This window comes from Impatiens glandulifera, chromosome 2 (assembly GCF_907164915.1).
Source record: "Impatiens glandulifera chromosome 2, dImpGla2.1, whole genome shotgun sequence".
NCBI lineage: Eukaryota > Viridiplantae > Streptophyta > Magnoliopsida > Ericales > Balsaminaceae > Impatiens > Impatiens glandulifera.
Window position 1 is genome coordinate 7,773,850 of NC_061863.1, and position 72,089 is coordinate 7,845,938.

General features: G+C 29.9%; 7 protein-coding genes across 10 annotated transcripts; 3 read left to right on the top strand and 4 right to left on the bottom strand.

The window, feature by feature from the left end:
* The first annotated feature begins 14,492 nt into the window (after window positions 1-14,492).
* Window positions 14,493-15,676, top strand: LOC124927484. The gene is made up of 3 exons (XM_047467902.1): window positions 14,493-14,979; window positions 15,087-15,192; window positions 15,388-15,676. Exons 1-3 carry the CDS (start codon window positions 14,778-14,780, stop codon window positions 15,425-15,427), a joined length of 348 nt encoding a protein of 115 aa, XP_047323858.1. The 5' UTR covers window positions 14,493-14,777; the 3' UTR covers window positions 15,428-15,676.
* Window positions 15,677-21,320: 5,644 nt separating this feature from the next.
* LOC124926892 (cellulose synthase-like protein D3) lies at window positions 21,321-26,153 on the top strand. The gene is made up of 2 exons (XM_047467211.1): window positions 21,321-22,200; window positions 23,473-26,153. Exons 1-2 carry the CDS (start codon window positions 21,326-21,328, stop codon window positions 26,024-26,026), a joined length of 3,429 nt encoding a protein of 1,142 aa, XP_047323167.1. The 5' UTR covers window positions 21,321-21,325; the 3' UTR covers window positions 26,027-26,153.
* Window positions 26,154-28,260: 2,107 nt separating this feature from the next.
* LOC124925670 (UV-B-induced protein At3g17800, chloroplastic) lies at window positions 28,261-29,988 on the bottom strand. The gene is made up of 3 exons (XM_047465742.1): window positions 29,719-29,988; window positions 29,283-29,560; window positions 28,261-29,215 (listed from the first exon to the last, which is right to left on the bottom strand). The coding sequence occupies exons 1-3, from the start codon at window positions 29,848-29,850 to the stop codon at window positions 28,417-28,419; spliced, it is 1,209 nt and encodes a 402-aa protein (XP_047321698.1). The 5' UTR covers window positions 29,851-29,988; the 3' UTR covers window positions 28,261-28,416.
* A 12,648-nt stretch (window positions 29,989-42,636) lies between these two features.
* LOC124924269 (rust resistance kinase Lr10-like) lies at window positions 42,637-43,868 on the bottom strand. Its single transcript, XM_047464329.1, has one exon. The coding sequence runs from the start codon at window positions 43,738-43,740 to the stop codon at window positions 42,637-42,639; it is 1,104 nt and encodes a 367-aa protein (XP_047320285.1). The 5' UTR covers window positions 43,741-43,868.
* A 13,132-nt stretch (window positions 43,869-57,000) lies between these two features.
* Window positions 57,001-58,225, top strand: LOC124928138. The gene is made up of 3 exons (XM_047468666.1): window positions 57,001-57,205; window positions 57,293-57,493; window positions 57,956-58,225. The coding sequence occupies exons 1-3, from the start codon at window positions 57,146-57,148 to the stop codon at window positions 58,160-58,162; spliced, it is 468 nt and encodes a 155-aa protein (XP_047324622.1). The 5' UTR covers window positions 57,001-57,145; the 3' UTR covers window positions 58,163-58,225.
* A 2,682-nt stretch (window positions 58,226-60,907) lies between these two features.
* Window positions 60,908-64,169, bottom strand: LOC124924270 (mitogen-activated protein kinase kinase kinase 20-like). The gene is made up of 2 exons (XM_047464330.1): window positions 63,248-64,169; window positions 60,908-60,942 (listed from the first exon to the last, which is right to left on the bottom strand). The coding sequence occupies exons 1-2, from the start codon at window positions 64,167-64,169 to the stop codon at window positions 60,908-60,910; spliced, it is 957 nt and encodes a 318-aa protein (XP_047320286.1).
* Window positions 64,170-67,117: 2,948 nt separating this feature from the next.
* Window positions 67,118-70,126, bottom strand: LOC124926032 (transmembrane protein 45B). 4 transcript variants are annotated; one of them, XR_007098329.1, is made up of 5 exons: window positions 69,988-70,126; window positions 69,204-69,715; window positions 67,820-68,312; window positions 67,403-67,470; window positions 67,118-67,281 (listed from the first exon to the last, which is right to left on the bottom strand). XR_007098329.1 is itself a non-coding variant. In XM_047466191.1 (4 exons), exons 2-3 carry the CDS (start codon window positions 69,548-69,550, stop codon window positions 67,844-67,846), a joined length of 816 nt encoding a protein of 271 aa, XP_047322147.1. In that variant the 5' UTR covers window positions 69,551-69,570; window positions 69,988-70,126; the 3' UTR covers window positions 67,118-67,470; window positions 67,820-67,843. The 4 variants fall into 4 exon arrangements, 2 of the variants coding, with proteins under 2 accessions (XP_047322147.1, XP_047322146.1); XR_007098330.1 differs by having other exon boundaries at window positions 67,118-67,284; XM_047466191.1 differs by having other exon boundaries at window positions 67,118-67,470; window positions 69,204-69,570.
* Between the last annotated feature and the right edge of the window lie 1,963 nt (window positions 70,127-72,089).

A 72,089-nucleotide genomic window follows, 5' to 3' on the forward strand; every position in this document is an offset into this window, starting at 1 on the left:
ATTAAGCCTTAAATTCGGAAAATTTGACTAAATAACCTCAAAGATGAGGTTATTTGAGCCGGTGGTAAGTTACTAATTAAATTGCGCTCGTGATCTTTTTATTTTTTTTGACGAAATTGCCCTTGTAGCGAAACGCTAAGAGACTTAGCGTTTCGCTAAGTGGATTAGGTTTAGTATAAATACTTAAATTTTTCCATTTTCTTCATTTTCTTTCTCTCTCTTCGCTCTCTTCTCTTGTTTTTTCTTTGACGGCGGCGACGGAGGCGGCGATGGAGGCGACATAGCTTACATGATCTTGATTTCAAACCCTAACCTAAATCGAATTATGTTTTTATTTACACGATCTTCATTTCAAACCCTAACCTTAAACTTATTTTGCATGCAGGTGAAGGATTCTAAGGATTTGAAGGTCGAAGAAAAAAGGAGAAGAAGATCTTCATTTCAAACATTAACCTAATTCGATTTATGTCCATGTTTTCATTATCTTATCTTCATTTCAAACCCTTCGATTTAATCTGTTGTTATTTGGTTCATATTGGTTCCGTTTCAGGGAAGATTCGCTAAGTGTTTACCGTTTCGCTAAGTGCTTATCGTTTCGCTAAGTGCTTACCGTTTCGCTAAGTGCTTATCGTTTCGCTAAGTGCTTACCGTTTCGCTAAGTGCTTACCTTTTTGTTTCTTTTTTAGACCTTGTTCGTATAAGGGTATGAAAAAATGTTTTATACAACTAATTAAAAATTTCACTGAAATCTCTTGCATATGGTGCAGACTGATAAGGAGTCAAAGATGAGGAGCGATAGTTATAATCCATTTTTTGAAGATCATCACTCCCATGAGTACATATACTGAGCTTTGCGACTTATTGTTGCCTTTATGATGAAGACTCTTTGTTTAGATCGGGATGGATGGAATTATGTATTATTATTATTATTAGTTATGTGTGTGTGAATGCTACTTAAGATTAAGATGATGACGATGTTTTGTTGTTTGTTGTAGCAAATACAGTAATGTTCTTTCTTTTTATAAGGTTGCTAGAGAGAACTAAACTAAACTTGGCTATGTAGATATAATTGTTTTAACTTGTGTGTTTTTTGTGGCATTAATATATAATGTTCATTTTTTCAGTACTTTTGACATTCATCATCTTTTTATTTTGATTGTTTTTATATATGATTAAAAACAAATTCTAGAGTTTACTCTTAAAAAGTATATTAGTTATTGTAAGACGTGAGAAAATAGACTATAAATATCCAAAACAAACCACAAATATATCACTATATTAACTGTGATTTTATGATGGGGATTTAGTCGTTGCGATCTCTTTAAGATTCAAGAGGTACTCTTCGTGACACCTTATTCCTACTATCGGGTCGGTTTTGATACAAGTATCGTTACCCGTAAAGAAATATACTAAAAGTACCTCGAGACCAATATAATCAAACTCAAGAGGTACCCTAATAAAGGTATTTATAATTTATTAGTGAAGTACATATTTACAGTAATTGATACAAATAAACAAATAATCTTTGCTCTTGCTAACACTACAAAAAGCTTTGGGGCTCCTGCTAGCACTACAAAAAGCTCCGGTCCTTTCCTCGGGTTCATAGAGTCGTGTTTCGTTTACCAACAACGGAGGACCCCACAATGCAGGTAGCAACAACAGTTAGGAACAAGATGTCGTCAACCTCAATGAAACTCCAAAAGAACATTTATTGGAAAGTCTATTGTGTTTTTTTCGCTTCTATTTTTGTTTCCTCTTAGAGGAGATCAACATTTTTTAATTCCATCATATTCTTTCAAAGCATTTATGCTTTGTTCTAATTTAATAACATCATATTCAAAAAAATATTATTTAATAAGTGTAAGATAATGATAGCCTGAAAAAAATTGATCAATAATATAAAATTTGGTGGCAAAAACATATACAAATGCTAGACAAACCAAATATAACGAATGATGAGACTGCTGGTTGATGAAATAGCTAGACAACTCGATATAGCAAACATATTAGGAAATGTGTTTTACAATCAATGTTTCATCGAAATGGATGTAAAGAAGAAACTCGTCATTATCTGTAATGACAATATTATCTGATTTATTTGCAGAGAACATCATCTATTATTGCAGCCAAATTTGAACATATACAAACAAACAAAATAAGTAAGAAAAGAGAATTGTGATCAAATTCATTAGTAACCAATGGCAATTATAACAATGACAGAATTACAACAACAATAACCAAAATTACAAAGCCAAAAAACACCAACTTCATCAACATCCCACCTCTCTTTCTTTCTTTCTCTCTAGCTATATTCAAAAATTACAACAAATTATCTTCCTTCAATCTCCCCTGTCTGGATGATGTATATGTTTCTTCTCCATGTCTTGACGGGGATTGGGGAAGAAGTAGAAGAAGACTACCTCAAATCCAGCGCTTGCGTCCTCCTCGTGAGTTATGAGCTCCTTGAAACCACCTATCCCATCCTACCACTGCTGGACCTTTAGTGCTGCATGCAGTTCAGTTCAATTCATTCTCAACAATGTTAATAATCTATCATCTATCTATCTACTACTGCTCTTAACTCTTTCTATAAATCAAACAGTTAACAACAAATAAAATGTAAAGGGATTGATGAAATTGTACATACATAGGGAGCAAAAGATCAGACAGACTTTGTCCAAGATTATCTATCATCTATCTATCTACTACTGCTATTATTTTTCGTTTATTGATTATCTAAATACATTATGATCTCCAATATACACCATAAGAAAATATATCTATGTACTTTAAACAGGCAGACTTTGTCCAAAATTATCTAAATGGTTGAAAATGCTTAACATATCCTTTGTATTATGTATAATCTTCAAAAAGAGATGGGAAAATCTCTAGATAGCTTAACAATGCATAATAATAATAATAATAATAATAATAATAATAATAATAATAATAATAATAAATAGGGTTCAATATATCCATTTCGAAATGTTAAGCACTTAGCGAAACGCTAAGCACTTAGCAAAACGCTAAGCACTTAGCGAAACGGAAAGTAAACCCTAAACAACAGATTCGAAGATGCATAAACCAAACATCAATAATAAACTTGAAGTATCATAGGATAAACGTACCAAGTGGAATCGTGCTTGTGCTCGTCGTGGATTTCGCCGTCGCCGCCGATTGCCGCCGCCCAGCTTAGAGAGAATGAGGAGAAGAGCGAGAAGAGAGAGAAGGAGAAAAAAAGAAATGAAAAAAAAATAGGCTGAAATATATTAAATAGTAAGGGTAATCTGGACATTTCACACCTTACCACTTAGCGAAACGCTAAGTCCTTAGCGTTTCGCTACAAGGGCAATTTCGTCCAAAAAAAATAAAAAGACCACGAGCGCAATTTAATTAGTAATTTACCACCGGCTCAAATAACCTCATCTTTGAGGTTATTTAGTCAAATTTCCCTTAAATTCAAGTGTATGTCTATGATAAAAAAAAATAGAAATTAGTGTGTACAGATTAAAAAAATAAATATAGTTAGTTGATTTTGTAATATTTTATTTTAGAAAAATATTATTCTAACTAAAATTTTAGTACATAATTTATAAATTTTAAATAAATATTTTTGAATAAATAAATTCAAGGACAAAATAAAATTAAACAGTTAATTTTGATAATTATCGCATTAATTAAAAACAATATCAAAATAAATTAAATAAGTCGAGATAAATTTTGTAATCATTATCTCAAATTAATTTTAAGAGGGCTCAAATAAATTAAATAAATAATTTAAAGTTCAATCTATTTAGATCCTAAATTAATTATATATAAAGTTCTAAAAAAAATATAAAATAAAATATTAAAATAATTTTATAAGATAAAATAAAAGCCATATAAGTGAAATATAAGTGAAGAAAATTAATTTCAAAAACAAGCTTCTAGACTAAAATATGATCATAAACCAATGCAAATGTAATTAGAAGAAACGGCTATACCAGATCACTCAACCATAAAACCAATGGACAACAGTCTGTCCCATCACACGCTATACAACGGAGGCCAAGCGCTTCTGCATAGCAAGCGCTTGTGCATAGCATCGAATCAATTAGCGCTCGAGGTTAACAACCATTTGATCTATTCACTTTTTAAACAATTTTTCCTAAATTATCTACCTTTCTCTCTCTAAATCATTAATCAACCTTTTAATTACATATCTTTTATATTAAATTCACTAATTACTTTATTTTATAAATACAAAAAATATATATATATTTATATATAATTAAAATTAAACATTATAAATATAATTCAAATAAATATTATAAACTAAAATAAAATATTATACACTAAAATAAATTAAATTATATAAAGTTTTAATATTATATTATTTATTAAAATAAAATAAAATATATATTATATAAATATTAAAATAATACATATATTACATAAATATTAAAATAACACGTATAATTTAAAATTTATTGTAATTTATTTTATTTTAAGGTTTTTTAAATTAATACTTTTATAAGTATTTTAAGATTTAGGTAATTTATTTTAAGATTTATTTTATTTTATTTTATTTTATTTAAGGTTTATGTTATTTATTTTATTTTAGTTTATAATATTTATTTTGATATTTAATTTAGTATGTTTAGTTTTAATTATATATATTATATTTATAAAATTAAGTAGAAATAAAATATATGTGTTGTTTTAATATTTAGTGTAATATATGTGTTATTTTAATATTTATATAATATAATATATTTTATTTTAATATATAATATTAAAGGTGTAGGTAATGATTTTTGTTTTAGTTTATAATATTTATTTGTATTATTTAATTTATAATGTTTATTTTTAATTATATATATTATAATTATAAAATTAAGTAAAAATAAAATATATGTGTTATTTTAATATTTATGTAATATATTTTATTTAATATATATTATTAATTTTAATTATATATATTTGTATTTATAAAATAAAGTAATTAATGAATTTAATGTGGAAGATGTGTAATTAAAATGTTGATTAATGATTTAGAGAGAGAAATGTGGGTAGTTTGGGAATGTGAATGAAAATGTGGGTAGTTTGGGAAAAATTGTTTGAAAGGTGGGTAGAACAGGAATTGGTTCGTACTGCCCAAACGCGAATGAGATGTTGGATGTTGACGGAACGCGGAAGAAACGCCCAATACTACACCCAGACACACGTTTTGATGTTGCAACCTCAGATCGTTTTCTTCCTCGCGACGAACATATAAACATCGGCCGAAAAAAATTGATTTTTCAAGATTGGAACTCAACCAATATTCCACCTAACAATATGATTTAAAGGCTAAAATGATCGCCATAGCTTGATGATTATTTCTCATACAATCATAGGCTCAGTTATGGTCGGAAATGATAAGAATGATCGGAAATAGACAAAAGTCATTGATGACATTTTGTCTCAATTTTGATTTACTTGCATCCTCAACCGACCATGGCGGCCTATAAATTGGGATACATGCACAAAATAAGACACTGATCAACATCTTAAGCTCAAACTCTTATAAAATTTGCCATAAAAACTTTCCTAAGATTTTATTTTGGAAATTTTGTGTAAAGCTCTAAAGTTCGGTTTTAGATCATCAAGAAACTTCACAAAGAGGTCAGGAGTGTTCTCTAACTCACTGTAAGCTTTAATTCATATTGTAATTCAACTTATGAATTCAAAATTAGAACTTTTATTTCAGTTCGACTTTGATACTACTTGATTCTTCATTTTTTATTTGAATTTGTTCCTAAAACCATTTCAAAGCTTTCTACCGAAACCAGTTGAAATGAATTAAGCTAAATCAAAAATACCAAAATTTGATTTTACAAAATTTTCAAATTTATGTTCTTGAGCTCTATCTCAATAACATTGATTCAAAAAGCTTCATAACACACATTTTTAAAGGTGTTAGAAATACTTTCAGATTAATCCCAATCGACAAAGCATGTTTTTGTTAAAAACTGAAAATTCCAAATAAATGAAATGAAAATCTCAGTTCTTGAATTTGTTCAAACTTGCGATTATTAATGTTTTTATAGTTTTAACAAATTCTAATAAGCAAGAGCTAATGGTAACCTCCAAATGCTGAATTAAACTAAAAAAAATCAAAATCTCATTCTTCACCAGAATTGTTTAAACTCGATTTGGCCTCTTATTGATCGAATGATGCTTCGTTATGACCGTATATGTGTTCTACATAAAACAACAAAGCTCCCCATGCCTTTAAATTGAAGAACGAAAGCTCTTACTAAAATTTTAAAACCTGCATAAGCATTCTTGAAGGAGACCGGGAAATATTGACCACTTTAAGGAATTCCGCACCTGGCCGAGAAATCTTGACTTCTGACTGAGGAAATTCATCTTGGCCTAGTTTACGACCGAGAAAATTAGCCAGACATGTCTCCCGATTGAGGAATCTCGCGAGCGACCGAGAATCAGTCTCCGCATTGACTGGATTTCTAGACCTATTGACCTCGGGACGAATCGAGCCCAAACTCGCACGTCTAGCCCGTTTCGCGACCCAAACACCTACATAAGGACATATTCGTTTGAGGCTTTAAATTTTACTTATATTTTAAAAATTAGAAGACATAAACTATTTTTAAATAATCCGAAAATATATAAACGATAATAAAATATTTTTATAAAAAATATTTTACTAGAGGCCTATTTGAATTTATTTTTAAATTCTAACATATTAAACTGATGTTTTTTAGAGTTTAGAAAAATATTTAGTTAAATAAAATATAATAAAACTAATTTTTTTTAAAATAATTAAAATTGTATTAAGTAGAGACCCTTCTGTAACGGACATAAAAAATATAGTGCGAAAGCCCTTTTCAATGTATAATAAAAAATCGAAACCAAAATAATATATAATGAACACGTATACATTTCAAAATTAAAATCAATTGGCGACTCTATAATCAAACAATAAAGTCTTTTAAAAAAAGATAATTATTTTTAATTAATTAAGAGATTTTCCTTAATCAAGTTTTAATTTGATTGAATCTAAAATTGATTATAAAATTAATTATTGTTATAATTAATTAATTATTATTATAATTAATTTTTAACAATAATATTTAGAAGCGTTTTGAGTTGAAACATTATGAGGTGTCATATTAATTCTCCATTATTCAAAATAAATAAATAAATAATAATAAATTTTAACATCAAAATATATTTATGTATAATTATTTTAAATAAAATATTTTCAATATACGACTAAAGAACGAATCAAACTCATTTTCAATATAAAGAACTAGACAAACTTACTTTTTGAAAAAGGAAATTTTAGGTTGATACCATTCTAATAATAACAAAGTTTTTACAATTTTAAATATTTGTATTGTTAGGAACAAAATTACTAAATATTATTTATATTGTTTATATCATAATTACTGTTTATAGTTAATTTGATTTAATCTAATAAAATAGTTTAAGTGAAAAAAAAATATTTTTAAGAGACCAAATGTCATTATTTGGAAAGCTTTAATTAAATTCAAGTGGATGTTATGGATGTGGAGGTCAGGCTAACCTTCTATGTTATATAAATAAAATAATAAATTATATAAATTAAAAATTAAAATTAAAATATAAAATAAAATAAATTGATAATTGATATTATATCTTAGTACACATTGAAACAAAAATATATACTAGTTAGTTGATTTTGTAATATTTTATTTTAGAAAAATATTATAATAATAACAAACTTTTACAATTTTAAAGATTTGTATTATTAGGAAACAAATTTACTAAATATTATGTATACTGTTTATATCATAATTACCATGTTTATAGTTGATACATATTTAGTTAAATATTAAAATATATAATTAAATAAATAATAATTTTATATAATTTTAATTAAGGAATATAATTTATATAATAATTCCAATAATATTTTATCATTCTTTTAATTGTTTTTTTTATGTGTATAGATAAGATTAGTATAGATACTAATTTTAATATTAGTGTATAAATTTAAAAATTAATATTATAATTATTTTTTTATAGTTAAAATGTATTTACTTTAATATTAAAACATATAATTAAATAAATAATAAGTTATTAAAATTTTAGATTAATGAAAATAAGTTATATAACCATTCTAATACTTAAAGAAGTTAAAGCGCGCTAAGAAAGGTTGATTTGTTTATAAATTTTTAATTAGTATTTTTAATGTATAAATTAATTCGTATAGATAGATGTCTCTTCATTATAATTTTTTTTTTATTTCAATTATATTTAATATATAACTATTTAAAAAATATAAGCATATAGTAGTTTTAATATTACTGTACAATGTAAATAAATATTTATATAAATACATTATAAAATGAATAATAATTTGTGTTTATATATAATTATATATATAATAATTTTAATATTATTTTATAATTTTTAAACTAGTTTATTATGTGTATATATATACGTTGCATTTTATAAGAAGGGTTGCATTTTAAACTTTGGTTAGATTGAGATTAATTTAATTTTCTTTGTTTTATAATTAATTGATTTGATTGTAGTTCAACATTGAAGTTATATGTTAACAAGTTTTAATATAACCATCTTAATACCACAATTAATTAAGAATTTGAATTTTTTAATTTAGAATTTGAAATATTGTTAGCATTCACACACATTTATAATTGTAAATTTATTTTGTATGATTATAAAAAACTAACATGGCTTATTACACATACAATGACGTAAAAATGTTGAACATTTTCCTCCCGCTGGATATCCTTCTGCTTGACAAACAATAGAGCAATCATGGCTAATAAAACATATATAGCGGAAATCTTTGCTGCGAACTCGGCATGCATCAACTAATATCACTCCACCATTTTCATCTGTAAAAAATATTTATTCGACTTTTATATGAATATTCAATTATTACTTTTAAATTTAATCATATTGACATATTGTGAACTTACGACAAATAAAAAGAGCTAGCACCAATATAAAACCGAAGATGAATTTACCCATGCTAATTTTGATATCAATAATATGGTACACTTATTCAAGTGAGTTGATAAAATAAAACAAGAGGCTCCAATTTATACTCCATTTTAAATAGAGAAAAAATAATTTTCTAACTTTTTTTAAGGTTAAAACTATATTTAGACAGTGAATCTCACTATTCATAAAATATTTTGATTTTATTAATTATTGTTTAAGAAAAGAAAATTTTAAAGTATGACACTTTATAATATAGTTATATTCTGTCATCAAATTAAGAAATAAAATATAAAATACCCATATTTTATATTTAAAATAATTAAAATTTTGAATGAAAAAACAATAAATAGAAGAGTAATTTGTTGTTTTGACAATAAACTAAGTATATTCATTTGAGTTAAAACAAAATTACTGAAATTTTAAAGATGACAATTACTAAATACCACTTGTTAAAAAACAACTAAAAGATCATGATAAAATATAGAATAATTCTCTATAAAAGTATTTACAATAAATATAATATATATTAGTAATTAAGATATTAGTAAATAATTACATTAATTTGTTTAATATACCATATTAGTAATTAATTACATCAATTTAAAAAATTAATGTAATCAATATATATAAGATATTAGTAATTAATTACATTAATTTCCTTAACATAATATGTATTGATTACAATAATATCTTTCACATCTCATTAAAGTTTTTAAACTTTCTTTAATATATTATTAAATGATTAAAATTATATAGTGCATTAACAAGATTACTAGATTGCTCACTTTGATATATCACATTAACTTATGTCATTAACTAATTTAATTTTTTAAATAAAAATGAACATAAATTTAAAATTAAATTTTAAAATGTACAGATAAAAATTATTTTTCAAGAGATGTAATATTTTTTTTTTATTAAATTATATATATATATATATATATATAATTAATAAAATTATTTAATCTAAAACACTTTGGTGAAACTCATAAATATAATAATTTTATTTAATTATTCATACATATTAGTTTTAATTTTTTTTCAATGTTCAATGTTCAATTTTCTATTTTACTAATTTTAATTTTGTTTATTTTATATTAGAATTAAGTGTATTTAAAATTTTAATTTGTTTATTTGTAATAAATATTACATCTTATAAAAATATCACGAAAAATAAAGATTGTGTATACACATTACAAATATAAATGATTAGTTAGTTGATTTTTTAATATTTTATTTTATAAAAACTATATATAAATATATATAATAAAAAAGTTTTTAAAATTCTAAATATTTGTATTATTAAGAAGTAAAGTTATAAACCATTATTTATGCTGCCATGTTTGAAAACGCCTCTTAATTTGAAACTGGAGTTGAGTATGAGTATAGATATGAGTACGACGAGAAATTAGAAATAATTTTTTGAATATGTTTTCTATATTTGGTATGAAAATTGTAATGGTATAAAATATAATTAAAAATATTTGTTTTTGTATATATATATATATATATAATTTTATATTACTCTTTTTAAATTATTATTTAATTTAACAAAATTTTAAAAATATTAAATATCTAAATATTTTTAAAAACAAAATAGTGTTATTGTCTTTATTATTAAAATTGAGAGTTTTAGATATTTTTTGAAGATTTTTATTTAAAACATAACCATCATTTTATTTATCTAATCAGTATTTTATCTATTAAAATTACTCTATATTAATCTATAAAAATAAGATAAAGTAAAATAATTAAAATATAAGAGAATTTTACTAAAATAATTAACTTTTTTAATTTATCTGCACTAATAAAATTATTTAAAATAATTAATTTATCAAACAAGCTCAAACCTAAAGAGATAACTCATTTACCAAACAAGCTATTCCAAAAGAGTGAAGAGGCTAGAACTAGTCAGCTACCCGTAGTTATTTAGTATCATAATTATCTTGTTTATAGTTAATAAATATTTAGTTAAATTTTAAAATATATAATTAAATAAATAATAGTTTTATAAAATTTTAATTATTGAAAGTAAGTTATATAATAATTATAATATTATTTTATAATTTTTTAAAATTAGTTTTATATGTGTACGTATAGATAAATATTAGTATATATAGTAATTTTAATATTGTTGTATAAATTTTAAAATTAATATTTATAAGTATTTGTTTAAATTATTATTATTTTTGTAAATAAATATTATAAATATGATCAAATAAATTATAATTTTTGTTTACAGTTAAAACGTATTTATTTAAAAATTAAAATATATAATCAAATAAATTATAGTTAAAAAAATAAGTTATATAACCATTTTAATATTATTATGTAATTTTTTTGATGGGAGAGGGTGATTTCTCAATTTCTTCAATGATTAATTTGCATGTTGGTGTGTGTATAAATGAGTATAGATTGTACGGGTTTTTATATCCTCGGCACGTCCAATATGTTTTCAGTGCGTAAGTCATTTTTCTCGTCCACCCATTTTTCTCACCTCGCCTCCGGAATCTGAACAAGTTGGTTCGTATGAGTTTTCGTTCGTATTGGCATCTGACTCTAATCGTACATTATTATCATAGTTTACTTTTTAAAGAAATTAGGAAAGAAATTCAAATATTCGTCTTTTAAGGGTCTAGTACTTGATTACGTCCGAGAAAGGGCAATAGCGATGTGCCTCATTTGCATGTTCTTATGGACATTCTTTACTCCTAAGTAGTTGGTCATTGGATATTGTGAAGGATTGTTACACCTAGTGTTGACTCAATATTAACTACCTAGGAGTAAAGAACAGATGGTGGTGGTGTTTCTATATATGGATGACATAATCTTGACGGACAATAATTATGATGAGGTTGCTCGGCTACAAGATAAGCTCTCGCTTCGCTTTGAGATGAAGAAACTCGGTGAACTTGGAACTTTCCTTGGTCTACAAATCGAAAATTTTGATAAAGGTTTGTTTGTATCACAGATCAACTACGCAAAAAAGTTGGTAGATAAATTTGGTATGACTGATGAAAAAAGAGTTATACTCCTCTCGACGTAAATCTCATACTCAGTTGAGACGAAGGAACATGTCTACCATATCCTCGTCTGTATCGTGCTCTTGTGGGAAATCTGATTTATCTAACTATAATAAGGCCTGACATTGTTGATGCAATTGGAGTGGTGAGTCAATACATATAGGAGCCAAGGAAATCACCCCTCGAGGAATCGAAGAAAATTTTTAAGTATATTAACACCTCACTAGATATAGGTCTACTCTACGAAAAAGATTCAAAATTTGTCTTGGAAGGATTTGTGGATGCTAACTTTGCTGGAGATCGAGACGATCGAAGATCCACATTTAGGTTTGTTTTTCTTTGTGGAAACACTAGAATATCTTGGAGTACCAGGAAATAATGATTGACATCCTTGTCTACGACAGAAGCGGAATACAAAGCATCAGCTCACGCAGCACAAAAGTGTATATGGCTTCGTAGACTCTTGAGGATCTTCATGTCAAGTTTGATCAATCATTTCCTATCCATGGAGATAATTTGAGTGCTATTAAATTGACTTCAAATCATGTATCTCATGAAAAAAAAAACACATTGAGTTAGATCATCACTTTATTCGTGAAAAAAATACTAGAAAGAATCATTGAAATGGTTGTAGTAGGAAGTGAAGACAATGTTGCGGATATCTTCACAAAAGCACTTCGTAAAGGAACTTTCGAAGATCTATGATTTAAGTTGTGACTAGTTCATCGGACATCACTTCAAGGGTGAGTGTTAGAAATTAAAATAGTAATAATAATAAATGTGTATTTTTGTTATTCAAGAGACTCTTAGATTATCCAAGTTTTTTTTAATTATCTATAATTAATGAGACTCTTCAAGTTTCTTATTTTAATGTGTAAGTTTTGTTTAACTATATAAGTTGTAATTTTGTTCTTATTTTAACATGTTTTATAGACAGAATTTCATTCAAGTTTGTTTCATTCTCTAAAGTGTTTTTTTTTTTTATTTTCTAATAAGTTTTTCACGGTTCGATCATTGAAGTTCAATATCTATTTTTTTTTTCAATTTTTATTATATTTTTCTATACTCTAGTTTATCTTCTTTAAGATCTACAAAATTATATGTAGGTAAGTAATGTTTTTATTAGTATTTTTAACATTTCGATATTACTAATTTTAAAATTATTTATTAAAATTATGTTTTTTTTTTTCAATCTTTATAATCATATAAGTTTTTTCATCGGGTAACGGAGTATTCATCGGGGTCCGACACCTAATGAATCAAAAATAAGGATAGAGGTAGAGATACTCATCAGGATTAAAATCAAATAATAAAATAAAAATCGGATTTAGAGATATGTATAAGGAATATGATAAGTCTAACTCTAATCCCCTTCCTCTTTTTTTTTTTTATAAATAATAATTTATGATATAAATAAAATTTCAAATCAAGTTGTCCGTGAGCCATTACAGACTTATTTCAAGTATAGTGAGAAATTTCAAACATTATTACTTTAGAGAACAATCTGAAAATATTATAAAAGTTTATGGGAGAAAAATAATATTTAATCCCTAAATTTTTACTTAAAATAATTAAAACCATTTTTTTTTATGTAACCCAAAAACCCAGTCCCAAAAGTACATCACTTGCGTCGATCTCCGGCCGCCGCCGCTGCCGCTCCTCCTTATCGCCTCACCGGAACGCCGAAAGGAGAGATGACTAAACAAGGGGAACTCTTGGACGATTCAACTCTTATTAATGCCTTCGACGAAGCTATCTCCAAGTATAAGGTAACCCTTTCTCACATCCCCTTCTATCTGAATCGAATTTATGATAATAGTAGTAGAGAACAGAGCAGAATTAGGGAGAGGATACTTTCTTTTTTTCTTCTTATTTCATCATATCGAAGATTGAATATGATCTGGGTGAAATTGTTTTACAAAGTGGAGGACAATGTTTCACTGAAAATTGCTTTCTAGGACATAGTGTTCTTACAAATGTTACAAGTCGCAATACCCTTGTGATTCGGTGTTTATCTTTATGGAGTTTATGACAGGAACAGGGTTTCCTTTAATGTTTTGATCAGGCTACCAATTTGAAGATGATATAGGATAACACATATGATGTTTCCTTACCCTTTCTTATTGAGAATCGAAAGAGGCTCATGTAACTGTTGTATGTGAAATCGAAAAACTAGTAAATAAGATAGTTCTTCTTTGCGGGTTTTGATTTTATCCAGAGAATGCATGGACGAGGCCATCAAAGTAGCTTGGAGAAGGAGAAGGAGGAGGAGGCAGAAAAAAATAGCATTGACATTGAAGAAAGTAAACAATCTCTTGTTGATGATGAAAATGGTATTGGTAAAAGGTAATCACATAATGAATTATAACTACTTCATCCATTCATTTTGAAATATGATTGTTCCACTCAAGATGGTTCATATTCAACATTTATCTTCTTTTAATTGTATGTTTTCTTTCTAGGGATTATCTACAGGCAGATGTCACACAAATTGAGAAAATCCCTCTTGGCTCCGATGAATCATTTCTTAATCTGTCTGAAGGGAATTTAAACACGGAAACTGATAATTATACACGCTTGTTGAACGAGTATTATAAAATCGAGGAGCAGAGACAGACAATACTTCAGCAGCTTCAACAATTTGGCAATTTGAGTTGCCAAGTTTCAGTTCCTGATACACAGTATGATGGATATCCTTCTCAAGATGGATACGGCTCCTCTTCTTGTTGCCCATATTCTGGTCAATGCTTTATGGCTCCATGTTCCTATGGAGGGACCTGTGAATATGGCGAAACTTGTGATGGAACTACAGGAATTCCATCAACTTATTCTCAAGCTGATGATGTTACCAAAACAGGAACAGAAATTCCATCATCTTATGTTCAAGCTGATGATGTTACCAAAACAGGAACAGATCCTGCAGCTTCTGATACTTGTATAAAACATATTAATGGTAAGTTCATAAGTACTTTATATTTTCATTCTGTTGTTTACCTTTCTATTATTTTGTTTATCTGCACATTTTTATTAAATGTTATTTTTCTTAATTTGTATTCATAGAAAAGGGTGAAGAGACAATTGGGCAAGTGACAGAAACTTCTAGGTCGAAGACGGACCTTAGTACTGTTCTCGAGGCATGGTTTTCTGCGGGTTTTCATACTGGCAAGTGAGTATCTCCTAAACCTTTTTTTGCATAAATGATGTATAGTCTTTATTGAGCCTATTTGGAAACTGGTATTTTGTTACAATACAATCACTATCTCATAAAAATGGCAGAAATGTGTTTCCTTGCTTCAGTTTGATTTAAAAGTTATTTTTTGGATTATAAAATATGATAACAAACATGGCCTATATAATGTAGATATGAAGCAGAACAAGCTAATATAAAGAAAGGACAATGAAGAGGAGGTGTTTTGGTCTATGCTACATTTATAGGTACGAAGATAATTTTCTTTTAAGCGGCTAAAAGTTTGTGATACTACCAATATTTCGTGTTGGTTGTATGCATAACGATGCAAATGATGGTTAAGTTGGGAGGAAAGAAGATCTATTTTTGAATTCGATGTTTCAGACTATAGACATTGTTTTGTTTGTATAACTATACCAGTTTAGTGTGAGTTTTATGGTTGAGTTAAATACTTAGTATCAACATTATTTGCATTGTTATAAGTCGGTTTTGCAGTAACTCTATTAGAACAAAATTTTAACAAAATATTGTAGGTTATTAGTGTGCATATTTTACACTTTTTCTTTTTTATAGGATGAAACATTTTTATTGATCTATTTAATCACGAAGATCGAAACCAATTATTGAAATCAATTCAAAAAACAACATTCAGGATGTTTTGTCTTATGTCTAAAATAAAAATAAACCCTGAAAAGCATATAAAGGAAACAAACCCTCAAATGATGGATGAACATCCATTGCTGTCTTCTTCTCACGAAGACAAATAAGATATTTTTACAGGGGAAGTGTAAGGTTAGTAAGGTTTGGTAACACCCGATTGATACTTGAAAAAGAGTTATGTGTATTTTCTAGTTGAAACCGATTTAGCTCCAAAAGGTGTTTTGAAACAAGTTTAAAACACAAAAATTGATGTGTAATAGGGTAATCCTATGTTTTCAGTTGAATGCATAGTTGACTTCAGATCAACAAAGGTTGTCTTTGAGTAATTTATTTCGATGAATGTGCTGAAAGATTGATAAACAAACCCTTTATATGTCGGAAAAGGATACTTCACTATGGAAGTGGCACCAGCAGTTAACTATACTAATCATAGCCATTCTGAGTTGCGTTTGGGTATGGAATGGTCAGTAAGTAATAGCCTATTTTTTCTCTAAGGGATCGATCTTAATAGCTTGGCAGTAGGACTTGTTTCAGCTATTCACAAGGATAGCTCAAGGTTGTGTGTTTATCCATGGCTTATTAGGTTTTTACATGCTTTATGCATAAAACTGTTTTCTATCATGTTATTTGTTTTGTACATAAAACTGTTTTTTTTATAATCGGTGATCTCGCAATAGAAAAAACTTATAATGTTAGATAGATTTTTCTTTACTTGTTACTATTTTCTCTTTGAAATTGTGTTTTTATTATAAGGAGACGACATTACCCATTTCGTGACACTAGAAATAAACATGAATGTTATGAGATTAAAACAAAGATTACAAGTTTTAATATTATCTTGGCTATAAATAGAAAATTCAAATTTTAGCAGTTGGTGTGTTTGTTTATCCACTTTGAAAGATATTAATCCGATCTACATGTTTATGAGTTGAATAATATTGACAATAAATTCAATATTTTACTATGAAAGTATGTATTTAGCTTAAAATGACAATCAATTAGTGTCATTAAACTATCTAATAAAAATTGATTCTATTAAGCTTATTATAATTATATTTAGTAGAGAAGAAGAATATAATGTCTATTGGAGTTTAAATTAAATTTAGGGATTAATTCCAATTTTATTATTTTCAATAGAGTTAAAATATATATATAATTTTTTAGTTTTCAATTTCACAATTTTAAGTTAAGATAACTTCTTTTTTTTTAAAAAAAAAATTGGTGTTCTTATGAGATGAAAGTCTGGTTATTTGAAATAAATAAATAAATATAATTCTATATTGGAACTTTAAATGTTAATTTATCTTTATAAAAAATTAATTAAGTATTAAACCAATCCAGAGACTTCATTGTTAAGTCTTGAAAAGTTATCTGGTTATTTCATCAGAATCCCACAAAGTTAATTCAAATTACCTTTTAATAAAAAATAATAATATTAAGTCAAATTACCTTAGCAAAATTTGGTTTTAATTTATAAATAGTATAGTTAATTTATTACTTAAATATTGTAGTTTCTCTTATATTGTAATATTATGAAAACGATTTTATAATTCAATAAGAATATAGTCTCCTTTCACCGAAAATTGTTTACTTTATGGAGAAATACCTAAAAATATTATCGATCTTAAAGTCAAAGACGTCTTTATTCTTAAGTGGTTGCATCATGGATGGATTGGTAAAGATATTAAGAAATTAGAAGTTTGGATTAATTAATTATAAAAACAAAATGTATAATTATTTATAAATTAATTAAAATAAATATTTGTGAGAGTAACTAGTATTTGGAGATTTTTTTTTTAAATATGATTTAATAAGTGATTCCGAGTCTTTGAATAGTTACGGTAAATTTTAGGTAAATTTTAGATTGATACGACATGAATACATATTTGAGTTACCATTGTTTTCTAATTGACTATATAGTTTGAGAGAAATCTTCGAATCTTAAATGATCGTAGCAATTCGATATGTATCATTCATAATGATATTATTATTACAATTTTTAATATTCGTTTTTGTAAGTTGATGAAATCAGTCGAGACTCGGGAGTTATTCGTTTTATTTAAGGATATATGAGCTCGATAGATAATTTATTGGGTAGCGTATTTATATTCTTTTCTCATTTTCATATTTTTTACTCATTTTTTTTCTTATGTCAGGATTGGTTAACGTGTTTAAACAATTTTTAAAATTTTTAATATATATATAACAAATATTTAACTATTATTATTATATTAAATATTTTTTTAAATCAAATTTAATCTCTAGAAGGAGTTAGCACATTCTTCATTCCCTTCAATTGAAACAAATTTATAATTATTAGTTTTTAAACTTAATTCTTTTTATTTGCTAATTTGTTTATTTGCTAATCTTCTTATATTATTTGTTGTTTTCATAAATAACAAATTTAAACAATAAAATAGATAAACAAAAAAGTATTGAGGGATTTTTTTTAATACACTGTAACATATTTAAAGAGACCTAAAATGTACATAACAATGAAAATGACATATTATAAGAAGAAATCTTAGACGCAAACTAACAAATTCAAAATTCAATGATCAACTAAAAGCTATCGAAAAATGATTTATTCGATAAGTTATCGAGGGAGATCAACACCACCCGATCCAAGTGTAGAACTTCGGTATCGACAATGGCATCTACCAAAGAATATTCTAACATGCTTTTATTGTCAATAAATGAATACAATGACATCTTAGAAAAAAAATAAAAGCTAATTATTGGAGATCATGCCATGCACCTAATGAACCTCACCACCATAAACCTTTAGATGATAGTCTTGAATATGATTACAACAAATGTTTAAATTAATATAAAATAATCATAAAATAAATAATAAATAAGTTTTAAGTAACACGTTGAGGCCATGATTCCATTGTCTCTATATAATAATAATAAGATTCTCATTATAATTCATTTAGAATTAACAAATCTATAATATCAACATCTTGTATTTAGATGCATTTAACATATAATCATGTTATTGACAAAATAAAATTAAGAGGAAAAGATATATACATGTATAACAACTTGTATCTAATAAGATAGAAGACTTAATCTTTTTTTCTCTCCAAATTAAGTTAACAACTAGTTATTTGAACTTCTCATTTTCTTTTATCAATTCTAAAATCTTTTTAAAAGAATTTTTTTCTTTAATTTGAATATATTTGTAAACTATAAACTCAAGTTTTAGATTTCATAGATCAACTAAAGTTACGATAAAAATTGTACGAAATATTTCTTACCACCAAAATTAAGATTTAAGAATAAATAAACTCACATCTTTATAGTTAACTACTAGTTATTCACGCAATGACTTAGAAAATCGTTAAATCAGTGTAATCAATAAGTCAAATTTTATAAATTCTAGAAGTTAATCTATTGAAAAAAAAAAGAGTTACTTACTCTATTTTGACTAATATTTATGGTTTTGTTTGTACTTGGTTTGTGGATTAAAAATTGTTGGTTAGAAATACATCATATTATAATGTTGAAATTTAGAAATGGACCACAATCTTGGGATATTTAATGGTCTTATATTTCATTTAAATTTATGGGTATATATAAAAATATATATATATTAATTTACACATCAGCATATTTCAATGTAATTTAATTTCCACGTCAGCTGAAAATTTAATGATTCACGGTTATCTACATATGTCCACGCTGGCGGCCGGAGAAGCCCGGAAAATGATAATCCGACGGCCATCAAAATTATCTCTCTATTACAAAATAAATAAATAAATAAATATAATATTATTTTATTTTTATGTTTTAATAATTTAAATTTTAAAATAAGAAGAGACAGATTTATAACAAATATTATTAATTAGGTCTAGATTGTGTAAGATTTTAAAGATAATATATTTTTTTCTTTTAGATTAAACCATATTGAATAAAAGTTAATTACTTTAGTTAAGAGATTAAAATATTTAACTATTTACATTTTCAACTATTAGAGCATAGTCTCAGTTTAGATGAAAAAATGTTTTTAAATATTTTTGATTTTATTTTCTTGGTATCTAATTCATATATTATTTAGATTAAATAATAATTTAATAGACAAATATTTGTAAACATATTTCGATTATTTTTTGATGAACTATTTGTCTCGAAAGGAACCGTAAAACGTTATTATTATGACGATATAACGGATCTTTTCTAAAAAAAATTGGTATAGACAATCGATGAAGTTATTGATTTTCTTGAAAATCTTGAAGCTGGTTAACGATGTATTTTATGGGTGAACATTTTTTTATGTCTCAAATAGTTAATATTGTTGTGTTACATATATATTTATGAAAATGTGAACACTTTATTACTCTTTTCCATAGGTTTAAGTAACTATTATTTATATAATATTATATTAACCTTTTAAAAAAATAAATAAACTTGTTATATTTATAGTTTTATTTTAGACCCAAATTAAGTTTTAAAAAATAATTTATAATTAATAATAATATTTTATTAATATTTTATTTAAATAAAGTAAGTTTTTTAAATTATTTAATTATTAATTAAAAATATTTTTTTATTAATACAATAATATTATAAAATAAATAATCTTCTAAATGAAACAATGACATAAATATAACACTTAGAAAATCAATTAAATATATTAAAAATTAACCGTGTGCAAAAATTAAAAAAGGCAATGAGTTTTTCAATCCTCTTATAATCATAAGCTTTATAAATTATCCATAATAATAGTTTGAGATGGTTGAAAGTTCATCCATAAAAATTAAATTATTTAGATTAAATTTAAATAACCCTTTAATTTATTTACAAATAATAAATTAATTAGTAGTTCTTTAATCAGTCAATCACTAACATTACAACTTTCCTAAAGAAATTAAAAAAAAAAAAAAATCTAAAAAAGACAAAGCATGTGAAAAGACTTTTTCAACCCCTAAACTCCTAATCTGTCTTCTCACTTTCCTATTTCGCAGTCTTCCCATATACCGCCGGAGAAGAACAAGTAGTCTCTCTCCTCTCTCTAAAAATTTACGCGTTACAATATAATATATTCAATAAAGACTTAATCTTTCAATTTCATCTCATAAAAGGTAAATCATTTTCCAGTTGTCTCAAGTAAATCTCACCAAAATTAAAAAAACAAATCTCCAAAATCCATTCAAATCTCATGTATATTTAGTAGTACCCATCGCCGGCGACCGGCGACCCATATTAAACCTTCGTGGGTTTGGTGTGACAACAACTAATTTTGAATCTTTCTTCTCTCTCTCTCTCTCTATCTGTATGTCTGTCTTCAATTATATATAAATCTTGATTACTCTCTCATACCATTGTCATCATCATCATCATCATCTTTCTTCTCTGGTACTTTTCTTGTTCAATTTCGATTCTTTATCTTATCAATTGAAATGGGTTGCTAATTGTTATTAATGTTTTGAATCAGGTGTTTAAAAAAATGGCATCAAGAGGATTCAAACCAGATGATTACCAACAAGGAAATAATTCCGGTCCAATGCAAGTAACATTCGCAAGAAGAACATCATCAGGTCGATACATAAGCTACTCACGTGAATCAAACGATCTCGACAGTGAAATCGGCAGTGAGTATCTAAATTACACAGTTCAAATCCCATCAACACCCGACAATCAACCAATGGATCCATCAATAAGCCAACGAGTAGAAGAACAATACGTCTCAAATTCCCTATTCACCGGCGGTTTCAACAGCGTGACTCGAGCCCATTTGATGGATAAAGTGATCGAGAACGACTCGAGCCACCCACAAATGGCTGGCGCAAAGGGTTCATCATCATGTGCGATTCCGGGTTGTGATGGGAAGGTTATGAGAGATGAAAGGGGTGAAGATATATTACCATGTGAATGTGATTTTAAAATTTGTAGAGATTGTTATATTGATGCTGTTAAAACAGGAGATTCTAAATGTCATGGATGTAAAGAGGCTTATAAAGAGACTGATTTGGATGAGAAGGCTGTTGTTGATCATGGTCGGCCGTTGACTTTGCCGGCGCCGGCGTTGCCGCCGAGTGGGAAGAGGATGTCGATTATGAGGTCGACTAAGTCGGGGTTGATGAGAAGTCAAACGGGGGATTTTGATCATAATAGATGGCTTTTTGAAACTAAAGGGACTTATGGATATGGTAATGCTATTTGGCCTAAAGAAAGAGGGTATGGAAATGATGATGAAAATGATGGTGGTGGTGGCGGCGGCGCCGGCGGTGGTGGTGGTGGGCCGTCGGAGCTTTTGACTAAACCGTGGAGACCACTTACTAGGAAGTTGAAGATTCCGGCGGCTATTTTGAGTCCTTATAGGTAAATATATCAAACTTTTTTATTTCTATTATTAAAAAAAATAAATAAATACTGGGTATTTTTAATATAATTATTTTTAATAAAATTAATTTTTAAAAATAAATTAGTATTTTGATTAATGAATTAGATTAAAATATTTATGAAATTATTTTTGATTAGATGGCGATTATTTAAAAAAAATGAAGGTAAAAAAAGTAAATTTATTTTTATTTGATATACAAGTTGAATTGAATTAAAAAAAAAATAAGTTAAAAGTTGAATAATAGAAATGTTTATTTTAAAAAATTTTAAATGGTGAGTTTTGGACCATTTTTTAAATTATTTTTATATTAAAAATGTGTGTAAAAAAGGCTCATGTATGATAATATGTTCATCAAAATGCATATTATGTATTCTCAATTTGATTAATTTATTATTTTAATTAAGAATGATAGAATGTAGTAATATATTATGCTAAGAGAGATTTTAAAATAATAAATTAGTATTTTAATTAATGAATTAAATAATAAGATTTTATGTTAATATTTATGAAATTATTTTTAAAAAAATTGATACTAAAATATAGTTAATTTATTTCTTTTTCTGATGTACAAGTTGAATTGAATTAATTTTTTTTAAGTTAAAAATTGAATAAGAAAATTTATTTTACAAAATTTTATATTGAGGGTTTTGAACAATTTTTTAAATTGTTTTAACATTAAAAATGTGTACTAAAAAAGATATATATATATATATATATATATATATATATATATATATATATATATATATATATATATATATATATATATATATATATATATACTATGTTTATCAAAAGTATATTATGTATTTAGAATTGTAATTAATTTTTTTTGTAGGAATTACTTTTTAAATGGAGAAATCATATTAATAAAATCTTGAAGTCAAATCTTTATTTTAAAATCTTGACCAAAATTACAAAATTAGTGATTTTATTTTTGTGATTTGTAAGGAATAAAAGTTTTAAGTTATTGAAATTTATTTATGGAATAAGAATTAACCGGAGTTGAGTTCCTTTGATCTTGAGTTTTTAAAATTGGGTTTTATTAAAATAGAAATCTTATTTGATATATAGATTTTATTATTATCAATAACTCATAAAGCTAGTATTAAAAAAAATAAAAAAATTAAGTGATTTGGATTTTAATCTAGTCCGGACCGAACCAAACATATAATAATATAAGATTTTGATTGAATGCTCGAAATTTAACTGAATTGTTGAAATTTTGTTTTGTCTTGTTTGTTTACCAGGCTACTGATCTTCATTCGGATCGCAGTTCTAGCATTATTTCTCGAATGGCGAATCCGTCACCCAAACAAAGACGCACCATGGCTCTGGCTCATGTCAATTATTTGCGAAATTTGGTTCGCATTCTCATGGTTACTCGATCAACTCCCAAAATTCTGTCCAATTAATCGAGCCACCGATCTTACAGTTCTAAAAGAAAAATTCGAAACTCCGAGCGCGTCCAACCCCACGGGAAAATCTGATCTTCCCGGGGTTGACGTCTTCGTCTCAACTGCCGACCCCGACAAGGAACCGCCTCTAGTCACTGCCAATACCATTCTCTCAATTCTCGCAGCCGAATATCCTGTCGAGAAACTCGCTTGTTATGTTTCCGACGACGGAGGCGCTCTTCTTACGTTCGAGGCAATGGCTGAAGCCGCGAGTTTTGCCAATTTATGGGTCCCCTTTTGTCGAAAACATAACATTGAGCCGAGGAATCCTGATTCTTACTTCAATTTAAAGAGGGATCCTTATAAGAATAAAGTGAAAACAGATTTTGTCAAGGACCGGAGACGTGTTAAAAGAGAGTACGATGAGTTTAAGGTAAGGATTAATGGTCTTCCTGATTCCATCAGGCGAAGATCGGATGCTTATAATGCGCGTGAAGAGATTAAGGCTATGAAATTGCAAAGAGAGAATGCAGGGGACGAGGTTCTCGAGGGTGTTAAGGTTATCAAGGCGACGTGGATGGCCGATGGAACTCACTGGCCCGGGACCTGGATCGTTTCCGGGCCAGAACATTCCAAGGGTGACCATGCCGGTATTATTCAAGTCATGTTGAAGCCTCCGAGTGACGAACCGTTAAAGGGCCCGACGAATGAATCGTGTGCGATTGACACTAGGGAAGTCGATATACGACTTCCCCTCTTGGTTTATGTTTCGCGTGAAAAAAGATCAGGTTATGATCATAACAAGAAGGCGGGGGCGATGAACGCGCTTGTTCGAGCTTCGGCGGTTATGTCGAATGGCGCATTTATCTTGAACCTTGATTGTGATCATTATATTTACAATTCGCAAGCTATGAGGGAAGGGATGTGTTTCATGATGGACCGGGGTGGGGATCGTCTTTGTTATGTTCAATTTCCGCAAAGGTTTGAAGGGATTGATCCTTCGGATCGTTACGCGAATCATAATACCGTGTTTTTCGATGTCAACATGCGTGCGCTTGACGGTCTACAAGGTCCGGTTTATGTCGGGACGGGATGTCTTTTTCGAAGGGTCGCACTATATGGTTTCGATCCTCCTCGGTCGAAGGAATACCATCAAGGTTTTTGTAGTTGTTGCAATCCCCGTCGTAAAAGAGTCGCTTCGTCGTCGGAAGAAAACCGAGCCCTTCGAATGGGGGAATCCGACGACGAAGAGATGAATATTTCCTCGTTCCCGAGAAAATTCGGGAACTCGTCGTTATTTGTCGATTCCATACCCGTGGCGGAATTTCAGGGTCGGCCACTGGCAGACCATCCTTCAATAAAACATGGTCGGCCTCCCGGGGCTCTGACAATCCCCAGGGACCTCCTCGACGCGTCAACCGTCGCGGAGGCGATCAGCGTGATATCGTGTTGGTACGAAGAGAAGACCGAATGGGGTAACCGAGTCGGATGGATTTACGGTTCTGTGACCGAAGATGTCGTGACAGGTTATCGTATGCATAACCGTGGATGGAAATCAGTTTATTGTGTGACTAAACGAGACGCGTTTCGAGGAACCGCGCCGATTAATCTCACGGATCGTCTCCACCAAGTCCTGCGATGGGCGACCGGTTCGGTCGAGATATTCTTCTCTCGAAACAACGCGTTTCTCGCGAGTCCAAAGATGAAGATATTGCAAAGGATTGCTTACCTTAACGTCGGTATTTACCCATTCACATCCATTTTTTTACTCGTATATTGTTTCCTCCCGGCTCTTTCCCTTTTCTCGGGTCAATTCATCGTGCAAACTCTAAACGTAGCGTTTTTAACTTACCTATTGATCATCTCATTGACTCTATGCATGCTCGCCATTCTCGAGATCAAATGGTCGGGAATTACACTCGAAGAATGGTGGAGAAATGAACAATTTTGGTTAATTGGAGGAACTAGTGCTCATCTAGCCGCGGTTATACAAGGTCTACTCAAGGTTCTAGCCGGTATCGAGATTTCATTTACATTGACATCAAAATCGGGAGGTGATGAAGACGACGAATTCGCCGATCTTTATGTAATCAAATGGACATCCCTTATGATCCCGCCAATTGTGATAATGATCGTGAATTTGATTGCTATAGCCGTTGGATTTAGTCGAACAATTTATAGTACAATACCACAATGGAGTCGTCTACTTGGTGGTGTTTTCTTTAGCTTTTGGGTGTTGGCACATCTTTATCCTTTCGCTAAAGGGCTTATGGGTAGACGCGGAAGAACGCCTACGATCGTGTTTGTATGGTCGGGATTGATCGCGATTATTATATCGCTTCTTTGGGTCTCGATCAATCCTCCTACGGGTAATACTACTATCGGAGGATCTTTCACATTTCCTTGATTATTCCAATTTTTATTTTTTTTGAGTTACAATTTATATTTTTTTTATGTAAGAACTTGATATTTATGTTCATTTGTTTCATTATTTACTACATGCATTAATACAAAGACAATACTTATATCATAGTCTTCATTGTCATTTCAAAGGATTAATAAATAACATACAAAGAAACAACTTTGAATGGAAACACATACAATTGAGATGGATTTAGATAGAAGAAAATTAACGTGTTTTAATCCATTGTTAGAATAGGATTAGGTGAGTGTGAAATAGTGAATAAGGATATAATTATAATTCTCCTAGCTGATTTCAATTCGAATTGTTCTGTTGGGCAATTTATTTCGATAGTTGACGGGATGGTATTTATATTATCCGTCCCCAAAAACTAATAAACATGACTAAAGTATATATAACATCACTAGTGGATACTTTTTTTTTTTTTTTTTAAATGAAAGAAGGCTAGCATGACCTCGCATTAATGACATCCACTTCAACCTAAAACGTTTTAAATGGTAATCGTATTCGTGATCTTTGGTCTTTTAAGAACCACTCTTATCACTTGAACTATCTTAATGAGTTGATGGTGACTCATAACTATGTGATAGAGTAAGACATGGGTGAGTTTTCACATTCGGAAAAAAATTATTTCACTTTTTTGGTTGGAATTTTAGGTGGTTCCCGAATAAAGATAGCGAAAGTCGAGACTAAGAATATATAAACCAAAGCTTCCATATATTTGATGGTTTTATAATTATAGCTTCCATCGAGACCACCAGTCAAGCAGGGATGGATGGTCTCTCAACAGATAAAAGTTACAATTATCTTCCCCCAATAACTCATCCATCGACATGAATGTTTTACACTCTATTTCCATTTAAAAACAAAATATATATATAAAAAACATTACAAATTTATTTATTTATTCTTTATACTTTATTAAAAATTTAAGTTTATTTTTTATAATACTATGAATTTACAATATATATATTATATAAAAATATTTTTTTTTATGTAATTTTATAATAATCTTTTTATTTTAGAAACTATGTATAAACAGTGTGGAGTGGAAATTATAAAAAAAAAAATATAAGAAGTAAATGAGACGGTCCTCACACCTAAGGATGACAATTTGAAACCGCCTCGATAAAATCGAACCGAATTGTTTGTGACGGTTTTTCCCCGAAACCGAATGAAGATGGGGACGGGGATGGTATTTGTGTCCCCCGCCCTGACCCGCCCCGATCTCACCCCGATTATGTCCCGAACACTATAAAACATAATTAAATATATTAAATTATCAATATATTTATTTATTCACTATATTTTATTAGAGTTGTAAATTTATTTCTTTATAATAATATAAAATTTCAATATATATTATATTAAAATCTGTTTATATAATATTATTTTATAATTATTTTATTTTATTTTTAAATATTTTATTAAAACGGTGTCATTTAGGATCCCCGAAACCGAAAAAATCCAAACGGGGCGGGGATGGTATTAAAAAATTCCCGAAATAAAAACGGTGCGGAAATGGTAAGTGCATTTCCCGCCCCGAACCGTCCTATTGTCATCCCCTATTCACACCGATCCACCTTGTTATCATCCTTAAGTATGAATATTAAATAGATCCGACCTAATCTTAACCAAAAAGTATTCGATCAGCCGATTATAAGGCTGAATGTAGGATTTAGAATAACCGGCATAATATGACCATAGATAATTTATTTAAATAAATAATGAGCAAATTTAACTGATATATCAATTTAATTTTATATTTTTGTTTAATAAATATAAAATGTTTAAAATTGTTATTATATTAATAATTTTTATTTAATATTGTTTAAAAATTAATTTTAAGCACTCTTCTAAACTAAATTAGTTTAAAACATCAAATACTAATTATTTAATAACATGATAAAATCAGTTTAAAATACCAAAATGTCACGGGCTCAATTTCATCTAGAAACATTTTAAATTTAAGCATTATTTAATAAAGGTGAAATGTCATGTTTAATAGCGTTTAATCGTCATCATTTTGAAGACTCAAACTTATTACTTTACTAACACAAGTTCTTGCATTCTTACACTGATTTAAAAATAACAGGTTTGCCTAAGAAAAAACTTCATAAATTGTGAATTGAAAAAAAAATTTGGCTACCCAAAGAAACAATCCAAAAGTTCAATGATTCAACATCGAGTCAAATTTATCTGGTCTAAAACTGTAGTACGGTTCGAAAATCCTAACCATAAGGCACGATTTGATTGTACCATTTAAATTTGTCATCTACAACAGACTCTGTTTTTCTTTTTATTAACTATGAACAAACAACAAATTGTCCCAAGAAAAAAAAAACAAAGATGATGAACAAAATAAAAACAAGAACTTAGCTATTAATGAATTGATATTTGGATTCAACATAGTTTTCAGCTTCCCAAAGAAACGATCCAAACGCAACAGCTTCCAAAACCAGCATCGTTAATCCAGAAAACGACAACGAGATAATTTCATCGTTCGATGATTCAAGAGAACCTTCTTCATTGATTCTTATATCGGGTCTCCCAAACAATGCCTGCGTTTGTTTCTCAATTAAAGAAATCGATTCCTTACTTCTTATAGTCGCATATCTCTGCAGCGTCTCAGTATCAAGATACATCACATAAGATCTCAATCTAAACGTTCCATTTCTATCTTCATTACCATCGTAATCGTCATCATCTGGTCGTATAGTGATTAAAGAATCAGGATCCCAAAGTGGATTTGCTGCAGAAAGTTCTTTAAACCTATCAACATCGAGGTTTTTGTTAAGTGTGTTCATCGATTGTTCCAACTGATATCTCTCGTCAACTCGTTTTAAGAAATACCCATACATAACCGAGGCTGCATATAGCTTCCCAAGTTTAATCTTACTCATCTGAACTATGGAATCCAAGGGACCAACTAAACGATCACCAAGAACAAGAGATAAATGACTCTGAATCATCTCGAAAGCCTCCTGGCTATGAACAGACTCCAGTTTCAGTTCTTGATTCGGCCAAAGATCGACGCGTAAAGTTGGATCGGATGAAACTGATATTTTCGGGATCATTTTGATTTCTTTGTCAACAAACTTATGAACAATCAAACAGTATAGAATTTCCTCAAGCGTGTTCTTTCTTTCCTTTTCTTTAACTTCAGCTATTCTCCTGAAACATCGAAATCAATTAGGTTTAGGGTTTTAAACTTTTAATAAGAAGAAAACAGATTCAATACTTGTAAAGGAGAAGATCTTGAGGTGAAGGTTGAGTTTCTTCTTGTTGAGATTCTCTTTCAGATTGAAGATTCTCAAGATGTTGATCAACAGCAGCAGATAGTAAATGTGGATGTGTTTGTAATATCTGTCCCAATAATTGACCTATAGGTGAATCAAATTGAACAGGAGCGATAGGCGGATCTAATTCACCACCTGGATCTGAAGTTGCTTTCAATGTTAAACCTCTAACTGATTCATGCTTGAACCCTAATTTCTTGACGAAATATGAAGAACAGCTCTAGGAAACAGAAGAAAATGAATTGGAATTATAAATTCATCTTGTATAGACATGCAATTGAGAAGCGTAACTTGTAAGCATATAATCAAACACATACACATTGTGTGCGTGAACAGTTGGAGATGGAAACTTGAGAAGAAAAGATGGAAAAAACTTACTCTGCTGAATCCGATTGAAGGTGAGAGTTTGTAATAAGAAGAGGTACGGGAATGGCGGAAATTGGATGAGTTGTAGCCGCCGGAAAATGGAAGAAGCGCTGATACGTCTGATAGAACTCCAGAAACCTGCATATCTGATTCGAGAAAAGTGACGATCCAACAGGAAGAGTAAAGATGGAGATTGAGAAATGGAAAATCAGCGATTTGAACAAAGAAGTGAAATGAACGATTTGCGTTCACCAGTTTGCTTGCGTTTTCTCTGCACAGACGTCTTTTCTTTTTCAACCCTACATCATTTTCTTATTTATTCATTCATTCATTCATTAATAAATAAATTTATTTATTTTTACAGAAAATAAATAAATAAATGAAACTTTTTTTTATTATAACTATAATTTTATTTATAACTCAGATTTAATTTACATTAGATGAATTTATTTTACAGATATTATAAGAAATTTTATTATTAAAAAGATCAAAAATTTTATAAGACTCGCAATTAAAACAAGATACAATAACCTATTATTAAATACTTTAACATTCAAATACATAATATCATAACCCATAAATACATTATCTTACCAGAAGTAGGCCAGTCAGAGTTTAGATCAATTAATTTTCTATTGCTTTGGTTCCAATGAATTTGTAAATTTGAGCTTAAATACGACTCGAGAATCTACATGCCAGCTCGATTTGAATTTGAATTAAAATTAAATTTTCAAGTTTAAGCTCAAACTAAAACAAAGCGGGCATGAAGCTCTTCTCTATAGATGGGAAATGAGACAACGATAAGAACATGGTAAGTGTGATGATTGGAAGAGATCAGAAAATGGATTGAGAGAGTATGATTTTAAAAAATAGTTATAGATAAAAATGACTAGTCACCAAAGGATCTCTGGATTAATCCGAAGATCTAAGGAAATTAGGGTTTTGAAATTAATTTTGACGATATAGATATAGATGACAGAGGTTATAAAATGTGATTGTTTTTCGTTATGATATCATTATTACTATAGAGTAGAATTATAATATGTTTGTTTTTAAGTTTGATATTAAAATTATTAAAAACTAGTTTGTAGCTCGTGTATTTGTACGAGTATTGATATAAAAACTGAGAAAAAAAATTAAAGTTAAAATGTAAAAATATCTTTAATTTACTCTAACATATATATCCAAACTAACCACAACTCTCGGACAATTTGGACACTTTGAAAATTAATTATCAATATATATATATATATATATATATATATATATATATATATATATATATATATATATATATATATATATATATATATATATTTAAAGAGAGAGAGAGTAATGATAGAGAGCGGGAAATATATTGACAAGAAAGTGTAGAGAATGATGTGTCATTTCTTGATTGGATTGAAAATCTAAATATATATATAACAGTGGTGCTGTGGGTAGAAGAAGAGTTGGCCGGAGAATCTCCTCTTGTATGGCAGGCTTTGACTTACATCTTGAGGTCATTGGAATGACTTGTTGATCCGTTACATTTATTTTAGGAGGCAGTACTCATGATGTTAAATTAATAAAAGAGCAAAGGGTTGAACATCTAGGTGGATTTCAATAAGTGTAGTAGATTTGCATATAAGAAAGAGAGTACTTTGATTAAATATAAATATGATTAGGATAAGTCTGATTGGTTCACTAAAAAAATTTATAGACCCGTGGGATGCAACATTGTGGTTGTATTTATGTCACGTGAAAGTATTATTGGGAGCACTCGATTTTTATTGTGAATAATGGAAGTTCAAATAGCTTTTGGGATACACTTAGTGTTATTTTTATTGTGAATAATGGAAGTTCAAATAGCTTTTGGGATGCACTTAGTGTTGTGTTAAAAGTTTGTTTTTAATTCTATTTGTAGAGGGACATTAGTAAAATATATGTTTGAAATTCAGTGTGATTTTGTTAACCATATCAGATATAGAAAAAAGATTGAATATAGAGAAAATAATGTCCAATAGTAGACTTTTGTTCATAATTAGAAATAATAGGTGAAATTCGTCTTTATGGGATTTTGTACGGTGACCTGACCTGAATAACTTTTATTTGGTACATACACTTTGCCTATTAATAAAAAATATGTGGATATTAAATGTGGCGAAATTTTTTACGCCGTTTAATATTTCTGTTATTTTAAACATATTTGACACTTTTTGACAAGTTGATGCAGCGTGCGTGGCTAGGATGAACCTTTATCAAGATTCGTTGATTCTTACGAATACCGAAAGTTGATAGATATTGAGGAAACCTCGTTTTCTGATTAATAATCTCCCATCACAAAGTGTTTTAAGATTCTTTAAATACTCAAACCCTAGCTTGCAAAAGAAATAAACAACTTTTAATAAATTGCAAAAAAACACCCGAAACTAATAAAAATGCGATTTTGAGCCCCTAAACGTCGTCAGATGGCCTTAAACCATCATACCTCATGGCAAAGCCATGACTTCTTCACAGCACCACGTTTCCGCCCGAAAAACACTAGGCAATCGTCGAAATCTGACACTTGCGAGATATTTTCGGATGCTGCAACTTTCGCATAAACGCCTCTTCGACTCGCACCGCATCATTCCCCCCAGGGTAGAAAAGATTCGTCCTCGAATCTGGAACCGCATCATCCTCATCAGAAGAAGACTCACCCACAAAAGGAACAAGATGCTTCACATTGAACACATCTGAGGTACGCACATGGCTGGGAAGGCGTAAACGATAAGCATTGGGGTTGATCATCTCCACAATCTCAACAGGACCAATCTTCTTAGCAGCAAGCTTGCTATATTCATGAGCTGGAAAACGATCCTTAGTCAGAATAGCCCACACAAAGTCACCAACTTCAAAATCAACAGCACGCCTTCTCGAATCAGCCTTCTCCTTGTACTTGGCAGTAGCAGCAACCAAGCGGTCATGAGTGGTCTGATGAACCTGAGCCAACTGACCAACAAAATCCGCAGCAGTGGAATGAGGACGCACCTTGCTGGGCAGCGCTAACAAATCAAGAGGAGCACGCGGAGACAGCCCGTAAATCACATGGAAAGGACTGAAACTAGTGGAGCGATTAACAGCATGATTGTGAGCAAACTCGGCCTGAGGCAGCTTCAGATCCCAAGCCTTAGGATGATCCCCAACTAAACTGCGCAGAAGGTTCCCCAAAGACCTATTAACAACTTCAGTTTGGCCATCAGTTTGCGGGTGATAGGCACTGCTAAAATTCAGCTGAGTATTAACCAAACGCCAAAGACTCCTCCAAAAGTGACTCACAAAGCGAGTGTCCCGATCAGAAACTATGGAGGCAGGAAGTCCATGAAGGCGATACACATCCCTGAAATAAAGCTGTGCAACAGCCACAGCATCAGAGGTTTTCTTGCAGGGAATGAAATGAACCATCTTCGAGAATCGGTCAACCACCACAAAAATCGAATCAGAACCACGCTGGGTACGTGGCAGCCCAAGGACAAAATCCATACTGACATCAGACCATGGTTGAGTGGGAATAGGCAGAGGCAAGTATAACCCGACATTAGTCGAAGCGCCCTTAGCCAACTGACAAACACGACAGCGAGCAACAAAACGCCCCACCTCTTTGCGCATCGAAGGCCAGAAATAAGAAGCTGCAAGAAGCTGGAAGGTACGATCACGCCCAACATGGCCTTCTTTGTGGAGTTCCTGAATCATCCTCAAACGCAGGCTGCAATCTGGAATGCACAGCTGCACACCGCGGAAAAGGAACCCATCCTCCAAGACAAAGTCCCTCGAATCCCCCTGTTGGATGCGAATGAGGACCTGAGAAAAGAAAGGATCATCACGATAGAGGTCCACAAACGAATCAAAGTCGGGTACATGGACACGCATCTCCGCCAACAGCCCATGACGACGACTCAAAGCATCAGCCACGCGATTAGACACACCAGCCTTGTGTTTAATCACAAAAGTAAACTGCTGTAAATAAGAGACCCACGAAGCATGACGATGAGAAATCTTGTCCTGACCACCAAGATGCTTGAGGGAATCATGATCCGTATATAAGACAAACTCCCGCTGAAATAAATAATGACGCTAGTGTTTGACTGCCTGGACAATAGCATAAAACTCAATATCATAGGTACTGAAACGAAGTTTAGCGCTAGACAGTTTCTCACTAAAATAAGCAACAGGACGCCCAGATTGGCTAAGTACAGCCCCAATACCCAATTTCGAAGCATCACAATGTAGTTCAAATGGCTGGGAAAAATCAGGAAGAACCAAAATAGGGGCTGAAGTGAGTCGGTGCTTGATCTCAACAAAGGCAGCCTCGGCATCATCCGTCCAGAAGAACTTAACCCCCTTCATACAATCAGTGATAGGAGCCGTAACACTGCTGAAGTGAGGAATAAAACGCCGATAGAAGGAAGCCAAGCCATGAAAACTGCGAACTTCAGTGATCGAAGAGGGGCGGGGCCACTGATTGACAGCCAGTACCTTACTCGGGTCCACTTTCAGGCCCTCCCGAGACACCACATAACCGAGGAACTGGGTAGAATCAGTAAGAAATGTGCACTTCGAGGAAGCAGCATAGAACTTGTCACGCCGGAGAACAGATAACACCTCACGAAGATGGGAGAGGTGTGCTACCTCGCTGTCACTGTAAATCAAGATGTCGTCGAAGTAAACGACTACAAACTTCCCAATGAAAGGGCGAAGAGCCTGGTTCATCACACGCATAAAGGTGCTAGGAGCATTCGACAGACCAAACGGCATAACCAGCCACTCATATAAGCCCTCACGAGTCTTAAAGGCAGTCTTCCACTCATCACCCATGCGAATACGAATCTGATGGTATCCACTCTTGAGATCTAGTTTGCTAAACACAGAAGCACCACCCAACTGATCCAACAAGTCATCCAACCGGGGAATAGGAAACCGATAACGCACTGTAATCTTGTTGATAGCACGACTATCAATGCACATACGCCAAGACCCATCCTTTTTTGGGGTAAGAAGGGCCGGGACAGCACAGGGACTAAGGCTCTCTCGAATGTGTCCCTTAGCCAGCAAGTCCTCCACCTGTCTACGTAACTCTTCATGTTCTTTGGGACTCATGCGGTAATGAGGACGGTTGGGTAGGGCAGCACCTGGAACCAAGTCAATGTGATGCTGGATATCACGCAAAGGAGGCAAGGCACAAGGCAGATTCTCAGGAAAAACATCTGCAAACTCCTGTAACAGCGGCTGCACTGGAATAGGCACCTCAGAACTAGCACCACAGGTAATCAGCGAACAAAATAGAGCAAACACCATGCCAGATTCGACCATGGCGGTCTGAAAAGGACCCCGAGACAACAAGGTGGCAGGGGGGACGCATGATGAGTGGGGGCAGCACCCTTCTTGGGCTGATTTGGCATCAACACAATCTTGGTACCATGAAATAAGAACGTGTAGGTATTAACACGCCCATCATGTATAACAGAATGATCAAACTGCCAAGGGCGACCAAGTAAAAGGTGACAAGCATCCATAGGAACCACATATAATATACAACATCACGATAATGGGAACCAATGGAAAAATTAACAAGTACGCGCTTGGAAACTGTAACATCCGTACCTTGACTCAGCCAGGACAGACGATAAGGCTTGGGGTGAGGTTCAGTGGACAGACCCAGCTTCGAAACTGCAACCTCAGAAATCACATTCTCACAACTCCCAGCATCAATGATGAAGGTGCAAACTTTGCCACCGATGGTACAAGTGGAATGGAACAGATTATTGCGTAACCACTCGTTGTCAGGAGCACGAGGGGTTAAACATGATCGACGAATCACCAAAAGGGGGCCAACATCACCAGAAACATACTCCTCCGCTGCCTCATCATCATAAACATCATACACTGGGGCTGAATCTGAAGGAAGAGCAGAGTCAGGATCATCCACCTCAGTAAAAAGACCACGATTGGTGGACTTTGGGTTGCGACACTCTGCTTGGCGATGGCCAACTTCACCACAATTGAAACAACGCAAGCCACCGGGACGTCCCTGCGGGGGGGCTGTAGTGCTGCGAGGGGGGGCTGGGGTGGGATGGGCCGGCTGGGAAGAAGAACCAATGCCACTAGTGGGGACAACCTGTTTTCCAAAGCTACCCGAACCGCGCCTGGCTAGCTGTTTCTCAGCCTGTGAAGCACGCTGATGTGCCTCAGAAACAGTCAAGGGATCAAACATATTCAAAATGTCCTGCAACTGGAGGCGAAGGCCACCAATATAGCGAGAAACCAACTGGAGAGGGGACTCAGACAGGTCAACACGAGCCACAAAGGTGTAAAACTCAGTGGAATAGTCATCCACAGAACGAGAACCCTGACGAAGATTCTGGAACCGCTGGTACAGGTTACGTTCGTAATTATATGGTAGAAACGCAGCCCTAATATGCTTCCTGAATTTGTCCCAATTCGTGAGCTTTGCCTTACCATGACGAACACGTGTCTGTTTCAACTGCTGCCACCATGCTTGTGCACGATCATGTAAGCGGATCGTAACAAGGGGTACACGACGATCTGTAGGAACTTCCTTGAAATCCAGAATCTCTTCAACCTGAGAAAGCCAATCAATAAACTCTTCCGGTGGTAGACTACCATCGAACTTAGGGATGTCCACCCTGAAAGCCTGCTCCCAGCGATGATTGGGGCGTTCAGGGGATCGATTCCGAAGACCACCGAGAGGGTTTTCATCTGTCACCGTAACATCATCTTCAGGGTGGTGCATGTGCATAGATGCATCCATCCATTGCGTCAACCATTCAACATGCCGCCTCAAATCGTCGTTATCACGGCGAAACTCAGCGTTTTCACGTCGCAACTCAGCAAGGTCACCATCATCAGCACCAGGGGTAGGGTTGCGCGACTGTCTTCGGGACGGCATACCTCAGGGTCGACTGGAAACTGATACCAACTGATGCAGCGTGCGTGGTTAGGATGAACCTTTATCAAGATTCGTTGATTCTTACGAATACCGAAAGTTGATAGATATTGAGGAAACCTCGTTTTCTGATTAATAATCTCCCATCACAAAGTGTTTTAAGATTCTTTAAATACTCAAACCCTAGCTTGCAAAAGAAATAAACAACTTTTAATAAATTGCAAAAAAACACCCGAAACTAATAAAAATGCGATTTTGAGCCCCTAAACGTCGTCAGATGGCCTTAAACCATCATACCTCATGGCAAAGCCATGACTTCTTCACAACACCACGTTTCCGCCCGAGAAACACTAGGCAATCGTCGAAATCTGACACTTGCGAGATATTTTCGGATGCTGCAACTTTCGCATAAACGCCTCTTCGACTCGCACCGCATCACAAGTTCATACATATAAATAGAATTTTGATACTTAATAAGTAAATTTGACACCTTCTTACAATTTGGTGTGTAAAATTGACATTCTTCTCCGTTAAAAAGTAATCTCTCTGAAATGTAGTGTTTTCTCTGCTTCCATTAGGACGACGACTGAAGATTCGATTTAACAGCCCAATTTTTGCTTTGCCTCAAAGAGAATAAATTAATAATAAATTACTTGGTGGTGCTAGCTGGGAGAGTGTATAAAGTTGGCTGATGAATTGTGTACTAGGAGGGAAGGAATATGCACGATGGTTAGTTCGATCGATCGAATTCAATGTTGGTACATGTCAAGTCTGATATAAGTTAACTTGTGAAGTATTTTTTTTCCTCTTTTTGTTATGTAATATTTTTTGTCTTCTACAGGAACCCGAAGCAAAGATAGATTACACATGTCTTCTACAGCCTATAGTCGTCACTTGAAGGAAAATAAAAGATTATCATTTTCATTAATTAGTAGCGAGCTTATTGAGTATGGACAAATAGGTCCTTCCTTGGGTTAATGAAAAGGTAATAGGGAAACTTTAAACATGTTTATATTAACTTGTGTTGCCCGTTTAGAAACCTTAATGTCTTGTTCTTGATTGATATCTTCTCTGCGCAAAATTTCAAAGATTTTGTTGACAGTGCGAGAAAAAATCAGTCTACAACTTCTAGGGTCCCGCCAAAATTGGCTATTAAAAGAAGTTGAGAGGAGTTTCCGAATAGTTAGAGGGGGAGGATGGCCATTATCGAATTTGAGTCATCCTTCTTTCAAGAAAACGGAAAACCTGTAGGTGGGAATGAAAAGATTAGGATCGCTCCTTACCAAGACTTTGTAGTTGTTGATGGTCTCAATCAAGTTGAAAAAATGACCCAATACAATAACATCAATATTTGAATTTGCAGAATTGGGATTCGGAGGGTACATGTGTGTCTTCGCTATAAAATGTCCACGTTCATCTGCTTCGGCGTATCTCACTAAAAGATATCTTTTACCGTAATAATTTGGTATGGGAACTGTGTAAGAATCTGAAGAAGAAGGAGAATAAAACATCTTAGAGAATATATGAGAATCAAAAGAAGAAGAGAGGAGGTGAAATCGTTTATTCTTTGAGATCCAATCAAGTTCAAAGCTCCGTACAGTTGCTGGTAATTCAGAAACCCGGGTGGAACAGCCTTTACAGGACAAGAGAGAACAAAACTGGAGGTGTAAAACAGTTTTCCACTCAAGGTGTTCAGTGACAAACTTGGGTTATCTTCATCAAGAAAATTCAAGTGCCCCCAACACAGTAATATAATTCACCTATTATTAAATGTTTTGTTTTAGTTTGGAAATCCATTATTTCTTATGTTGTTATTATCGTTGCGCAGATATGTTACCTGTGTAAAAAGAAATCCGATTTGCATACACTTTTAAAAGGTGAACACTATTTCCTACATCTTATTTAATAACCAATAAGTATTGTCACAAAAATTTGTAGGTAATCTTTACTAATAAAATATATTACCCACCCTTAAGAAATATATATATTTTATTAGTTGAATCATTGTGCAGTCTAATAAAATATTCTGTTACCACTTAGGGTATTTATTTCAATCGTTAATTATCACTTATGTTTTATTTTATTTATATTTAGTAACACGTTTTCAAACATAACTGATCGATCAATTTGAATCGATTGTCAATTTTTTGTTGTGTATTTTGGTATATATTACACAAAATCGAACCGCTAACTAAACTCTTTTAAATGAATAATCCAACTTTTTATTCATGATTGCATAAATTAATACAAACCAAACTACATATTAATCAATCAGTTTTTAACACATCTCAACTAACAAACTCGATATATCTTTGATGCCAAACAATATTCATCCCCATTTTAAATATTCTCTCTATAACGGTTTTCACGACCATAATCTTATTCTCCGACTGATGTTTTCAAGACTTTCTCTCTGTGTATTCATCACTATTTCTCTTGTTAGCTAGCTAGGTCAGGATCTGTACTTAATTGGATCATTCACATTTATTAATTTATGATTTCATCGATTGATAGCATTCTCTGTAATTGTAGTCATTCAAGTACACGCCAGATTTATATTTATGTTCTCGGTCGTAAGTTGATGGCTTTCTCGTTTTGATTTAATTTGACAGGAATGCTGAAAGAGGAGAGCTATGGCGGTGACACTAATAAAGAGAACGACGGAGAAGTAGCCGACTCATCCACTAATCAATCTGATCACAGTACTACTCATTTCACTCAACGCAATCCAACGAGATTTATTTCAATTCCTTGCATCATCCGATAGTTCATGGCCATGCTAATCGGAGATCAATGCCGGTTGTTATGTCTCTTCGGAAGATTCAGTCGAGGATGAGTCCGCTAAAGCCAGAGATTTCTTTCAGTTCTGCCTATGTTTAGTTCAGCCTACTTTTTTTCATTGAAATTAAATTTATCTTCTTCAAAAAAAAAAAAAAAAAAAAAATTGGAAAAAGAAAGAAATAAAAGAGAAAAAAATTGGAAAAAGCTTAAGAGAAAAAAAGAATAAGAGAATATAATAAAATAAAAGAAACGTAGAGAAGAGTAAGAGTCATAAGGAAAATAAGGAAAAAAAGAGGAAGAGTAAAAAATAATATAAGGAAAAAGAAGGAGAAAAGAGGAAGAGTCAAATATAAATGAAAAAATCGGAGCTATTTGAAAGTGTATAGCCTAAAACGCATTATATCTACAAGTGGGCGGCGCTACGTTATTCGTTATAGCTAGCGCTACGGACGATATTGATAATTATGGGTCAACCTAGAATCTGACTCAAATAATGAATTTCATGAAACATAGGAAGCAAAGTTTCAATAAATACTTAGACACTAGTCTATAATTTATAATAGCAGCACAATCATACAAACAAAGGAAATAAAAAATATTCAAACTCTACTATCACGAAGGAACTGCCTGTTTTTACATTTTCATATAATCCATAGCATGGTTGTACATTTCCAAATAATAATATATAATGCAGTGTTGCTGTCGATAATTAATGTCACCACTGCAAATCAAGGCTTTATTTTTATACATTTCTAAGTGAGTTGCTTTGTTAATTGGAAATTTTTCATGCTCATGAAATATTCTTCACTTTTCAAAAAGGGGGTTCATCATACTGTATTGACCACCTGATACTGGGAAAATGCTATTGGCCAGAGCAGTAATTCATCATTGGTTCAAAAGTATATTGGGGATAATTGGAAAATCTCATTTACTACTTCCTCATTTTTTTATTTATTATTATTATTATTTTTTTTAACACGTGTACTTTATTTACTGATCTTCTATATGGGATGTCACATTATTATGCCCTTAGCATTAATTTTTCAATTCCTTAAGTAGTTAGCTTTCTGGAAGTAATTATATATAGATTGTTTATCTAGTCATTGAGTTCATGGCTCCACATGGAAACACTTATCGTTTTTGTATCTAGATCCGTTTCCAGATTTAAAAACAATTTTTTTTTTAAATTTGTCTCTGACTAATTTTAGTTTCCAAATGTTTCTGTATCTGAATGAGGCTAATGTATTTATATTTTTGAGGGGAGTGGAAAGATTGGTTGTTTGTATTTCTAAGGATTATATTTCTTAAAAGAGGCCGCAGCTACTTTTGCAGTCTAATTCCCGTGTACAGCATAACATGAGATCAGCTTGTTGTGTTGCTAGAAAGAATGAGCATATCATGACCAGTATAAACACAGGAGAAATCTTGCATAGGAATGCTATTTATTCATCCTCATGAGCTTCAGATGGGATAATTCATAATTGAGAACATCTCATATGGGCTATCTCCTTAATTTAGTAGAGATAGTAGCATGAAGATTAAATGGGAGTTATCCCTTGAAAGGGGGAGTTAGTTATTCAAGTGGAAGAAGTCCCCTAAAGAAATTTTAGAATTACAATGTCTGTAAATTCTCCAATTCACGAAGGATTGGAGGGAAATCTAGAAACTTCTTCAGGTAAATGTTTCACTATGCATGCTTTGTAGATGTTAAATTATATTAATTAGTAAAAAAAATTAAACTTATATTATTAAAACGTCTTGTGTTCATCAAATTTGGTGTTAGAATTTAAAATATATAGTTTTATTAGCCTAGTTGGTTAAAGGACTATACTTTTTTTTTTATGTTGCAAGTACGAAACATACCTAAAACATTATTTATTTTATTTTTAACCGTTTTAAATTTATGGGCGGGTCAACCCACAATCTGACACAACTCTCGACCCGGCAATCTGGACACTTTGAAAATTAAGCATCATTAAATATATATAAATTAGTTAGTTAAAAAGTTAAACTTATATTGTTAATTAAAAAGTCTCGCGTTCATCAAATTTGGTGTTGAATTTAAAATATAAAGTTTTATTAGCCTAGTTGGTTAAAGGGTTATACTTCTTTTTGTTCGGTTGCAAGTTCGAAACATACATATAGTATTTTTAATTTTATTTTTAATCGTTTTAAGTTTATGGACGGGTTAACTCACAATCCGACTCAAATATCCATTTACTCCCACATATATATCCAAATTAACTACAGTTCTCAACCCGACAAGCAATCTGGACACTTTGAAAATTAAGTATTATTATATATATAGATAATATATTATATATTGTTTGGTTCGATAAAACTCAACAAGTTATTGAACCAGTATTATATGAGTCAACTCGAACGTTAAAATAAAGCTCAAATTGTATTTTGATATAACGGTTTGGTTCATTTGTAATCATAATCTATAGTTTCTTTTCAAAATATTCAATTCTCCGTTTGAATTGCCTTTTTCATTCTTTCTTAATGTTTAACCATTGACTTTGAGATTGTTTTGGTCTTTCATCACTTTTTTTTTTATGCGGTTTCATTATCTTTTTCGGTTACATAGGTTATGTCTATTATATAGGCATTACATTGAACTTATATGGAAACTAATCTAATAATATAAAATAATAATGATAGTATCACAATTTATACCTCCAGATATATTATTTTATATTCTAATGATATTATCATAAATATTGTGATAATATCTTATATATTATCTTATATTCTAAAAAAAAAAAAGAATAAAATTTGAAAAAAAAATGATTATAATTTTTTAATTAAATTAGTTTAAATGAAAAGTATTGTATTAAAATTTACAAGTTTATAATATCATTTAAGTTGAATCATAAATGTGGAAAGTAATATTAACTTTCTGAAACAAATAAACTAAATTTTAAAAAATAAATAAATTACAATCTAGGAATTTAAGTTGATTTTCAAATCAATGTATAACCAAAATATTTGTACAAGATTATTCCCTAAATACAAATACACAAAAATAAAGTGATATATACACATGCTACCCCAATTCTTCTCCATTATGCAACATGGTTTTTCTTTTCTTTATAATCAACTTCTCTCATTTATCAATTTGCATTCACCTCAACTAATTATCGAACAATATATCACAACAATTTACATTCATCACCCCACTTAAATTTAAATTCTTTCTATATGAATCAAACATTAGTCCCTTATACAAGACTCTTTCCATCTAAGTCACTCGAGTAAGGTGAACTTGAGCGAGTCGTCTCAACCGACATAGTCTCCTTATACCAACTAGAATGAGTTCCTTGGCTACTCGACTCGCAATAACTATCATTTTCCAAATTCATTCTCAACGAGAAGAGATAACCAAACGGGTTAGGTGGAGACGTGATCTCCACTACCCCCTCTAACATTCGAATCACACTACTCATTGGAGGTCGAAGCTTCGGGGATTCTTGCACACACCATAAAGCAACCATCGCCATCCTCTCGACACTCTCCACATGCCTTTCTTCAATCTCACGACACATCGTCAATGCAACAATCAATTCTCCCTTTTCATATCCCTCCCAAACTCGTAGAGGAAACCAATCTAGGGTATCATTTTCCATGGACGATCCTACCTTCGTGTTCTTCCTCCTTCCTATAATCTCAAATAGTAGCATCCCAAAACTATAAACATCGCACTTTTGCGTAACTGAAATACTATGAAGTAAAACTTCCGGGGCTGAATAACCCGGAGTCCCTCTATAGCCACTCATGGTTACATGCGTGTCCTCTCGATTGCATAACTTCGCGAGTCCAAAATCCGCAACCTTAGGATTGAAGTTCGCATCTAAAAGGATGTTCGCGGGCTTTATATCATAATGAATGATCCTTTGTTGACAATCCTCGTGTAAATACGCTAACCCTTTCGCGGTTCCTATAGCTATTTCGCATAGTTTCTCCCATTCGATCACCACCCTCGGTTTGAACAAGTGTGTGTCTAACGACCCGTTCTCCATGTACTCATAAACCAAAGCTCGAACCGAATTCTCGTAACAAAAACCATACAACTTGACTAGGTTAATATGATGCGTTCTCCCAATGGTGGTTACCTCCGCCATGAATTGTTCTTCGGCTTGATGTCCGTGAGAATTCTTTAACACCTTAACCGCGATTTTTACTCCATTAGATAGATAACCTCCGTAAACTAGACCAAACCCGCCCGAACCTAATTGTTGGGAGTAGTTTCTGGTCATGGCAATGAGTTGTTGTGAGGTGAACCTTACGGGTTTTTCACCCGCGACTTGTTCGAGGACTCTTTCCATTCGATCTTCGTCGATTGGCTTGTTTTCTGTTAGTTCTTGGAGGGATTTTCCGGTTTTTTCTGCGATTTCTTGAATATCTGTTGTAATTTGTTGGAGGGACCTTAATGTGAATGTTGAAATTGCTGATCTTCTTGCCATGGTTAAAACACGCACCACAGATCTATGTAGTCTGCATTTGATCAAATGCTTATGAAACATTGTTGTTCTTGATGTGTAAGAATTAAGCTCAAAAACAATGTGTATTAATTGAGAATTATGAAGTTCCAAAAGGAAGAAGCTAGGAAATAGAGAAGGATTTGTAGACTACTTCTTTACAACCATGAACTCAATTTTCAATGATTATAATAAAATAATGCTTGATTTAAAATAAAGAAGTTGTCCAAAAGTCAAATATATATCTTGAAGATTACTCAAACATGTAGGGTAAGTTGAATATTGGTTTGTTTAAGAATAAACTTTGAATTATTTAATGTATTGATAATAAAAAAACAACAGATCCAAAAGTCTTCTTTTGACAACATCCCAATTTAGTCTGAGCAACCATAATTTATTTTAATCTAGGCTTATCTCGGGATGAGGTAAAATATTGTAGGGTGTCCCTCCATGCTTTCTTTATACTACAAAGAGAGAGCCGGCATTCTTTTCTTCATTCATATGAATGGATGAGTCTATGGGTCGATAAAAACCACTGGTAGGACTTATCTCATCCCAGCCTCCCACGAAGCGGTAAGAACTCTTTGGTAGGGATGTCACTCAATTCCTCCTTTGAAAAGTTTCGTTACTAACATGATATTTTTTCTAATTCGAATTTATTCTTCAAGTAAGTTAATATAATCTCTTAACCATCGATATTCTTCTTAGCGTTCTTAATAAGAATTGTGAATTTATACTAGGTAATAGGTAATGTGCATTTTCTTTTCTTTTTTCGTTGGGTGATCTTTTAATATTTTGTGCCAGATCATGTAAATATTTTTTCTGAGATGTAACTTATATCATAATTTTTTTTTTACTACAAGAGTTTTATATTTTCAAAACAAATGGTGTCATGTGTTATATAGAAAAAATATCTACATGCAATCACATTTGAAAGTTAGGGTGTCTAAAGTTAATTTATGTAAAAATAATAAGTATCAATTAATAAATATAATTAAACGGTAAATGATTCAAGTCACTCGCGAACCGCTCGGTCAAAGTTCGACTTATCTTGACTTTGATCGAGTCGAGCTCGAGCCGACTCATTTAATATTTGAGTCGAGCTCGAACTCATATAATACTTGTTCGATGGTTTGTCGAGCTTTTTGGAACCTCATAATATAATATGATATATATATATTTATTTTAGTATTAAAAACTTAAAATAAATATTTTTTTACTCTCTCTTTAAAATCCATATATCATACCTACACTTCACGTTAATATATTTTATTGTCCAAAAATTAAAAAACAAAACCCTAACTCCCTAAAGCATTATCATATCATCTCTTCATCTTCACAATTTCTCTAACTAATTCACAAGAGTTTCTTTATTTTTTCATATTATTTTTCACTTACTCAGTTTCTCACTTATACATAAGATTTTCTTTATTTTTTCATATTATCTCTCACTTATACTATTTCTTCCAATCATTCACAATAACTTGCTTTATTTCTTCATATTATCTCTCATTTATTCACAAGTGTAGTATTATCTTGGATTACTATTTTGTTTTTTTAGATAACACTAATTTCTTTTTGTTTTAAGGAAATGGACAGCAAAAAAGGAAAAAAAATCTTTTATATATCACATTTTGAAATTTTGAATAGTTACGATGTTTCATATTTTCATTTTAAAATATCATGTTTTGAATGTTGAAAAGATATGAAAATTTGATATTTTCATTTTGAAAATAAATTTTGATTTGAATTCAAACTAGAAATTTTAATTTGTTTTCAAACTTTTGAGCTCGAGGTCAAATTTATGATCTCATTCGAGCTCGAGTTCGAGTCGAGATAATAAATGTTTAATTGAGTATAACTCGAACTCAACTCAGTTCATTTGCAGCCCAAGGATAATCAAATTTTATTTAAAATATTAATTTATTTCTCTTAATAAAAATAATTTCCTCAATTTATCCAAAATTATAAAAAAAAAATAGTCATTATTCAATTATGTAAGTTTCTTACAAACTTCCTAAATTATAAAAATAAATATACAAATAAAGTTGACTTTTCACTCTTTAGATCATACACCAGTGACCAAACTAACATTAATGGTCTTTTTTTTTTTTTACATTAAGAGTGTCATAAATTAGAATACAATTAAGGTATTTTGGATGGAAGCTAATCCATGGATAAGATTTGACTCTCTAATTTTCTTCAATCATATATAGCAACTTTTAACACTAAATCATCATTTTCATTCAATTTCTTTTCATTGAATGATCTTGATCCATCCAAATTTGAGATAGTAAATATCTTGTCTCATAAAGGAGAAAATATTATTGATGAAATGATTCTGGTTTGAACAAACAATTATATGGCGTTTTATAAATGATTAAATATAGAAAATTGTTGATATTCATATATAACAAAATTATATATTTGCACATTTTTTTAATTAGAGAGAATTAACATGACACACCCACTATCATGATCATCCGCTTCCATTTAAAGCGCTACTGGTGAGAATCGAATTCGTGACATTTTAGTCTCTTAAGTCGACTCTTTCTACCATGTCACTCTAGTGGGGTAATATTTTTCCACATTTTTTTTTGAATTAGGGAAAACTAGCATGACACCCTCACAGTCATGACCATCCGTTTCAAGTATTTTCGGTGGAAATCGAACTCGTGACATTTTGGTCTCTTAAGTCAACTCTTTTTCTATCGGGTCACTCTGGTGGGGTAATATCTTTACACAATTTTTTTTGAATTATAGAGAACTACCATGACACCTCACAACCAAGACCATCCGCTTTCATTCAAAGCGCTTCTGGTGGAAATCGAACTCGTGATCTTTTAGTCTTTTAAGTTGACTATTTCTACCAGGTCACTCTTACGGGGTAATATTTTTGCACATTTTTTTTGAATTAAGGAGAACTAGCATGACACTTTACAACCATGATCATCCGCTTTCACTCAAAGGACTTCCAATAGGAATCGAACTCATAACATTTTGGTATTTTAAATTGATTCTTCCTATCGAGTCATCCTGGTGGGGTTAACCTGCGACTATTTTTTTTATGGGTAGCCATCCCAACATTGTTAAAATTGTGTTTTAAGCCTAACATACAAAAATGAATTATATATAATTCTATATACTAAATTCATGTATATCCATCCATTCTATTTTATTTCACACATATTCAAATCTAACAAAATGGTGTTTCTAAATTCTTTAAATGTTGAAGAGTGGGTATATCTTTTTTTTTTTAGAAACACCCTAAAATTGTATAATTACTCTATTCATATGAAAGGCCGGGGTGACTAGAAAGATTATATTAATGAGATATTTAATTTGTCTAAATTCTAAGGTAACTACAAGGTTGAATTGAATTATCCAAAATCTAGGCATAATATATATATATATAATATATATATATATATATATATATATATATATATATATATATATATATATATATATATATATATATATATATATTTTATATCGAAAGAGATATATCTTAACAATAAATAATCAAGAATTAGAATATTTAAATTTAATAAAAATGTATAAAATAAATTAAAAAGTTTGGTGTAATTATAATAAAATAAAACATTTATCTAGCTATGTGATACATCTGATTTGTACAGATGTCATTAGTTGACATATTATTTAAAAAACTATATAACTATCTGTAATATTAAACTAAAATCATATTTCATTTTACAAATTTAGTTATCATATATTTAATAATATAAAATTAATTTACAAATTAATAAAATATAATTATATAAAATTTCAAGCAAATAATAAGAATTAATATATTATTCAAACTAAAATAATGTCAAACTAATTAAATATCATGTCAAGCATAAACTATATAAATTAACAATTATCATCTACCATAACCTACTTTCTTAATATATATTGTTAAACATAAAATATTAAAATAATAACATAAATTAGTGATAAACAAAAATTGTTAAACATAAAATATTTCACATCTTATCTTCACTTCTAACAACCAACTAATCTAAAGTCCCTTTCAAATATATAACCACAATTAATTCAATTTTTTTTTACAATAATCTTGTTTTGTGACCATAATATATAGTGGATTATAAATATTTTAACAATTAAACTATTTAAAATAACTGATTTATATATTTATAATTTTGCTTAACCATATATTAATTCATGAGTTATCATTCCACATTTATACTCACTTCTAAATCCAAATTATTTTTGGAATGTTTAATGAGTCCATTAATATTATATATCTCTCATACAATATTATACAAATAAGAGTTATTTAAGATAAACGTCAAAAAAAAAAAGTTCTCAAATGTCACTAAACATATCCGAAAAGCAATGAGATTAATTACTTAAAAAACAACTATTAAAAAATCAAAATATTCATCAAAAAAAACAAATATGAAAAATGTAATGTTAACAATTTTATAAATTCTTAAAAACAAATTAATTAGTTAAATATTAATTATAATATATTACCTAATATAAATTTTAAATCAACAAGAATAACTAACCATTTATAGTTAAACATTATAAACAATAAGAGATAGATACTAAGCTTAATTTCTTGAATTCGAGCCCGTCAGACGACAAATTCTGCGTCTAGTTAAATGGTTAAGTGTATTTGCAGATTACTTACTTGATAATTTTTTATTTTTTTTTAAATATTTACAAAATTACACTTTTCCATGTCATGTGTGTGTGAACTCATCTCTCAAAGAAGCAGACTTCTAAATCATTGTTGTTAGTTTCATATATTAAAAATATATATATAAGCAGATTTTGACCTCATCTCCTGATATACCTCATTGGTGACATACTATCATATAATAACTGCATAACATTTGTGCTCTGTATATTAATTATTAGTTTAAATAGAATATGATAATGGTTATTTATATATGATTTCAAGTCAACTTAGAGACCAATAACATATCTTATGATATTTGGTCAGAATATATTACTTTAATTAGATTATGATAATATGAATATGTTTTTCTTCTTAGCCATTTTTTTTTCTGAATAGTCAAAGTTATTTTTTTTTAGTTAATTAGCTGGTTAGATAATTTTGTTAATATTATACAGCTTTGGTCGGGGAATAAGACATTTGACAGTCAATAAAACATATATAATTAGAAGTTTCTATTGGGTTACAAATATTGATTTTGTCCTTAATTTCATCCCGCAAAACTTTTTATAATGTATTACTGAAAATATTTTCAATGATGTTATGAGTGAATTATCCAGGTTTCAATTACGACATTGAATCTTGTATTTACTGATTTGCTTATATCACATATATGTCTTTTATCTTATCATTTTTCCGTGTAATTTAAAATACTTGAACGGTCGATTTCTTTTTCTTTTATTCCTTTCACATTTATGAATGAAAATGCTTAATTATAACTCGGTATATATTCATTATTTATTTTAGATTTGAAGTTGTGAATGAAAATAATTCTACCCATATATAATATCTAGGTTAGCTTTTTATCGGACTACATTAAAAAGTTGGCTTTCCATTTAATTTTCAAAGATTTTTCTACATTGTTAATTGTATTTAAATGTATTGGCATTTCAAACACATGAGAAGATTTTTAGACTTTAAACTTTTTGACTGCTTTTCCTTCTAGAATTTGTATTTTACTTTATTTTGTATGTATCGATTTCTTCTATTTTAGTTTGCAACTGATTTTCCACCTTTTAAGATTGAAACAACATTTTTATTGGATTAAGTTGGTATGGTTTTGTATAACGTAGAACCATCTAAGGCAACATACAAATTCACGTAACACGTTACAAAGGACGATTGAATTGAGTTTTTGGTAAAACACCCACAAAATACAATCATACTTGAAAAAAGTGATTTAAAAAAATTGTACCAATTCATATTCTATGTCAATTCATTTGCTACAATAAAAAAAAAAATATTTTGAAAAAAATAAAAACCAATAATATTTAGTAAAAAAGTTGATCAATTTTTTTTAGCTTGAACTGAAAATTTATCAAAAATATTGTTTTATTCATCCATTTTTATTTTAAAAAAAATAATTTTATTTAATCACATATTTTATATCAAATATAACAAAATCACCTCACATTTTACTTTAACAATTTTAAAAAATAATTGTAATATATATATATATATATATATATATATATATATATATATATATATATATATATATATATATATATATATATATATATATATATATATATATAATATATAATGATACTTAATTTTTAAAGTGTCCGGATTGTCAGGTCGAGAGTTGTGGTTAATTTGGATATATGTGAGAGTAAATAGATACTTGGGTCGGATTGTGGGTTTACCCGGCATAAACTTAAAACGGTTAAAAATAAAATTAAAAATGGTATAGGCATGGTTCGAACTTACAACCTAACAAAACAAATACAACATTTTAACCAACAAGACTAATAACACTTTATACTTTAAATTCAACCCAAAATTTGATAAACGCGTGACATTTTAACAATATAAGTTCAACACGTACAACCTTTTAACCAACTAGGCTAATAACACTTTATATTTTAAATTCAACCCAAAATTTGATAAACGCGTGACATTTTAACAATATAAGTTCAACTTTTTAACTAACTAATCTATATATATATATATATATATATATAATGATGCTTAATTTTTAAAGTGTACGGATTGTCGAGTCGAGAGCTGTGGTTAATTTGGATATATGTGAGAGTAAATGAATACTTGAGTCGGATTATGGGTTGACCCGCCTATAAAATTTTTACCGTAATATTTTTTTCACGGTTTTTTATATTATTATTCGTGCAAATGCACGAAATACATGCTAGTTATGCTAGTTGTGATAACGAAGTTAACAACTACTCATATTTAAATAACTTTAATATTTTAACTTCGTCTCAAACTTTTCTGACTATTATCCCCTTCTAATTAATGACATTTTTTTTACTTAAATTACAAACTGAGTTTTCAGTCCAAACAATTTGTGATGATAAATATCAAATATATTTATTTTTTAAATACCCTTCTATTTTTATTTTTTAATGCAATTTCTTAAGTATGATTGATGAGCATTCTAATATTCAGAGAATTTTTTATTATCAAACAACTTATCATCATAACCCTATTAATTATTTTATTACAACTATTTAAATAATTATTTCTTTTGAATGATCCTTATATATTAAAAATGATAAGATTCGTTTAAATATATATAACAACAAAATATTATATAAAAAATGTTACTTAATAGATTATTGATCTCGTAAGTCGTAAGTATTTAAGAAAACGATTAACTCTCAAAAGATTCCACTAACTTTTCAGAACGGATCTTAGAAATGTTCGTAATAATAACATTACGAATGATTCACAATAAATGTTATATATATATATATATATATATATATATATATATATATATATATATATATTAGTTAGGCAATTAAAATATATATATATATATATATATTTGAAAAAAAAAGTGTAATATGACAAGTCGTTGTAGAATGTGTCATAAAAAAGTGGAGTCGACGCCTCACTTGCTCTTACTGTGATGGAGTGATTGTGATTTGGAGGTTATTATGGAACATGACGGTATTCAGTGGGTTATGCCGGAATCTATCGTTAGTTATTGGAAAGTGTGGATAGAGACAGTGAGTTCGGTTGGTTTGAGTCTTTGGACTCCTATATATCCCGCTTATCTTCTAGTGGACCATTTGGCTTGAAAAAATCCGTAGAACGTTCAGTGGTCGTTATCGACCAATGCATTTAATTCATAATTCTATTATTATGACAATTGGGAAGGTTTAATTGGGTAAATTAGTTGAGGCTGTTGGGAACTCATTGACCCTCTAGAAGATCTTCGTGCCCGTTAAATTTGTTTTTTTCTTTGATCATTGGTGAACTCTTTTGTGTTTTGTTTTTTTTTAATGTTTTTCTTTTAATTTTGTAATGTTGTTATCGTTGAGCTTAAAATACTCTCATTTATATATTTTTCTTGCATCATTTTCAATATATATATATATATATATATATATATATATATATATATTATTTAATTAAAACAATTAAATATCAAACTCTCTAAACTACATTCTAGCTCAATTTTAAACTATCATTTCAAATAAATTGTTAATACTCAATTTTTTTTATTACATCCATAATTTCTCACTTTAGTTTAAGGTGTTCTTAATAATAAATAAAAAAAATTTAGACACTTGACTTTTACTATTAGGACAACTATTTTTTAGACATGACTTAAAAGATCTAGTGTAGTGGTTCAAGATGTATGATGTTAAAATTTGGACAACTATTTTTTTCCACGTTTTTCTACTTTGTGGTTGTGCAACCCAAAATTTAGCAACCAGTTTTGTCTGCTACCAAATATTGTTTGTTCCCCGGTTCCTTCACGCAGAAAAGGGAAAAAAATGTAATCATTCTATTTTTTTTTGTAAAAGGTCATTTTTGCCTCTCATATAGAGAGGGAACAGGATGTGGGAGGAAACAGAAGGAACAAAGGATTTTTAGTAACAGAGGATCCGGCCTCAAAATTCAGGGCGACACTGATTTACATTATCACAAAATTCATGTTGCGTGTAAAACCAATTTCCTCCCTAATTTAACGCCAAATGAAAGCCCGGGAATTTCATCATTCTTTCTGAACAACGCATATATGCGCTCAAACGGTTCACAATTGCAAAAATTAATTAAATTTTAAAAAAAGATCCTTGAAGTTTATTAATGTTTTTGATTTGGATATTTAATTTTTTTATCATTCATTTTAAACTGTAGTAATCGAAAATCCCTTATCCCGAAAAAGCTCGAAGTTCGAAAAATTTTAACATTAGTTTGTGTGTTAAAATTTTTTAATAAAAGATTTATAAAAAAATATATTTTTATATTTTGAATTAATTATAGAAATAATTAGTTCATTTGATCAAATTTTTAAATAATCCTCTGAATTTAAAATAATAAAATTATAATTTAATTAAATGAAATATTATTTTAAATTAATTAGAAATAATTAATTTAAAATGTTATTTATTTAAATAAAGAGTCGCAAATTAATTTTTAATTTAAAATCAAAAAAAATATTTATATATGTGTATAAACTTATGTTTGATTAGAGATTTTTTCGAGTTCGATGTTTGATGATACTCGGGAAATGACTTTCACACTAAATTCTCCGTACTCATTAAAGAACGGTTTCTAATTTATAAATTTTTAGCTATTTACTTAAAAGTTTGGTTTTATTATGTTTTATTTAACCAATTATATTCTAAGTCCTAGACATGCATAGGTTTTTTTTCAATTAAAATTGTAAAATAATATTTAAATGCTAGTACATGCGATTGATGTCGAGAATTATTGAAGAAAATATTTGAAAAATATCAGTTTAAGGCATTAGAATTTAAAAATAATTTCAAACATTCCTTTATCAAAATATATTTTATGAAATTATTCTAAAAGTAATTTTAAATATTTTTATATTTTTTCGAAAATTTTAAAAATAGTTTAGGAGCTTCTAAATGTTAAAAAAACAATTAGAAATTAGAAACCCCCAACAAACAATCCATTAGGCAAGTGTTTGGATCGCAAATTGGGTCAAATACGCGAGTTGATGCTGGTTTTAGTAAAAGTCAACAGGTTTGGTCGCACGGTCAATGCGGAGGTTGACCATCGGTCGTGCTCTTCGATTCTCGGTTGAAAACCATGTCTATCTAGTTTTCTTGGTCAAAAATCAGGCCAGACTGGAATCCTCGGTTGGACGATAAGCGATGGTTGGTTTCTCGGTCGAAAACCATGCCAATGCGAGAATCCTCAGTCGGATGACAGGATTTCTCGATCGGGTGCATGGATGGCTTGATTTTTTCAGTCAAAAATCAAGCCAAGACAAAATCCTCATTTAGGTGCCAATAATATAGATGGCAAGTTTGATGATTTTGTAAGGAGCATCCATCTAAAGGTATGGAAAGATCGAGGTTCAATTTGATCTGAGGTTCAATTTGATCTGAATAGTTCTGGAGTAAAAAATGGGCTTTGGAATTTTGATCTTTGATTTAACAATTAAAGCTTACCAATTATTTTCATATGTCTGTTAGGATCAAACAATACTAAAACATGAACACTAACTATCAATTTTTAACTAATTTAAGAAATACAATTTTCCAGATTTTTAAAATTCTTAGTTTTTAAACACATATGTTTAAAACTGATTGGAATTGATTCAATATTACTCCTAACACTTTTTAAAATATGTTAAGAAGATTTTCAAATCACAATACTTGAGCTAAATTTCAAGAATAAAAATCCCATTTTGAACATTTTCAAAATCATTTTTTTGTTTTTGATTTAACTCAATTAGTTATAATTGAATTCAACATAAAGTTTTAAAGTGATATTAGGATCGTTTTCAAATCAAGAATTTGAACAAACAAGTAGTATTCAAAACTAGACGAACTGAAATGTAAAATTATATAATTAAAATTAGAAGATGAATTGAAGCTTAGAGTGAGTTATCCTAAACTTAGGATATCCATAAACGAATCTTAGAGCCTTACACAAAATTTCTAAAATTTTCAAAAACTTGAGAACAATTTAATGGTAGATTTTATAAGGGTTAGATTGGAGGCTTGGGGTTCTGATCATTGATTTATTTTGCTTGAGTATAGCCAACCAAAGTCATTTGAATGAACAAGTGGATCGAATTCAAGACAAAAAATCATTAGAGACTTTTGTCTGTATTTGGTCGTTCTCATCCAATTAGGTCATCATTGTGCCTATAATCGTAGGCAGATTGATCACCATGTTAGGGTGATCATTTCAGCCTTTAAATCAATGAATTTGGTTGAGTATCGGTCGAGTTCTACTTTTGAAAAATCAAAAGTTTCGACCGATATTCATCAGGTTCGTCGCGAGGAAGAAGACAAGACGAGCTTAAAACGTCGTCATTTCAAGTCAAAGCACGAACGCGTGTTTAGGAGCAACGTTCCATCTTCCTTCGTTGGCCTTTGGGCGTTCCATCTATGTCTAGACTAACGACGTTGAGGTGCGTGTTAATTGATCATGTACTGCAGGTAAGCGCTTGACTTCCGTTGCAGCGTTAGACGTAGTATTTTGTGGTCTAATAGATGAAGCATGAGCGCACATCTGATAGTCGCGTGGTCTGTTGTACTTGTTTCTTTTATTTTTGGCTGCATTAGATCACAATCATTTTCTAGTTTTGGAGCTTGTTTGAAATTGTTTTTTCTCTGCTCCTTTTGGGATAAAATGAATATAGCATTTATCTCAAAAAAAAATTGCTTCTATTTTAATTAATCTAGTTAATTGTTAAATATTGGTTTTACATTGATTTTGATAATTTTAAATTTGTTTATTCAAAATAATTATTTTAATATTCATAAATTAAGTGAAATTTTAGTGCTTACACAAATATTTTATTTGGTCATTTAACTTTTAATTTAAGTGAATTTTATAAAAATTATTTATATGTTTAATTTTTTTATCTTGTATATTTTTATTAATATTTTTTACATACCATGAATTTATAATAATGAACAATATTGATAAAAATACTAAAAAAAATAACAAAATGAAATACAACACAAAAGTATGAAAAATAATAAAAATAATAATAATCCTTTACAAGCTACGGGGATTTTGGAAAAAGACATTTAGATTTCTTTAATGAGAGTGTTTGAAAAAATATTAGGATTTAATTTGTAAAATTAATAAATATATAGGTAATTATTGAAAAAATTAAAAAATTTGTGTAAAAAAGAATATTTATAGAATATTGTTTTGAGTTTAAAAATAAATTTTTGTGTTAGTGATAAATTACTATTTGATTTGAGTTAACAACTGTATTTTAAGTTTAAGAATGAATTTTTGGGTTAGAGTCTAAGTAATTAGGTTAACTCCATGCATTTATAATATTTCATATCTTTATATTTTCTTAATTTACAACTCACTATACTAAAAGATTAAATTTTATAAAATTTAAAAATCACAAGTTCAATTTTCTTCAATTTTCACTTAAAAACATTTTGAATAGAATATGAAGTTGTCACTAAAAATATTATAAATACAAACTATTATACTAGTTTTCTAATTTAAGAAATATATGAATAATAATACAAAATTTTGACCAAAACAAATTATAAATGTTTGTCGATAATATTAATACTATTTTTATTAAACATATTTAGAAGATAGTTAACTTAATCAATATATTTTAATTAAACAAATTTTAAATGTTTATCGGCAAGAGAATTTAGGAACTCGATAATCTATTGAGTAACATTTTTTATTTATTTTTTAATTATTTTCTCTTCATTTGTCATGTTTTTTCGTTGTGCTTAAACTTTTTTATCATTTCTAATATATATGGATATTTTCTAAAAAATTAAAAAATTAAAAATTCTATTTTCACTTGAGAAAAAACATTTTAAGTTTGAAGATAAAGTTGTAACTACCAAAGATTATAAATACAAACTATTATACTAGTTTTCTAAATTAAGAAATATACAATTAATAATACAAAAATTTGAACAAAACAAATTATAAATGTTTGTCGGTAATATTAATACTATTTTAATTAAACATATTTAGAAGATAACTTAATTAACTCCTTCATTCAAAAAAAAAAAAAAACTTAATTAATTATTCCTCTATACCTAACTACGAATCATCATCTTTCATGAAGATTAAAAAAAAAAAGTTATTCCCCCGCCCTTTTGAACTTGAGCTTCTTTGCTTATTTGACATTAAGGTTTTTTAGATTTTTATTCAATTATTTTTCTTTACTTTATCTATCTCATCATTCATTTTATCCATCTAAATACCAAATTTTTATTTAATATATTTCTTCTCTTAATTATTTAAGGATAGAAAAAACAGTTTAAAAAAAAGAGTTAGACAAAAAAAAAATTATTAGAGAAAACCCAATATCAAACAAGCTCTAAGTGATCATCTTTCCTTTTTAATAATATCCTTTCTTTCCAAGATCCTCTTCCTTTCTCCTCCATCAACTTCTTCTCAAAGGAACCCTTCAACAGTACATTATTTTAATACAAGGAATCAATCAAAACCCATGAAGCCAAGCTAAAAATACTTTGCTTTAAACATTTACAGATAGAATTAGAAAGCAAATAGATTCGAAATAAAGGAAATCATATATTTCATCTCTCTTTGTTTCTAGTTTCACAAAACCACTCAAATATGGTGGGTATTTTCTCCAGATTTTCCGGCGCCGGCCACCGTCGATCCCAAACTGTAATCGTAAGTGATCGAATCCTCAATCGATTTCACGATCTGGGTATTTGAAATCTTGCTTCTATCTTCATTTAATTTGATTGATTTGAACAGGGGAGAATTGAAGAAGAAGGAAGACAGAGTTCTTTAGGAACTATAGCTGAAATTGTAACACCTGCATCTAGCACTTCTGCTTTAATGGCGGTTCATGGGATTGAAGTTTCAGTTGAGTTTAAGCCACTTGAACATCCAATTGAACCTATTAATAATGATGCACCAATTCAATGCCCTTTGCTCGAGCCTTGTATTCTTAATGTAAGATTCAAATTTCACATCTTTTCATTGAAATTTTGAAAGTGATTTTTTTTTTAATTAAAAAAAAAACTAGCAAGACGGTATATCATTACCCTGCTTAAACTCAAAACGTCTTCAGATAAAATTAAACCCGTGATCTTTTGGTATCTTAATCCGACTCTTACTTGGACTACCTTGGTTGGGGTAAGCAAGTAAAACTTTTTTTAAAGTGTTCTTGGTGATAATAAATCATTAATCAATCATTTAGATCATTTGGAACACCCAATCGTTATCAAATTTTATAGTCAAAGTTAAAATTGAAAGTTTTGTTTAATTTTGATATTTTTTTTGATAAAATTTCTGATTGTAACTCTTTTCTTGATTTGATCTATACATATTTTCATGCCATACAAATTATTGTCTATGTGACATGATTTTTGACAAACATGATGATAAATTAGTTGATTTTTAATTTCTTATTAGGACGTAAGAATATGGAAACAACGAATAGCTGGTGGAGCTGGACGAAGATCGGGTCTTGAAAGAGTTCAAACCGAGCCTAAGATTCCTGAAACGGAATTGAGGCGACGAGTTCAAAGAGGACGTGGGGGCGGGATTCTACCTTCTATTAGCGCACCCGAGAGTAGCATAACTAAATTGCTTGATGAATGTAATGCTTCCGAAATGTAATTATAAGATAATATGAAGAAACTTATACATATGAAATGTAACCTTAAAAGTATTGATTGATTCGTGTTTTATAAACATCACCAACATAAATGAAAATAATTGGGTTGTTTTTTAACAAAGTCTTTAAAATGCACCTTTTTTTTATTTAAAAAAAAATCGGTTGAGATATCTTGAATTGATAGTGTAAGGAAAGAAATATTGAACAATAGAAAAATATATATCTTTTTAGTGTATAATTTTGATTTAAAGAAATAAGATTAACACAAAAAGAAATTAGTTTTGTGACAATATTTTGGAGATTTTTTTATGAAGATATTAGTATTGACATAATTGAAGCTTATTTAAAGGTGTAGTCGGACACTTTAGAAAGTTGAAGTCTTTGCCTTGCGAGCATCTTTTCCAGTCTTAGTTATGTATTTGTTAGGGTTTCGGGGAATCGAATGTTATATAAATTAGTGTCATAACCTTAAACTACCATGATGTAATCTCTATTATGTTCTCTTGAATTAGACTCTCTCTTCTGATAGACGTAGTCAAGTTTTATTTTGTTGAATCACATTAAAATTTATGTCATTTTATTGATTACGTTATCTCATGCATTCCCGTTACAATAAACTGGTATCAGAGTCAAGTAAATCCGATTGTCTGTTCTTTTAATTAAGACGGCATTAGTAAGAATTAAGATCGACAAATTATGAAGGAGAATATGATGTGGCAGATCAATATACGGGCTCTACTAAAATGATAGGGCTTATGGGGTTGCTGAAGTTATTAGCAGAAGTCGAACCGTTGAGATGGTCATTATGGAGAACAAAATGACATATCAAGATACGGGATCTACTGAATTAACATGGCTTATGATAGTCGTTGAAGTTATCAGTAAGAGCAGATCAACCGTTGAGATCGTCATTCTAGAGGAGAAAACACATTTAACAATTATGTTGTTGTGTTTATTAGATGATTACATCATTGATGTTGTAGAGGAGGAAACGACTATTAAGTTATGGTTGAAGTTGGAGAGCCTCTACATGACGAAGTTGGTGACCAATAAAGTATTTCTAAAGTAATGTCTTCTAATTCTACGAATACAAAAAGATACAGTAAGAAAGGAAGATGTTAAGTTTTCCATTGATTTTAGGAATCTGCGCCATAAGGAGGTTGGTAAAATTATAGACAATCAAGCATCTGGGTTGTTTACAAATGAAGGTAATGGGCAATGGAAAGAGAAAAAGTACAACAAGTCGTATACTTCAAATGGTACTAAGCTGAATGATATTTGTAATTATTGTAAAGAGCTGTGTTCCTCTAAGTTTGATCAATTCTGTAAAGATGTATGAATTGCTCGTCATCACACAGTTATGCATACGCCACAACAAAGTGATGTGGCTGAGAAGATAAATCGTACATTATTGGAGAGAACAAAGTGCATGTTCTCTACTATAAAGCTCGATAGAAGGTTTTGGGCAGCAAAAGTCACTACAATATGTTATTTGCTAAATTGTTGGCATCACATCGAGATTAAATATAAAACACCTTACGAGGTGTGATCTGACAAGTTTGCAGATAAGTCAGGTCTGAAAGTGTTCTGATTTCACAGTTTATTATCATGTCAATGAGGTAAATTAGAGCCAAGAAAGAAGAATGGAGTATTTGTGAGCTATGAAGATAGTATCAAAAGATACAAAGTATGGTCTCCAATTGAGAGATGAGTTATTTTGATAAAAGCATCATCTTTGATAAACAAATTTTACAGTTAGCTCTATTGTGAGGTCTATTGTGAGGTCTGTAGTAGAAAGTAACAGTGTTGATAAATAACTGGAGTTAGAGTTTTCTCTATAAGAAAATGAAGAACACCACGTTGAGGCTGAATTGCCAAAGTCTGAACTATTAGATTCTCAACCATTATAAGATATTAATTAGAGTGTAACTGAATGTCATCAAATATGATTAGAATTAGACCACCTTAGAGATATGATTATGAGGATATGGTTAATCATGCACTACATGTTACTATGGAGGAGGTGAATACGTCAGAATCATCCACCTACGAAGAAACTGTATTCAGTTCTGAAGTTGCACAATTGTTTGCAACAATGGGAGTATTCAAGTCAATGTAAAGATTTGTTGAGTAGACTTGAATATTTGAGTCAACAAAGAAATTGTTAAGTTATTTTAGAGACAACTCTAGATCTATGAGAACATAAAGACGATATATCATCTGAGCCATTGGTATTGACTAATGCATTTGGATCATTTCCGGCATTGACTAATTCATCTAGGTCATCTCTGACATTGTCTAATGCATCTAGGTCACCTATGCCATTGACTAATGTATATGAGTCACCTCTAGTATTGACTAATGCATCTAGGTCACCTCTGACATGAACTAATACATATGGGCCACATCTGGCATTGACTAATACATCTGGGTCACCTTTAGCATTGTTTAATGCATATTTGTCATATCTGGTATTGATTAATGCATCTGGATCACCTTTGGCATTAACTATTGTATTTGGTTCATCTCTGACATTGACTAATGCATATGAGTCACCTCTAGCATTGACTAATATGCTCACCTCTAGCATTGATTAATGCATCTGGGTCACCTCCGGCATTGATGAATACATCTAGGCCATCTTTGACATTAACGAATGCATGTGGATCATCCAGCATCGACGGATGCATCTAGGCCATCCGACATTGACGAATGGATGTGGGTCATCCAAGATTGAGGAGTGCATCTCACCATCCGACATCGACGAGTGCATCTGGGCCATCTGACATCAACGAATGAATCTAGGTCATACGGCATCGACGATTGCATCTGGGTCATCCAGCATCGACGAGTGTTTTTGGGTCATCCAACATCGACGAATGCATCTGGGTCATTCGACATCGACGACTGCATTTGTTAAGTTGTTTTAGGGAAATTCTTGATCAGAGAGAGAGCAGATAGAATATATGGTCATTTATTAATGCATTTGGGGGCACTTAGAAAAATTCAAGTCAATGTAAAGATTTGTTGAGATGTCTTAAATTGATAATGCAAAAAAAAGAATATTGAACAAAAAGAAAATATATATTTTTGGTGTATAATTTTGATACAAGGGAATAAGATTAACACAAAAAAAATAGATATTTTGTTATGGTAATATAACTAGGAAAATATTGTGACAATATTTTGGAAATTCTTTACCAAGACATTAGTGTTGACCTAGTTGAAAATTAAAGTCTTTGCCTTAAGAGCATCGTTTGCCGTCCCAATTTTTTATCTGTTAGGATTTTGGGGAACCACATAACTCTAGACTATAATGATGTAATATTTATTATGTTTTTCTTAATAAGATTTTCTCCTCAAGCGGACGTACCAAATTTTATCTTGGTGAACCACATTAAATTTTGTGTCATTTTTTATTGATTACGTCGTCCCGCATTCGCGTTAAAACTCAATCTTTGTTTTCATTTTGCAAAACTCTTTAAATGTATTGCTTTGGCTTGAAGTCATCTAGATAGTTGTGATTTATTGCTAGCCTTGTAACATTTCTATTGATGCAAAAATCAATTAAATTAAAAAAATTAAATACAAATCGTGACATTTATAGTAATCCAATACGGGGAAGGGTTCAAATCACCACCATATTGTCAAGCTTTTTATTTCTCATGAAAAATAAAATAATAATTAATTCTTTAGATAATTATTAATATTTATTTATTTAAATATAATTGTTATTGTTTCTTATGTTTAAAAAACTTTAGTTTTTATTTATAATATAAATATTAAATTTTTTATCTTATTTATCTTATCTTATCATATATTAAGTTTAAATTTGTTAACATTATATAAGTATTAAATTTATTATCTTTTCATAGATTAAGTTTGAATTTGCTCAACATTATTAGTATATAAAATATAAATATAAATATTAAATTTATTATCTTATGATAGATTAAATTTTGATTATATTCAGGCCAGGAGGGATAGGCAGCTAGGACCAAAAAAAAATGCCTATTTTTTTTTTTTTATATGCTAAGTATTAGTAAGAATTTTTAATTTCTTATTCTTTAATTTTTTATTAACTTAAAAGGCCTAAGACCAAAAAGGCCCCAATTTTTTGTTTTCGCCTTAGACTTAAAAAATCTTAGGAATTTATAACCAATTTATATAAAGTTAAAATTATTAGTATGTAAAAAATCATAGCTTGAATTTATAACCAATTTATATAAAGTTTAAATGTAACTTTATTATATAGAATTCTCTTGTTTGCTCTTTTATAAATGTTTAATCATAAATATTTAAGTAATTTTATTTTATTTTTGTAAATATATTTTTGTAGTTTCTAAAAATATATATAATTAAAAATTAATTAAAAAAAACTTAATTACCCTTATTTAGAACAACCCGTTTTCAAATTCAAATAATTTTTTATTTATTAGTCAAAACTCTTATTATTTAAATTATTCATAATCTTAATTTCTTAAATATTATCATTTGAAATTTTAATATATATATATATATATATATATATATATATATATATATATATATATATATATATATTAAAAGAAAATGAGATTGAAATAAGTGCCCTAAATATATGTCTAGCTAAAAGCCTAGAAATATGGGATTTCTTTTCTTTTTTTTTCTAATAAGTTGGGATTAGTTGCATATATATACTTTTTTTTATTTCTTTAATAAAAAAGAAAGGAAAAGAATCTTATGTGTAGCTAGAAGTTTGGAATTATTTTATGTTGATTAATTTTTTCATTAGGTTTATATATTTATACATGCCTCTAATAGTGGGATATAAGTCTTAAAAAATAAATAAATTCTACATAAACTATCACTTTTTACATATTTAACTCACTTTTAAATAACATATATAACTAAATAAAGTTTACTTAAAATTAACATATTAATTATCCAAAATAAAAAATAAAAAACTCATTCAATTCATCAAACATTAACTCAATCTCTAAACCCACTAAAACACTCAGGGGATTTAGTCCATTTTTTAAAAAATATACACTTTCTCATTCAAATCAAATAATTCAAATCATAATTTTCAAATAATTAGAACATACATGTTTTTCTTTTCATCATTGACACATCAATAGCATAATCCAAGGGCACTGGCAAACATCTAAAACGATGCATTTGCATTTTAACAAACGGATGATCCAAAAGCATCTTAGCCGTCCATCTCAACTCATGGTTTCTCACCAAACACTTAGACAAAAAATCAACAGCCTCAATCGATAATCCTTTTGGAATAACAGGTAACACATTAGAATAACCAATTAAATCCAACATTTCAAGACTTTTAATTCCACTATCCCATATGCAATTTCCGGTAAGCATAGTCAAAACCGTAAGACCTAAAGCCCAAATATCGGCTCGAGATGTATAATTTATATCCCTTACAACTTCCGGCGCCACATATTCCAACGTCCCATGTCTATTATCATAAACCCCCGCCTTAACCGTCAATCCAAAATCAGCAATCTTAGCCACTCCATTCACAATCAATATGTTTTCCGGTTTTACATCACAATGTACAAACCCTAGTTCATGAATTGTATCTAAACCTAGAAGAATTCCCTTCACGTAACCACTAACCTCAAACTCTGACAATCCTCCACCATTGGAATTTATGCGATCCGCCAAGCTTCCACCGGAGGCGTACTCCAAGAATATGTTGTAAAGAACCGTGCCTTGTTCCATCGTTACATCGTAGAGATAAAGATGAATTATGTGAGGATGGCCTCTTAATCGCGATAGGATTTGCATCTCATTGTCAATATTATCTTTAATCTTCGATGATTTAACCGCCATGAGTGGAGGAAAAAGATTATAAAAACCGGTCCACGGGCGTGGACGGGCTTCGCTAACGAAACCGGAACTACCAACACCAAGAACTTTGCCCCTCTCCCACCAATGGATGATCTTATAATCTAACATCATACTTGAGATTCCTTGGAAGAGACTCGATAATAAGGGATTCATCTTTTGAATAATGATGTTTCTAAGTGAAAATATATATATATATATAGTGGAACTAGCTCTAATTGACAACCCCTTAAATAGGCTTAATGGTTAAATATCACTATAAACATGCCTGTTAAATAAATAAATTAAATAAAAATAAAACAAGAACAAATCTCTTTAGACGAGTTCAATTTTTTTGAAAAATATCAAATTAATACAATTAAAAGAAAATACATAAATATATTTTAAAATACATTAATTAATTAATTAATTAATTAATTAACCTCTACATGTTATGAAAATATATAAATATGTATTTCAATATACATATATATATATATAATAAATATATTTCAAAATAATAAATAAACATATATATATATATATATATATTTATATAACACTAATTTTTATATAAGAATTTAAATTTTAAAATTGACAATTAAATATTAGATATATAATTATTTATATCGAAAAATACATAAATATATATGTTAAATTATATTTCAAAAAATACGTAAATATATATGTTAAAATATATTATATATAAAAAAGAATGAATACTTCAATTTGGATGATTTAAAAATTGAATTTCAAATTTATTAATTAATAAAAAAACAAATATATGGTTTTTTTTTTAATATTTGTTAATATATAATTTTAGAAGGATAAATATATACATATTTTAAAAACTATTTATTATAAAATTGTAGAAAGTTTAATAATTATTAAAAAAAATTGCATTCTTCTTCTTTTTTTTTATATTTTTGAAATATATATAATTTAAAATAAATTGATTATAAATTATATGAATTTTTAAAAGTTAGTATATATATATTTATTAATATATAATTTTAGAAAAGTTAATAATTGTTTTTGAAAAAAAAAATAATCTTTTTAAAATTATAAATTATATTTATATATGAAATTGTGTGTGATTTTTTCTTTACAACGTGAAATGTTAGGTTAAGTACTAAACATATGCCTACGAAATAAAATAAATGATTTATTTAGTTTAAAAAATCTATATTTAACTTTTTAATTGTTTATAATATTTTAAAATGTTTGATTTGAAATATAAAAAATGTATAAATTATATATATATATATATTTTATAATTTTGTGTTTGAAATAAGGAGGTAGTGTATATGAGTACAAACTTACCATTTATATTTCTAAACTTACCATTTATATTTATAAAAATATGTAATGCTTTTTAAACCTTTTTTTTTGTTCATGCTTAATGGGTTGAAGTAAATAAATAAATTAGTCTCAAATTTGTTCAAAATTTTAATTAATATTTATTTAATTATGAGATGCATTATACGAACACCTAAAGATCACACTTTTTCATGTCACCTACACATTTTGTTTTTTAAATAATACTTACCAAATTTTAATTGCTGGACCAACTAATTTTTTAATAATTTTAATGGTATAACATTATATTATCTCAAATGTTATAAGAAACAACAAAAACAGATAAAAAAATAAAATTACTTAAATACACGGCAAATCAAACAAATTTGAATATCATATATTATGCAAAAAAAAAAATGAAAACCTTCTTGATATTGTCAAAGAGTTGCCCTTATAGATTTTAGGGTAGAGATCTTCCAACAACCCCTTGTCTTGTAGCATTTTCTCTATTCTTATAAATATCCCAGTATTATTTGAAATTGAACTTGTACCATTTTCATTAAACTACAATTTAACCATTTAAGACTTTATCTTTAATCAGATTTAGACTAAATCGTACTTATCATATCTTTTAGTTATGTAAAAAAGAATCTATTAAACTAAGTTTGATCACTTTCATCTAGTGGGCTGGGTACCTCGAGGAAGAGGCCGACAGCATCACCGGGCTTCGCCACCGCCTCCATCAAGGTTGTCCAACCAGCGAGCCACCCATTATTGTCACAAACACCTTGAACCCGGATCCATGTGGTCATCCAACAATCAAAGTAAAACTTTTTTCTCTTTTGTTCGAAATCGCAAATGGTATGTAAGTGGGGTGTTCTAATCGGGAGCTATAGAAACAATTTTATTTGACTGCACCAAATTGCGAGTGAAAAGTTGGATGACCACTTCCACATAGAGCTCTCATTGGTGCAAACAAGGTGTTAAAAGGACATCCATACCATCCAGATTTTGGTTCTGAATTTCGACAGCCTAAATACCAAAATAACAAATATCCAACTTTCGATTGGAGGACTCATTTCGACCACACAAGAGACCGAAATGACCGGAATTCTGTTTGGCGAAAATGATGCATGTTCAATCCCCAAAAAACAATTGGACCTTATAAGAATATATAGAAAGGAAAAAACATGTATGTTGTTATCAAACCAATATATTATTATACAAGTGATTTTGTTTAACCATATTATTTATTATGGATTTGCTTTAGAAGGCAATTATGAATCATTGGGTTATAATGTCTTATTTGGTTGAAAATAAAGAGGAAACCCTTAAAAAAGAACAAGGCAAGACTAATACTAATCCTAATCCTGACCTAAGTACTCTCATGGGCAATTATTGATCTTGGTTGATAGATTATTGACATGGTATTTTCCTTTTTGGTTTGATTCCTTTTGTTGATTTTGTTTCATTTGTAATTGTGTTCATTTTTTTTCTTTCTAAATGCAATTTCCCTAAAAACAACAAAGATTGTCATAGACAAAAGGATGTACAGAGAAGTGAATAAACCTAATAAACCATTAAATTGCATTGAAACAAATAAATAATGACAATCATCTATACACCAAACATATTTTTTTACCTGAATTTATTCTCAATAGTCACTTTAAATCAGAGCGTTCTTAGTGGGATCAAATCGCAATAGATTTCTTAGATTCCGACTTGAACTATCTGGTGGGTTCACTCAAAAACTTATATAAAACTAGAATTAATAATCTAAATTGAGTTCATCAATAACTTTTACACAAAAATGACATCAACGAGTCAAAAACAGTACATGGGATGTATAAAGAATACAACATTTCATCTTATGTTCTACCAGTTTAAGAATCATCAAACTTTTAGTTAGTTCAACTTTGTTGCTGGTTTTTAAATGTTACATCTCGAAAAGGGATAAAGATATTTAACTCTCTATAACCAATGTTTCTTTCTGCTAATAAAAGAAAATAGGAAAAGAGAGAAAGATTAGATAAAAGCAATTTGCTTTTTCAGGAATTTGCATAGTAAAGGAAATCTTAAGCATATGATCATAAGGCAAGGAAGCATCTCACCTAACAACATGTGTTTGTCAGGATTCGGTGAGCACCATCCAAAAGTCGCAATCCCATAACTTCTAAATCTAGCATATCATAAACAAAATACCAAAAGTTAGCCTTTTATAACGTAACTTATCACTTATTCTAAAATATCTTGCTTAATTCTAAGTTAGGAATGAATTAACTGATAATATAGTAAGATGTCTGAAAATTAATCAAAGTGCGTCACTTTAAGATAAACTAGTCTTTAATGCCTTTTCTACTTTACTTCCACATTGATTAAATGAGTTTGGAAATTTTCATTTGGTTTATTCAGACACTTGGCACATTAAATACCTAAAATTCAGTATTCAACAATCTAACACGTAAATTTCCAGTTTCATAAAAGTCAAAAGCAGTAATAATCTGAAAATAATTCGAAATGTGACTTACTTTCATCTGATCAAAACCTGATTCTCAATCCATTTCAACCTCATACAAGTCAGAACTTCCAGATCTCGAAGATATAAAGCCATACACGATAGCAACTACAACAAGAACACCAGAAACCATAGAGAACATCTGGAAGTTAGCAAGCAATTCCCCTCTGACTTCAGAGTCAACTGAACGGCATAAGATTCCAGTTTCACTTAACCGACAGCCAGTTGGCATCATGGGTCCATAAAGGGTGAATGCTGTCTGATAGAACCATAATCCTTGAAGTGTTATAGCAATACCATTGCATAAATCAACTGGAAAACTAGTGGGGAATAGGGCACCTGCCACTGTGGATAATATGCAGAGAGCTATAAGGAAGACTAGGAGAAGGTGATAGTATCCTTCTAAACCTTTATGAGTTGTAGAGTGGAAATAGAATAGAAGATATTCGGCTGAAAATGCAGCTGCCCCAATCAAGCATAAAGCTCCCTCCGGCAGTACAAATAAACTGAAGACGGTAGAAATGTGATGTTAGAAAAGGCCTTATCTAAGCAACAATCAAATCATTAATTAAAATAGCAAATTACCCTTAGGTTTATTCCAAATAATCCATGGGTTAATTAAGCATAACTCGTTCCACAACCCAATTCAAATATATTTGAGTCCGTTTTACCAAATTACTTTAATTTTTTAATGGGTATTTTGATAATTTGATTTATGATATGATTAATAATAAGATGAATGATAGGATAATGAGTTATTTGAGATTAAATTCAAATGACCCAAGTGGAACAAGCCCCTAAGCCAATTTGGAAATATTTTCTGGAGTTGAATCTAGGTCTGAGTTTGAACTAGCAAACGACAACAAATTCATGAATATGTCTAATTAAGTTATGTTTCAAAACATTATCTCATCTAAATCAACATTTGGACGAGATACTTGACAAATAAAGTGTTTCCAAGGAGATTTATTGACGTTTTCTCGTCAAACCTAGACCCAGATACACATGCAATAAGTGTTTTCAAATGGATTAAAGAAAGAGGATATTTTAGATATTTAACACAAATAATTATTTTTTCATCAAACAAGGTACTTTTTGCAAAAAATTGGGTATTTCTAAAAAAACATCAACAGCTTCTTAGATTTATGCCTTGATAATATGTTCTCTAGTGCAATCACTTCTCTTTATATATATAGGTAGAACATGTATATGCAAACAGATTCATTTGGAAAAAGGGAAAAATAAAAGGAACAAACTGAAAGAAGTTACTTTCTCCCAATGTCAAGCGAAAACTTCTTCAAAACATTAAATTAATGCAGTTCAACACATTTTCTATTCTCGAGTTTATGCATTCTCTTAGTAGCAGAAAAATGATATTAAATGCAACAAACACTTGCCTGGTTGTCTCTGAAAGAAGCGATACTGTGCCAAAGATGAAGAACATGAGAAGCATGGCAGAATGCTCAAAATCATTCATATGAGCAGGATTTAGTACACCCTTAACAAAGATCTTGAGGTGAGGCGAATATAACAACTCTATACACATATCAATAAATGATCCAATAGCTACCACATATAGCTCCAAATACTTTATTCTCCCATTGAAACCCTTAAGAGGATTCCAAATCCTTACTCGAAATGATTTTGGATTCGTCACATACCGGACCAGAGAGCTCCAAGTGTGCCACAATCCAACCAAAAGAAATAATGTTCCAGGAAGAATATGACCTTTGAAAGATCCCATCCTCCTCCTCCTCTCACTCTCTGGTATTAAAAAATTCCTTACTGATTATTGCTTTTATAGCATATCACTTCCAAAAATTAATGACACAATTGTTCCTTTTACTTTGTCCTTGATTCAGAATCAGATATTTTAAGAATTCGAACTTAGATTTGTTTCACCAAGTCCCTGCGATTCAATCATTATATCACTTTAAGTCGTAATAAAACCCTAATCGAGCACACTGACATGAAATTCAATAAGTCATAAGCTTCCATTACTCTTCCAAGTACAGAAAGAAAGTAAGAACTACGAGAAGATTAAAATCAATAACAAGAGCATTTTAAAGACAGATCAGCATCAAGATCTTCAAAACTCCATGAAAATAAACACGGGTTCACTTAAGTAGGAGCATTACAGACTAAAATATGTTGATTAAACTAGTAGATCGGAATACTTACAGACGATCAATCGACGATGAGAAAGAAGATAAATTCTCCGGCGACCGGCAACAGCCGTCGGAAAAGGAAGTGCGGCGCGGCGAAATGGATCTCCGATCGGCGTCAGAAAAAAGCCAACGACTTTCTCAGGGATCCTTTTTCCTTTTAAAAGCTTGGGATTTTTCTTCAGTTATTTTAAAGGTGACGTGTCCTTTGAAATTATCAGCTGCTCAATTATTGGACCACGTGGATTGTTCAAGTTATTTGTTTATTTTTTTTAGATAAACTTCATTTAATTGTTTTTATTTGGAAAGTTTGTACATCTTATATATCTTCCCGAAGGAAATTTAAAAAATAATTAAGTTATATTTTGAGCCATGTGAAATGTCTATATTATTCCGTTTGTGACGTGATGCGAATTGTATAATTTTGATGTAAATTATAAAATGCGTGACGCGAATACTTAAGTTATTATGGACAATATAGATATTTCTCACTCAAAATACCATTTTTACAAACATTATTAACCTTGAATTATTTTTCAAATTTCACTTCTTCAAGTTTTCCTTTCATATATATATATATTAATTATAATTCAAGTTTACCTTCTGAGTATATATATATATATATTTTTTAATTATAATGTTTTTTTAATTGCTCGACTTATTTGACATGAACCCATGTCTGTTTTCTCAAATCTAACTTACTTACATATGACACTTGAAGCCATATCAATCAAAATATAATCATTAATTATTTTCATTAAAATTATGTGCTCCTATTTATTTATTTATGTTATTATTCAATACTTTTTTATTTTCTTATTTATTATTTATTCTTTTATAAATTTTTTAAATATGATAATTCAATTATATTGTAATCAATTCATTAATAATATTAATAATATCAATTTATTTCTCTTTGTGTTGTCTTTCTTTATTTACAAGTCTTTTATTTATTTCTTGGTATCATACATTAACGTCAAATATCAATAAAAAAATCACAACATTCTTCCATCAATAACTTTAAAACTAAATCAACACAATTATATTTTATAGAAATTTAATGTTTTTTTTTAATTAAAGAAAAACTAACATTACACTTCATAAGCATAACAAAAATTTTCAAGTTATTATTCTAATTAAAGGATGTGGTCTCATCCAACATTTTAATGGAGAAGAAAATCTTCCATCAACTTTTATTAATATCACCGATAAAGATGGGATAAAAAAACAATCAAGAATCTAAAATTTAAAGAATGAGATATTCAAAATTCAAAAGTTCTAGGTTGGTTAATCTCAACTTTTATCGATTTTTTTTCACACAAGTTATTTCAGTTAATTATACAGTAAGAAAATTTTGGGAAGCCCTAGAAGAAATTTTCTCTAGTCAAACTACATTTCGATTTATGCAATTGAGACTTCAAATCCAAACTTTCAGAAAAGGTAACTCAAGTGTTCAAGAATACCTTTAGAAGATGAAATCGACAATTTACGCCTTGACTACAGCTGACCATAAGGCTACCGGTCTTGATCTTGTTCTTTATATTTTTGGAGGTTTGTGATCAGAATTTGAATCAATCGTTGTTGCGGTCTTCATAATACGAGAACTCGTAAGCATCAACGAACTTACGTGACTTTTTCTTATGCACGAGCAATGCCTTATTTCTTCACGTCATATAGGAGAACTTACCGCTAACGTCGCATATATAATAAAATAACAAAGAAATTAGAATAATCGCCGAAATGGAGGTCGTAACATTTCAAGTTCATATTCATCATATTTTTTTCAGACAAACAGAAAAAAAACATAGTAACTGAAATGGATTAAAAATGGACATTCTAACGATAATAGACATTCTTCAAACAAAATTGTTTCAAATGAAAATTGTAATAATGGAAATCGTCATAAATGTACCACTTTCAATAGATTAAGACATACTAGCATTAATTGTTGAGCACATATTTTTTGTCAAATCTGCAATAAAAATAGGCATCAAACGATGGATTGTTATCAGCGTTATGATGAGAAACAGTCTTCTCCAATAATTATGATGACTTCTCCTCCTTATAAGTCAGATTCAACATGGTATCCCGACTCCGATGCATCTGATCATAATACAT

Bases quoted from the DNA above. Each gene is read 5' to 3' on its own strand.
- LOC124924270 (XM_047464330.1), bottom strand. From the start codon at position 64,169: ATGAATCCCTTATTATCGAGTCTCTTCCAAGGAATCTCAAGTATGATG. The intron at 60,943-63,247 runs GTATGTTCTAAT...CGTTGATGTCAG, and splicing joins AATGATGAAAAGAAAAACAT to ATGGCCCAGATGCACTCGTC.
- LOC124928138 (XM_047468666.1), top strand. From the start codon at position 57,146: ATGGTGGGTATTTTCTCCAGATTTTCCGGCGCCGGCCACCGTCGATCC. The intron at 57,206-57,292 runs GTAAGTGATCGA...TGATTTGAACAG, and splicing joins GTCGATCCCAAACTGTAATC to GGGAGAATTGAAGAAGAAGG. The intron at 57,494-57,955 runs GTAAGATTCAAA...ATTTCTTATTAG, and splicing joins TCGAGCCTTGTATTCTTAAT to GACGTAAGAATATGGAAACA.
- LOC124924269 (XM_047464329.1), bottom strand. From the start codon at position 43,740: ATGGAAAGAGTCCTCGAACAAGTCGCGGGTGAAAAACCCGTAAGGTTC.
- LOC124925670 (XM_047465742.1), bottom strand. From the start codon at position 29,850: ATGCAGGTTTCTGGAGTTCTATCAGACGTATCAGCGCTTCTTCCATTT. The intron at 29,561-29,718 runs GTAAGTTTTTTC...TCTGTTTCCTAG, and splicing joins CTTCAATCGGATTCAGCAGA to AGCTGTTCTTCATATTTCGT. The intron at 29,216-29,282 runs GTATTGAATCTG...TCGATGTTTCAG, and splicing joins CAAGATCTTCTCCTTTACAA to GAGAATAGCTGAAGTTAAAG.
- LOC124927484 (XM_047467902.1), top strand. From the start codon at position 14,778: ATGGCTCCATGTTCCTATGGAGGGACCTGTGAATATGGCGAAACTTGT. The intron at 14,980-15,086 runs GTAAGTTCATAA...TTGTATTCATAG, and splicing joins TTGTATAAAACATATTAATG to AAAAGGGTGAAGAGACAATT. The intron at 15,193-15,387 runs GTGAGTATCTCC...TATATAATGTAG, and splicing joins GCGGGTTTTCATACTGGCAA to ATATGAAGCAGAACAAGCTA.
- LOC124926892 (XM_047467211.1), top strand. From the start codon at position 21,326: ATGGCATCAAGAGGATTCAAACCAGATGATTACCAACAAGGAAATAAT. The intron at 22,201-23,472 runs GTAAATATATCA...TTTGTTTACCAG, and splicing joins GCTATTTTGAGTCCTTATAG to GCTACTGATCTTCATTCGGA.
- LOC124926032 (XM_047466191.1), bottom strand. From the start codon at position 69,550: ATGGGATCTTTCAAAGGTCATATTCTTCCTGGAACATTATTTCTTTTG. The intron at 68,313-69,203 runs GCAAGTGTTTGT...TACCGTCTTCAG, and splicing joins CTTCTTTCAGAGACAACCAG to TTTATTTGTACTGCCGGAGG.